General features: G+C 44.7%; 6 protein-coding genes across 14 annotated transcripts; 3 read left to right on the top strand and 3 right to left on the bottom strand.

The window, feature by feature from the left end:
• Positions 1-14,894: 14,894 nt before the first annotated feature.
• On the bottom strand, positions 14,895-21,484 carry snrpb (small nuclear ribonucleoprotein polypeptides B and B1). Its single transcript, XM_004558940.5, has 7 exons — positions 21,324-21,484; positions 17,704-17,855; positions 16,296-16,407; positions 16,059-16,211; positions 15,848-15,977; positions 15,116-15,247; positions 14,895-15,032 (listed from the first exon to the last, which is right to left on the bottom strand). The coding sequence occupies exons 1-7, from the start codon at positions 21,324-21,326 to the stop codon at positions 14,992-14,994; spliced, it is 723 nt and encodes a 240-aa protein (XP_004558997.1). The 5' UTR covers positions 21,327-21,484; the 3' UTR covers positions 14,895-14,991.
• Positions 21,485-24,371: 2,887 nt separating this feature from the next.
• LOC101484073 (E3 ubiquitin-protein ligase RNF182) lies at positions 24,372-28,171 on the top strand. 5 transcript variants are annotated; one of them, XM_076884401.1, is made up of 9 exons: positions 24,372-24,874; positions 24,972-25,171; positions 25,792-25,865; positions 25,967-26,086; positions 26,234-26,387; positions 26,496-26,563; positions 26,643-26,769; positions 27,093-27,331; positions 27,421-28,171. In XM_076884401.1, exons 3-9 carry the CDS (start codon positions 25,818-25,820, stop codon positions 27,601-27,603), a joined length of 939 nt encoding a protein of 312 aa, XP_076740516.1. In that variant the 5' UTR covers positions 24,372-24,874; positions 24,972-25,171; positions 25,792-25,817; the 3' UTR covers positions 27,604-28,171. The 5 variants fall into 5 exon arrangements, with proteins under 5 accessions (XP_076740516.1, XP_004559000.2, XP_004558999.2 ...); XM_004558943.2 differs by having other exon boundaries at positions 24,372-24,880; XM_004558942.2 differs by having other exon boundaries at positions 24,372-24,880; positions 24,969-25,171.
• Positions 28,172-28,225: 54 nt separating this feature from the next.
• zgc:109913 (regulator of G-protein signaling 9-binding protein) lies at positions 28,226-39,245 on the top strand. Of its 3 annotated transcripts, none has more exons than XM_076884403.1 (5): positions 28,226-28,433; positions 28,543-28,753; positions 28,912-29,061; positions 38,318-38,460; positions 38,950-39,245. In XM_076884403.1, the coding sequence occupies exons 2-5, from the start codon at positions 28,555-28,557 to the stop codon at positions 39,109-39,111; spliced, it is 654 nt and encodes a 217-aa protein (XP_076740518.1). In that variant the 5' UTR covers positions 28,226-28,433; positions 28,543-28,554; the 3' UTR covers positions 39,112-39,245. The 3 variants fall into 3 exon arrangements, with proteins under 3 accessions (XP_076740518.1, XP_004559002.2, XP_076740517.1); XM_004558945.2 differs by having other exon boundaries at positions 28,228-28,433; positions 28,858-29,061; XM_076884402.1 differs by having other exon boundaries at positions 28,293-28,446; positions 28,858-29,061.
• Positions 39,246-40,512: 1,267 nt separating this feature from the next.
• Positions 40,513-42,753, bottom strand: LOC101485197 (ubiquitin-conjugating enzyme E2C). 3 transcript variants are annotated; one of them, XM_004558949.4, is made up of 7 exons: positions 42,594-42,753; positions 42,133-42,257; positions 41,336-41,363; positions 41,142-41,228; positions 40,862-41,066; positions 40,729-40,788; positions 40,513-40,625 (listed from the first exon to the last, which is right to left on the bottom strand). In XM_004558949.4, exons 2-7 carry the CDS (start codon positions 42,237-42,239, stop codon positions 40,588-40,590), a joined length of 525 nt encoding a protein of 174 aa, XP_004559006.1. In that variant the 5' UTR covers positions 42,240-42,257; positions 42,594-42,753; the 3' UTR covers positions 40,513-40,587. The 3 variants fall into 3 exon arrangements, with proteins under 3 accessions (XP_004559006.1, XP_012776697.1, XP_012776696.1); XM_012921243.3 differs by having other exon boundaries at positions 42,133-42,260; positions 42,594-42,707; XM_012921242.3 differs by having other exon boundaries at positions 42,457-42,598.
• A 2,052-nt stretch (positions 42,754-44,805) lies between these two features.
• On the top strand, positions 44,806-46,645 carry polr2j (RNA polymerase II subunit J). Its single transcript, XM_004558950.5, has 3 exons — positions 44,806-45,046; positions 45,571-45,679; positions 46,461-46,645. Exons 1-3 carry the CDS (start codon positions 44,904-44,906, stop codon positions 46,560-46,562), a joined length of 354 nt encoding a protein of 117 aa, XP_004559007.3. The 5' UTR covers positions 44,806-44,903; the 3' UTR covers positions 46,563-46,645.
• Positions 46,646-59,262: 12,617 nt separating this feature from the next.
• Positions 59,263-65,767, bottom strand: LOC101486341 (deoxynucleotidyltransferase terminal-interacting protein 1). Its single transcript, XM_004558951.4, has 13 exons — positions 65,457-65,767; positions 64,963-65,033; positions 63,706-63,802; positions 63,522-63,620; positions 63,344-63,403; positions 63,220-63,276; positions 63,091-63,146; positions 62,969-63,011; positions 62,710-62,768; positions 62,514-62,574; positions 62,270-62,341; positions 61,644-61,699; positions 59,263-59,516 (listed from the first exon to the last, which is right to left on the bottom strand). Exons 1-13 carry the CDS (start codon positions 65,538-65,540, stop codon positions 59,408-59,410), a joined length of 924 nt encoding a protein of 307 aa, XP_004559008.1. The 5' UTR covers positions 65,541-65,767; the 3' UTR covers positions 59,263-59,407.
• Between the last annotated feature and the right edge of the window lie 3,425 nt (positions 65,768-69,192).

Genomic DNA, 69,192 nt, shown 5'->3' with positions numbered 1-69,192 from the left:
CAGGGCATCCAGGGCAGCATCAAAGGAGCTCCCGTGCACTAGAAGATCATCCAGGTAAACCAGACACCGTTGCCGTGGGACGCCAGCCAGCACACTGTCCATGAGCCTCTCGAAGGTCGCAGGAGCGTTGCAAAGGCCAAAACTCAGGACTTTGAACTGCCATAGTCCCCTGTTAGTGCAGAAGGCTGTCTTCGGTCTGGATTCCGGGGACAGTGGCACCTGCCAGTAGCCACTCCGCAGGTCCAGGGTGGAAAACCAGGAGGACCCGGCTACTAAGTCGAGGGACTCATCAATCCTGGGAAGGGGGTAAGAGTCTTTCTTCGTCACTTTGTTGAGTGGTCTGTAGTCCACACAGAAACGCATCCTAGGACTTTTTTTCTTAGGCACCATCACCACCGCGGAGGCCCACGGGCTATCAGATGGTTCTATGATGCCCGCCTTCATCATTTCACACAGCTCCCTGTCTGCAGCCTCCTGATGAGCCAGGGGCAGGCGGCGGGGGCGCACTTTAATAGGCTGGGCATCCCCAGTCTCAATGACGTGCTCTACCAAGTGTGTCAAGCCAACATCACTTTCTTTCAGGGCAAAAATGTCACTAAACTCTTTTAGTACCTGCCATAGACTCTCTTGCTGCTGTGGAGTCAGCCCCTCACAGTTCTTTGACCAGATACTCCTCACTGCTGAGAGCCTCTCCTCCTCCTCCTCCTCCGCTCGCTGTTCTGCTGGCGGGTCTGCAGGGGTCTCTGCGGTGGAGGTGGACGCCGCGGCAGATGCTGTGCAGACCGGGGGAGGAATAAGCGGCACCTTCTTCCCATCAGGGAGTACGAGGAGGCCTTTGCCTAAGTCCAGTACACCACCAATGGCTCGTAAAAAATCCAGCCCAAGGATGCAGGCGTCCTGCACGTCAGCCACCCAGGCAGCATAAGACACACCGAGGTCCCCCACCTTGAACTGGAACACTCCCTTCCCTCTCATTGGGGCCAGATCACCGGTCACAGTCTTAAGTTGCACGTTAGTCGGTTGTACAGCAGCTCCGGTTGGGACAATATCGGGTCGGACCAGCGTTGCATTGGATCCCGTGTCCAGCAGGGCCGTACAGGACACCCCCGCAATCGTCACTGGAACATGGCAAAAGCCGCCAACCTGGGTCCAGCCCACAGTGATGGCCGCACCGGGTGGAGGTGGCGGTGGTGTGGGGATGTCGTTCTCCCAGGCCCGTGTACTCCTGCCTACACGGGCCCGTGGGCGTTTCCCTGAACCGCTGCAAGCTTGGGGCACTGCCTGATGAGGTGTCCGACTTGTCCACATCCCCAGCAGCTCTGAGGTCGGCGGTGTGGGCCAGCCCGAGGGGAAGGCGACTGCAGCGAAGCTGTCTGCACCAAACTGCACAGGCCCGCTGGCGTCTCCATCTGTTCCACAGGTGCTGACACAGCCCTCACCACGTGTGCGTCGTCAGCGCCCCCAGAGGATCCTGCAAGCATCTCCCTCTCCAACGCTAGCTCCAGGGCTGCACTGAGTGTGGCCGGCCGAGCAAGCTGAGTTTGCATGCGGAGCTCTTTAGGGCTCAGGGCCTGCAGGAACTGGTCCCGAGCTAACTCCGCCTGCACTGATGGTGGCATGCTGTCATACGCCCTCCGGCAAAGGCACTCGACTTCATGGGCCAAAATGCGGAGGGGCTCACCTGGCAATCTGCGTCTGTTGTGGAACTCCGACCTCAGCAGCACTGGTTGGTTATACTGCCCGAAGCGCCTCTGAAGTGCTCCGACCAGAGCATTATAATCTCCCCTCTGCTCCTCGGTCAGCAGCAGCAGGCATGCAGCTGCATCCTCACACAGGCACAAAGCCAATTGGAGAGCTTTATGTTCCTCAGACCAGCCAGCTGCAACAGCTAACAGCTCGAACTGTGCGATAAACACTTCCCATGGCGTCTTGCCGCTGAACTTAGGCGTTTTTATATTTGCTGCAGCTTGCTGGGCACCGCCATGTTTGTTTACATCACGTGACGGCGCGCCAAGCGAGGTCGACTCCTTCCCGCCGGAATCGCGGCCGCTGTGCGAACAGTTCCCGAGCCTAGTCAAACCTGGAGAAAATCCAGCCTCGGCAGACAGCCGCAGCGCTGTTTCCCTCACTCCATGGGCGGGCGAGCGCGGACGAACCTCCCTCTCCTCCGTCTCCTTCTTAATCCTGCCCGGCAACATCCTCGTCTCGTAACGGCAAGCGTCGCCGGCAACAGGGTCTCAGGCGTTCTGGGGTTCTTTTTTCTTTCTTCACTTCTGACACCAATGTAACGTTCACAAGAACCAGACGGTTGGGGTCTCAGTTTGTCCGTTTATTCGGCACATAAGCCAGCGGGTTGTTAACTCAGGGGGAAGCACTCTCGAACTACACCTCTCTTCAGCCTGGCACACACACAGAACAACCAGGTCCCCCCACCCCTTCCTGTACACCACCCTCACTACTTCCTGCAGCCCAACCAAACATGAATCTTAAAGGAACAACAACAGTGTGCAGAGAAAACCAACATGTCACTGTCCAGTAACACTTAACCATCGTTACAATATTATGCTAACATAGCTGTGTCGCTAGCGGTCACGTAGCACATCATTATATACCAGCTAGCCCAACTTCAGTAACCCTACAAACGTCACTGCTGTTTAGTTTTCTGTCTTCATTTATGCTGGAAGTGATAGCAGAGCTGTACGTTTTAATTTGTTTCCAAAACCCCACAGTCAGGACATGCTATATTGTATTTAGATAGAAGCTAGCGAGCTAACTCCCTGCTAACTTCTAACTCCGTTAAATGTCATAAATTCCGTTTTCATGGATGCCTGGATGTTAAACTCAATTGTTACACCTGGTAGAGCAGAACGCTGATCATTTTATTAAAGATGAAAGACTTTAGACAGTTTTTCAACTCTCAGTAATCCCATAGTGATCGTTTGATATATGGACCTGCAGCGGAGTTTAGACCCAGACACGGCTAGTGACGTCAGACTGAACAACCGGATTAAGAACTCGACTGTACACCGTGTTCGTGTTTTCCTCCGAAAACAATAAGTTCCGTTGGAGCAGCCTTTCAACGTCTCTCTCTGTCTCTCGCCAGAAAAGTTGACCCACACAACAAAGTAAAGCTATTTTTCGGCTACGAGCCGACAGGGACCCCGCGGTATCAGTCAGAGGTCCCTTTACTACAGTTCGGAGTCGCGGACCTTCAGTAATAGTAATAAATCACACAGCAATAGTACATTCACGTTGTTGTAAAAAGCATGATAATATATTAAGTAATCCAAAGTATTCAGAATTACAGAATACATTTTGGGGCATGTATTGTCATGAATCGCCGTGCGGCAGGCAGGAGTAGGACCCAAAATGCAGGACTCACAGGCACGAGGGAATGAACTCAAAACTCAGCTTTATTCGCTGGCAGAACAAATATACAAACTAAACTAAACTGGGAAACCACAAACTAAGAACTCACAGAGAGACACAGGGAGATCCACACACGGCATGAGGGACGACGTCACACTGAACAGAGGGAGACGCAGACAGAAATACACAGAGGGTTAACGAGGGAAGTGGGAACACACGGGGAACACAGGTGACACTGATAATCATAACGAGACAGGGCGGGGTGAACTGAACACTGACGGGAGAGGTGAAACAGGAAGTACAGGAGGAGAGAGAGCACGAGTAGAACACCAACGTAACAGGCAGGGGAGACATGGAATAAACACGAAAGGGGACGAGGGCTCATAAATACATAGAGGGCACACAGGGGGAAGAGAGAGCACGGGGAGAACTTAGACATAATGGGCAGGGGAAGCATGGAATAAAATACAAACATACAAGGAAACTAAGAACACTGGGCCAACATGGCCCAGGACCATGACATGTATTCTGTATTCTGTAATGGAATACATTTTAAAAGTAACCTTTCCAACACTGCCGATCATCAATCGCTCGTAAGGGTGTCACCACAGGCGCTCACATTGCTCACGCGCAAACATGTAAACGTCGGTGAAAAAGATGGAGCAGCACGGCTGTGCAGCGTGTGATCTGGACACAAGCGATGGAGGCACAACTTGTAGAACTTTGGAAAGCTCATCCGAGCCTTTTCGATGTGGCATCACAAAATTATCACGACCACAACAACCGTGAAAATAGTTGGATTTACATGCTGCTCAATCACAGCTGCCTGATTAATGTTTTTCATTAGCAATTTAGCAAAGTTGATGGTGGTGTGTGTCTGTGTGAGTGAAAGACAGAGAGAGAAAGCGACAGATTTTCTGTTATAACCTTCATTTTATGGAGGCACAGTGTGCCGTCTGAGACTTGCACCGCAGTGTCAGCGTTTGTTCCCCTGTTGGCCATGCTTCTTGTTGTGGTCATCTGTTGTCTTCCGGTATTTTCTTCATAAGCGACCTTTCCTCGACCAATGAGATAAGCGGTAATCTGACTTGTCATACTCGAATTGTCATAAGTGTGCTGTCAGCTCATTGGTCACAAAGCAGGAGAGGGGCTGGGAATTATGTTTTCAAACAAAGCGTTAATTCCATTAAAAGTTATAGACTACTTTTGATTCTCACTGTATTACGGGACAAAGTGCGTCCCTTATTAGCTCAATACGGGACGTGAACTTTTGTTTCTAAATACGGGACGATTCCGTTTTTTAAGGGACGGTTGGCAACCCTATATGAGGCAGTCCTCCGGTCTCCCCGTTCCCTGTGCCATCCATAAATAAATGTGTGTGTGTGTGCCGAGAAAGAGAGCTCCCAACACTAGGTGGCGCTCTTCACTGTATTAACAAAGGCAGCATGGGTCCCCCGTTTCTCAAAAACAGGTCTCTGTAGTCTGAGTGTGTAATGTGTTCCATCAGATAGGCACCACACACTTTCTGGATCCAGATGTTACATGTGGGAGGTTCTGGTTTTAACCACCTGATAGTTCTGGTTTTTAGGGCTGCAGTGAGTACTTTATTTAGCTGCTGAGTTTTGGCTTTGCAGTCAGTAAGTTCTGGACTCCTTCCCAACACTAGGACGTCATGGAATATTTACTTTGAAAACTGCCTCCAGTTTAGGGCAGAGCCCAAATATATGGGTATGGTTGGCAGAGTGTGTCCCACAGTTGCTCCAGCATGAACATGTGTTGGGCCCATCTGAGCGGTTCTGCTGTTCTGTAGAATCTGGTGATAATTTTCCATCTAAACTCTCTCCAGCTGACCAAAAAACAGCTGATACAGGATCAGAAAAAGAGCACAGGTCCACCTCAAATGTAAACCTCCTCAGATACTGGGTATATATTATTAATTACCTTAAAATGGGTTTGTTTAACTTTTGGGGGAACAGGCCACTTAACAAATTCCGAAAACGCTTTTTCCATGAGTGACTGATGCCCGTGAAGGCCTGCAGACGTCTACCCAAGTCAAACTCATGGAAAGGAATTGATTTGAAGTTCACACTAATAAACTTATTGTTACATTTGCTATCATTTAAATTACAGTTTCCCATTTTTAAACTTGGCAGCGCTGGTTTGACGTCAGAATATAACAATGTGTTGCATATTAGCTGCTTCAGAGCTAATGGGATAGCGTGACAAGCCTTTCTGTAATGTTTTAGTGGGCAGTCTAAATTGTTTCTCTTCAGAAAAGATACAAAATCCAATAAAGCACCATTAGAGTCCAACAAGTCAGTTACAAACAAGATGCCGCTCAAACCAGTTTCTGATCAATAATAACTTTCTGTTAGTGGTTTAAGTCTATTGTTCCACATTCTCAACATGTGGGGAGAGAAGTTGTGCAAAAATCATTTTCCAGGCGTAAAGAATCTGTTTATGGAAACTAGGTAGTTTAACAGGAATTGTACTGATCTCAGTCACATCCTAATAAAAAATCAATCCCTCGTAATTCCTTGAATGAAGATCTGAGAATACGACACCACATGGAGTCAGCATGTGGGTGACAGATTAGTTGATGAGGTACATTGTAAATAAGCACTGTAGAGCAATGATCTAATGTGATCCCAGAAAAAGGAGTAAAATTCCACCATTAGCCCATCAGTTCCTGCTGATTTGGGTATTTGTTCAACTGCCTTGTCCAGCGCTTCTGTTGCAAGTTTACCCTTCATATGATCCTTCACACTTTCGTCCAATGTTCCAATAAAGCCTCTAAGACTCTCAGGAAACACAGTACCATTCGCCGCTGAATAGTTGGACTTATAAAGGTTGCTGCAGAATTGTAATGTTTCTTCATTTACTTTGTCTTGGTCCTCAGTCAAATCTCCTCAATATCCAGTGATTGACTCTTCTTTTCAGTGTTTCTCTAAATTAAAGACGTAGGAAAAGTTTTTCTCTCCCTCCTCCATCCATCCAGCTCTTGAACGAACATAGGCGCCGTTGGTTTTCTCTAACAACAGTTTGTCACATTGGGATTGAAAATTATTTAGTTGTAATTGTTCATCCAGTGATGAATCCTGTTTCCAGCACAGCTTGTTAATGCCCTCAATAATGGTTTGTTGCTCCTGTCTTTTCTGTTTATTGGCACATTTGCTCATTTGAACTGCCGTCTGTTTCACTTGGACTCTGAACCATTCCTATTTGCTCACTTGTGACAAATCCAGTTGGTCTATTTCCACCATTAGATTTTTCACTTCAATACAGAAGTTGTCATTATGCAGAAGGCTGTTATAAAATTTCCAAGTAAGAGATCGATGTCTCTCTTCAGTTAATGAGATGGACAAGGAAATCAAACAGTGGTCAGTAAGAGGCTGAAACTTCACACCTGGAGATGTCGTTCATCAAACTGTTAGATCTTATAAGATCTAACAGTAATCAGTCCTTGAACATTGACCATTGTTCAGTTGAACCAAGTATAATGAGATGCAGATTATTCAGCCTCCAACAGTCAGTCACACAGGCTGTGTCCCAATCCAGCGACCGCACGCTGTGGAGTACGCGCAGTTCGTGCACTACGTATGGCGCGTGCTAGGAAGTACGAGAAGTGCGGAAGTGAGAGGCTTGTGAAACAGGCCTTCGTCGCGCTGCTCAGGTTGACTAGCAACTATGATACTAACCGCGAGAAACGTTTCATACAGCTTTGTGTGACAGAAATGAAGGAGAAGTGGACTTCCGGTGGCTCGTAGCACCGCATGGCCGCATAGGGAGTGACCTCCGGCACCAACCGTGTGTTTCCCCGGACTCGAGAGCTGTATTAGGGCTACATTGCCATTTTTCGACTCAAGAATGAGTGGGGATAAATCTAAAAAGGGAGGATACGGGCTACGAAACATTCTTGACTGTGAAATGGAGAAGGACGCCGCGGCTAGTGAGGCAAGCCTCGCATCGGGACAAGATGGCGACCGAGGTGAAGGTCTGGGTTGGCTTCGGGATGCTGTGAGTAGCGTACTGGTGGCCGAAATGGCTACATTGCGAACCGAATTGAAGAGTGACTTCAAAGCATTCGGTACGGAATTTCGGGAGGATGTAAAGAAGCAAATGGCTGAACTCTCTAAGGAATTGAATCAAAGATTACACGAGATGGCGGATCAGGTGGAGGAGATGACTGGTCGGCTAAAGCACGTCGAGGACAACATGGCTGACTCGGAACGCTGGGACATTGGTGTTAGGGATACACTTGTGCAGCTGTTGGAAAATCAACGGGCGCTTCAGGAAAAGGTGTCCGATATGGAGGGCCGCGCTAGACGCAAGAACATCCGGATCTACGGCGTACCGGAAAACTCGGAGGGCTCGTCGGTGACTACCTTTGTTGAAAATCTGATCAAAGAACACCTAGGCGAAGATTTCGGCCCGGACCGTGCTCTCGGCATTGAGCGCGCACACCGCGCGTTGGGACCGAAACCACCCCCGAACGCCCCACCACGCTCAATAATAGTGCGCTTCCTCCGGTTCTCTGTTAAAGAAGAGATTCTCCGCACGGCGTGGAACAAAGGGGTACATATCCAAAACAAACGGGTGTATTTCGATCATGACTACTCCCTGGAAGTGCAGAAAAGGAGACGGGAATATATTCCAGTTAAGAAGGCTTTGAAGGACAGGGGGATCCGCTTCCAGACACTACTAAGTAAGATGCGAGTGTTTTATGCGTCAGGCAATGTCCTATATAATACCGCGACCCAAGCTGCCGAGGATTTAAGAAAGCGGGGAATAGCCGTGGGTAAGATCACCTTGGGGAACCAAACCAACAGGATGACAGAGGACACTTCCTACTTCCTTGGGAAACGCAGACAGCACACTGCGGGGGCGGCTTCCAGCAGCACGTGTGGGAAAAACTCCAAGCATTCCGGAGGGAGCAAGAAAAAGTGCCAGCAGACGAGTGAACAGCTGATGGCGGGACAACGGTGAGATAGCTGGCGGTAGAGTTTTGATAATCTAACTGCAGGAACACTGACTTTCGTATCCTTCAGAATTCATATTTCTTTAGGTTGGTGCCTACGGACATGGTTAGAGAACCACCACGTTATGTCTAGTAGCAATAAGAGACTGTTTCGTTTATTTTTTGCCCTTTTTTGGCTTTTTTGTCGGTCACTCCCCTCTTGTCGGATGAGGGGCCCCACCCTGTGGCCAGTCCCCTCAATGTCAAAGGATACTGTTATATCCTTTGTATTGGAAGCTCTTGTTAATGTTTGGTGTGTTTGCTGTTCAGTGAGTTCTGGTTGTGATGTTCTGAGGTCTGGGTTGATTATGTTGTATTCCACATCTCCACTTGATGGCTTATAATTTCTATAAAATGCTGTCACTAAATGTAAATGGCCTGAATAGCCCTATTAAATGAAGCAAATTAATTGCCAAATTGAAAAAGGAGACAGTAGACTTGGCATATTGGCAAGAAACTCATCTAGATAATGCAGAACATGAGAAATTAAAAAAGATGGGTTTCAGACATACATTTTATTCATCGTATAGGGCCGGGAAAAAACGAGGAGTAGCTATCCTTATCTCAAATAAAATAAAATTTGAACATATATCTACTATAAGTGATAAGGAAGGTCGGTTTGTTTTAGTAAAAGGTAGAATAGAGAATAAGACGGTCACACTATTAAATGTCTATGCAACCCCCGGGAAGCAACGCAAGCTTCTTTAAGAAGATATTTGATTTGATCTCTAAGGAAACGGTGGGAACTCTTATTTGTGCAGGAGATTTTAATTTACTGTTAAATCCCAGATTAGACTCAAATAATAGGGACAGGAAAAGCACGTCTGGAGGGAAACGGGTTAAAGGAATGTTAATGGAATTAGGACTTATTGACGTGTGGCGATCTATCCATGGGTCAGCGTCAGGATTCACTTTTTACTCTGCTCGACACTCAGTGTATTCGAGGATAGATTACTGTTTTATGTTTAATAGGGATTTACACAGGATAAAAGATTGCAGAATAGGTCCAAGAGATGTCTCTGACCACAGTGGACTTTATATAACGTTACATTTGGACGGGACACGGAAGACAACTTTGTGGAGACTAAATACCGGTATGTTAAATGACCCCGCTTTTGTGAAACAAATGACAGCCGATCTTAACTTGTACCTGCAGGACAATAATGGAGAGACAAATCACAGTATTGTATGGGATGCAGCCAAAGCTGTCCTCAGAGGTAAAATAATTGCGTGGTCGACCATGATTAAAAAGAAAAAGTCACAAGAATTGTTACAACTGCAGAATAGATTAATGGCCTTGGAACAGTCAGGTCTAAAGGATAAAAATACTACAGTAACCCACCAGATCAGACCGATTAAGCAGGAGATAGATAAGATATTGAGCGAAGAAGTAGAGAAAAACATAAGATTTATGAAACAGAGGTATTATGAGGCGGGGCCTAAGGCGGCGAAGCAGTTGGCGTGGCGGATTGGAAAACAGCAAGCTGAAAATAATATTTATAAGATTAGAGACCCGGTTGGTAACAATGTTGTAACTGACCTGGATAAAATTCAAAAAGCGTTTGAAATGTATTACAAATCCTTATATAGTCAATCTACTCAGGGTGATGTAAATAAGATGACTGACTTTTTGAATTCCTTAGACCTGCCTACGATTGGTCGAGAGGCAAATAATAAGTTAACGTCCTTAATATCTCGGGAAGAAATAATTAAAGCTATCTCCAGCCTTAAATCCAATAAATCACCAGGTACCGACGGGCTCCCTGCCGAATGGTACAAAACCATGAGGGAAAGCCTTCTTCCCCTGTTGGAAACTAGTTTTAACTACATTTTGAAAGGAGGTCTGGTACCTCCCTCTTGGAAGGAGGCCTTCATATCTGTTTTGCCAAAGGGGGGACAGGATAGACTAAACTGCAAATCTTATAGGCCGATAAGTGTCCTGAACTCAGACTATAAACTATACACAACTATTTTGGTGCGAAGAATGGATGCTGTAATGCCTTCTTTGATTGATGAAGACCAAACGGGTTTCTTGAAAAATAGACAAACCCACGATAATATTAGCCGAGCTTTACACATCATCGAACACATTAATAATAAGAAAAAAAGCTCAGTTATTCTTAGTTTAGATGCTGAAAAAGCATATGATTCAGTGAATTGGGACTTCCTCTTCCTAGTGATGAAAAGATTTGGTTTCTGTAGCGAGTTTATAAGATGTTTCCAAGCTCTTTATTCTCTCCCTACTGCCAGAATAAAAATTAACGGTAGCCTCTCCGATACTATTTTTTTAGAACGAGGATGTAGACAGGGGTGTCCAGCAAGCCCCTACCTCTTCAACTTGTTTATCGAACCTCTAGCCCAGGCTATACGTCAGGAAACATCGTTGAAAGGGATTGTAATAGGAGGGGACGAGTACAAGGTGTGTTTATACGCAGACGATGTCTTGGTGACAATCACGGATCCCAGCTCAGGTATACCAGTGTTAATGGGGATGTTGGAAACATATGGCCTGTATTCAGGGTATGTCCTTAATGTCAAAAAAACTCAAGTTCTGTCATTTAATTTTTCTCCGGACCAGACACTACTGGCAAAATTCAAGTTTAATTGGGAGGCAACTGCTATCAAATATTTGGGAGTGTTTCTGCCTAGAGATCTGACACAACTGTACGATATTAATTACAGTCGTATTAATAGAGAAATATATAGCGATCTCAACATTTGGGCCTTGCTCCCTCTCGACCTTGGCAACAGGATACAGATAATTAAAATGAATATTCTCCCCAAACTACTCTATCTTTTTCTTGCTTTACCTATTCAAATTCCAGAGAAGCAATTCAGAGAATGGAATAAACAGATTTCGAGATTCATTTGGCTTAACAAAAGACCACGGGTGAAGTTCTCTACTTTGCAGTTGCCGAAAGACAAAGGGGGCTTGGCTCTACCTTCATTAAGGAATTACTACTTATCTGCTCAGCTGAGGTCCTTGGTGTGTTGGTGTAATCCATCTTTTTGTGCGAGGTGGAAGACGATTGAGATGTCTCTCTCAGACACGCCAATCCAGTCTAGACTTGGTCATGCGGCTTCTGATTTGGACGATACCTTGACGCCCAGCCACTGGGTCACTTTTACATTAAAAATATGGAGGGGAGTGGTCAAGCAGGCGCAACTCCAGGAAGAGATAAAACTTCTGAGGTGGCCAGCGTATGACCCTGATTTTTTTACCTGCTTCCCACGATAGTAGATTTAAACAATGGGTGTGGCATGGAATCACTGCTGGGTGTTTGGTTATTGTAAAATCTAAAATTATGGCTTTTGATACCCTATGCAAGACTTACGATCTTGGGAAACAAGACTTTTTTCGATACTTGCAACTCCGTGACTATATTGGCAAAAGACTGAAGAGCTGTGTCCGTGGAGACTTCTCGATTGTTGATATTTTCATTGATGCTTATGACTCTGGGAGTAACAGAGCCTTGATAAGTAAACCGTATAAATGTCTGACTAAGCTCAAAGGGCACTCAACGATTTACATAAAGCAGAAATGGGAAAAAGAAATGGACATTGTGATTACAGAAGATGGGTGGGCACGGATCTGGGAGACACAGTTTACCACGACTAACTCCAACATGTGGCGGGACTTCTGCTGGAAGAACATTATACGCTATTTCATAACGCCTAAACAGAAGTCTAAATTCAGTGCTACACCTGCGTTTTGCTGGAGGAATTGTGGGGAAGTCGTGGCTGATTACGGTCATGTATTCTGGTCCTGCCCACTCATACGACCCTTCTGGATGGAAGTTATAAAGATAATTACAGAGGTGTTGGGATTCCACGTGTCTTGTACATTTACCTCATTGTATCTGGGATGTTTTACAGACGATTTAGTTGCAGATGATGTTTACCTTCTGAAAGTTCTCTTGGCTTCTGCGAAGAAGGCCATAACAAAACGCTGGCTCTGTAGAGACCCTCCCACTGTAACACTTTTTACCTCTATAGTGGAAGACGTCAAATTGATGGAATATATGACTTTCACTCTGCGACTGCAGGGAGATTTGGGAAGGAGACGATGGAGAAAATGGCTGGACTTTACAGCTTGTGGCAGCACCCTTTGATGCATAGAATTAGCAATGCAGACTTGTTGACGTATGTATGTGTGGATGTGCAGATGTATGTACAGGTGTATGTTATCTTCCCATGACCTCATACTGTTTCTGTTTTTTCTTTTTTCTTTTATCTTGTTGCATAAAAATGTTCCTAAACAAATAAAAAGTGTCAAAAAAAGAAATGAAGGAGAAAAGTGTTTTGTTGTTCATTCATTTTTATGACATCACTTTGATTAGTTGAGGCTGAGGCCACAGTAAAAACATGGTTGTTGGGCTTCATTCCTGTGCTGAACAGTCGTTTAAGATTAGCTAGTAAATAACAATTAGCTGATGTTGTTCATGAGACTAAAGTCATCTCACTGTGGTAATGTAAATATAATATGGCCAATATTATAGTATTGTCAGATTATTATGATTTATTACAGCAGAGCTTGAACTCTGGGTCAAAGATTCAAGTTGCAGTTATTTATATTTTCTATCACCTTAAATCTTCACTCAAAGACGAGTATCTGTGACAGTGTATATATAGATGTGTTATATATGAGTCAAATATTGTTCGTTTAATATGTTGGCATCACTAAATTTGTCTCAATGCTTACATACATGTGTAAAAAGCAAATGTAGGAGCTGTGATAACTGTGTCTGATAGAATGAAGAGTAGACTGATATATGAAATATTCCTTTATTGGGTGAGAAAATCAGACCATGTCATAACTGCTGTAAGTCACACAGAATAGATATCAGAGCCTTAAACAGGCTGACGTCTGCTAAATGGGTCAAACTGGGCAGAAAGTCTACAAACACATAACATCCTTATAGAATATGATGTAACACTATAGATCAACTTAGCTCAGAATATATAAAGCATATAAACAATTACAGCAATATGATGCAACAAACACAGCAGCTACTGATCCAAAATACTCAAAGCTTCATAGAACTGAAACCAACATTTATTTTAGCTCCATTCTGCTGCGGATACAGACTTTAGGTTTCTGAACATTAAACTTGTTGCTGCCTTTCATAGTGTGTAACTTGAAGGCCCTGAGTACTCTGAGTACTTTCTCCCACACTGGAAACACTGGGATGATCACATTATTTGAACATTGCCTAATAAGACTGATTCAGCACAGACAGTTAAACTTTCCTAGCAGTCCTTCACAAACAGGGAACAGTCTGTCTATTCTCTCCATCTGTCAGCTGCTGCTGGCTCTTCCTCCTCCTCTTCCTCACACACTGCTGAGTTTGTCCTGGTGGATCATCAGGGGTGCAAAGCCTCAGAGATGATGTGCAGCAGTGGGTCCCTCAGTCTGTCCTCACTCTGGACACTTGCAGTCGTCACACATGGAAATCAAATGTGTGATAAGCTGCAGGATTCAGACACAAGTGTAACTTATAAACACATGTTCATACTTTTATTCCACAATCAGAGAGAAAGAAACAGAGAGAGAGTGCAGGACAGACAGACAGGTGACAGTCTCAGGTGTACACACTGCTACACAACAGCACCAGAGAAGCAGGATTTAGTGTTTGTGTTATTACGAGTGTAAACAAGAAGAGTTCCAGATGGTGCAGTGGACACATGTGTGACTGCTGTGATTAAAGCATCTTTCTTTCAGCTTAACGAGTGAACCGTCAGCTCGTTCAAACACACGTTAAAGTCCGTTTGGTACTTACTTTTGAAAGTTCACTCTTCGGCCGCTCCGCTTCTGCCGTATTTTTCGGCTAAATTATCCACACCCAGCTATGAATCGTGGGATATATGGGACCAGGAAGTATACACTGGACCACACTTCAAATTTGGGGAAATGGACGGCGCATTTGGAGTACAAATAGTCGTCGTCGTCGCTGTGACGTAATAGGTCTCAAAATGCGTACTCGAAGTGTGCGGTCGCTGGATTGGGACACAGCCATGGACTGACTTTGGAGACCGAATTAATACTTTCATCTAAAGCAGGGGTGGGCAATTCCAGGCCCCGAGGGCCGGTGTCCTGCAGGTTTTAGATCTCACCCTGGGTCAACACACCTGAATCTCATGATTAGTTCATTACCAGGCCTCTGGAGAACTTCAGGACATGTTGAGGAGCTAATTTAGCCATTTAAATCAGCTGTGTTGGTTCAAGGACACATCTAAAACCTGCAGGGACACCGGCCCTCGGGGCCTGGAGTTGCCCACCGCTGATCTAAAGGAAGCACTGAAGCTCCTTTCCTTAGTGTTTGGAACAGCTGATTATCGCTGCCATGCAGATACTTTGGAGCACGTCTCTCAGTGAGAACCCTTCCTGAGCAAAAGGGATGATTGCAATGCACTCAGACGCCACAGGCTCCGCCTTCTGCTGACACCCCCTAGGCTCTGATTGGCTTCTTGAAGTGATAACCATACAAACTACACAAACTAAGTGGAATCACACTGAAAAACTTTATTTAAAAAAAAAACACAAACCAGAAGTTGAAAAAAAAAAAAATCTATACAACAGGTGTGTGTGAAGGGGTGGAGCCTCTTCAGGGCCGTGGGGGAGGTCTCATCCCAGGAGGAGGTGGTCCTGAAAGAGCAGAGCACAAGTCACATTGGTCTGATAAATACCACGATGTGATCCGATTGGGTGTTTCCAGAGTGAAATCTTACCTCTCATGCCCGGCGGAGGAGGCCTCATGCCTGGGGGGGGCATACCCATTGGAGCGCCGCGACCCGGACCAGGTGGCATGCCCATTGGAGGACCCATCGGTGGTCGCATGCCAGGGGGCGGTCCCATCATACCTGCAGAGAGGGGGGAGAGATTAAAATGGACCAATCATCAGGGAACAGCTGACCCTGTAAGAGAGTAAACTGATTCTTGATAATGAAGAGGATGATCACATGATCACATGATCACTGAGCAGCGCTTTGTTTAAGAGGCTCCTCCCCTTGTGCTCACAGAGGGCCACAGAGCAGAAGCCTCACACCTGGGCAGGTGATCACTCAGTCTCCAGGTGAAGAAAAGGAGAGGAGCAACGACCGCACCAACAGACTCCTCAGCTTGACGCTGCATGCCCGCCATGTTTAAACTACGAAACCTAGAGTACGGACTAACGAACCCACATCTGACTCCTCCCACTGATTTCTCCTTCTGCTGTGATTTTGTTTATGCAGGTCATATTCTGATGGTCAGCGCTACAAACTACAGGTCCAGGGTCTCCTTCTCTACAGGTGACAAAGGAACCACTGCAGCACCATGAGGAGAATGCAGGTCACATGACTGAGGAATCTGAACGCACCTGGTGCCTCACCTGTAGCTTCTTGGGATTTTATTTGTTTTTAAAGAAACATCACATCAAACTTGGTCTTGTTGCCAAGTTGTCTTACAGTGACATCACTGACCTGGAGGTGGGGCTCCTCTGCCCATGGGGGGCGGGGCTCCTCGCCCAGGTGGGTACTGGGTCGGCGCCCCAGCGATGCTGGCGCCTGCTGCGGCGGCGGCAACCGTCCCTCGACCCTGCGGCGTCATCACCTGCCCAAACACAGGAAACTGTCATCACTGAGCGTGCTCAGACACACACACACTGAGACCAGCTGGCATCACCATATTTACCTGCTGCGATGGTCCGCCCACACCTCTGACCGGCCCCGCAAGGCCAGCTGGTGCCTGAGGCATCGGAGCACCAGCGGGAACGCCGCGACCTGCTGCCCGCCCCACGCCTGGCCCTCCTGCCACGCCTGCCAATGGGACACGAGCGATCCCCGTCTGTAGGAGAGGGGTCAGAGGTCAGAATTAATTCAACACAAACAAACACAGTTTCACGAAGCTCCTCCCGCAGGGGCCACTCACGTCCTTAGGGGGCGGGCCCTCCACTGTCATGGAGACCAGGTTCTCCCCCCTCAGCAGCACCAGACCCAGAACACGTTTCTCCTCACGCTCCGGCTGCTTCGAGTTCTTTGGCCTGAAAAACACCCAGAAATTAGTCACGGTGTGGTTACAAATTCATGGGCTGCATCCTCCTGAGGACCCGGCCTTCGCGGTCTACGTGGGCCGGGTCCTCAGAAGGTCGGGTACGCCGGAAGTGCGAGGCTGTGAAATGGAGCGGTCTAGCCTTCACATTAGCGTCACTGCTGACTCACAGGAGTTTAATAACCTCGCCGTCTGCTCCTTGCTTTCTGAAATATAACAGGACACTGGAGTAAACTCTCAACCGTCTCACACATCTGTTTAATCAGTTTTCTGTTTGATGTTTATTCAGCTGTGTGAAAACCCCGGAGGAACCCACCGGGGGGATTATTAAAGTTTTATTTAAAATCTAATAACTTTGATCTCAGCCAAACTGAGTTACTCAGGAACAAATAAAACAAGTTATCCAAGTGACTTATATATCATGTTTGACCTGAGTAGCGAAAGACGGCTGTGATCTGAAAACCATGTGCCGGGAGTTTGCCTGGCACATCGAGCTGGTGGGTAGCAGACGTCTCCGAAAACGTTGGAGCAGTTTTGCAAATATGTGATGTCTTGATAAACCGAGCAGATATTTGATTTTACACAGCTACTTTCTCGCCTGAAAATATCTTCAAAGTTTATTTTGTGACCCAGAAAGAGTAATAAGAGTAAAATTAAAACTTAGTAGCGGTCGCCATTGTTGGAAACTGCAATTGGCTGGGCCACGCTATGAATTCTGGGATATGGTGGGCCACAAAGGACACACCCGACCCATCCTTCAAAAAACGTCGCGTCGCTGTGACGTCCTCAGGAGGATGCAGCCCATGAATTTGGACACCCCTTGTGTCGTTCAGTTGCAAAGATGAAATCAGATCAGGGTGAATGAATGTGATTGGTTGAAAAGGTGTTCAGGTGTGTGCACTCTGTCTCTATCAAGATGTGGACAGGAAGCTTTAATGTTTCCATGGATACAGTTTAAAGCTACCCCGGTCTGATGTGCAACCATCACCTTAGAAACAAAGAACAGCACTGAGCACGCTCAGACAAATCATTCTCTGTAATTGAAATGTTTATTTTCCCGCTCTGTGCCAAAAATCACCAGTTTCTGCTGCTTCAGCTCAGACACTTATGTGACTGTATCAGATTACACTCACAGGGATCGCTGTCTGTGGAAGACACCTTATAAAACCCAGAGTTAACCCTGGCTAGTGACATGCAGCCTCTGGTTCGATTGGTTTTCTCTGTGTGACTTTTAACACCTGTAGCTCCACCCCTTAATCCAGTGTATAGGTGGAGCCAGATCACTTACTTGATCTTCCTGAACTCGTCGCAGTCACACAGGATGAGGTTCATGTGTTTGTCAAAGGCCTTGAAGGTGCCGATGAAGATCCGCCCATCCTGCAGGATGCACCTCATCCTGAAGTCGATGTGCTGCAGCATCTTTGAGCTCTTCCCCACCGTCTGACCAATCAGAAAGAGGGGCTGTGTTACATCATCATCATGACTCACCATTGGAGCCACCACATTACATTATCAATACCCTCATCAAAAACATCAATATTATCAGCATCTGACCAATCAAAGAGACACGCCAGTTCCATCATCAACATCTTCTTTTAGACTCCTCAGGAAAGTCTCCAGTTCTCAGAGCTAAGACAGGTAAGGGGTCAGAAACCAGGGGCTCCCCATCAGCATATCAGAGGTTACGTGTCTTCACCTCAAGGGCAACGTGCTTCAGTGATGAGACGCCCAATGGCATTCAGCCAGAAACAAAAACAAAGTGGGCGGTCCCAAGTTGAACTTCACAGCTTTGAGGTGAGCAACCAAACCAGCCAATGAGAGCAAGGCACAAGGCATTACAAGGCAACTGCAGCTGAGGGGACCTCCACAAGACAGACCTAACAGAACAACTTCCTTTGATGACAGAAATATGTCTGTGAAGGTTCTCAGCCATTCAGGTCATCGTAGTCTAAGGAGCTTGGAAAGAAAAGCGAAAGAGGCAGTGTATCAGAGAAACTCAGGAGTTTTCTCCAAGCACGACATCCCGGTGTATTTCAGACCCAGCAACACACTCAGACACAAAGTGGTTCGTCCCAAAGACAAAACTCCAAAACACAAACTTAACAATGTGGTGTATGCTGTACAGTGCAGCGAGGAATGCCCAGACCTCTACATTGGAGAGACCAAACAGTAGGGCTGCACGATTAATCGTTAGAAAATTGCAATCTCGATTCATACTTATGTGCGATCTCATTTCCAAATGACAACCATTTAAAAAAAAAAAGAAAAAAAGAAAAAAGAAAAAAGACGACGACTGTACCGCATTTTGATCCGGGACGTACTCTGCATGAAAACAAGCGCTCACTCTTCCTGCTCAACAAATGACAAGGGCGGAGCCTTATACCACGTGATACAGAAGCTGTGCCGTGTGATGCTAAAATTAGCAGGGAAAAAACAACGGAGCAGTGTTGCCAACTTAGCGACTTTGTCGCTATATTTAGAGAGTTTTCAGACCCTTTAGCGAGTTTTTTTTTTTTTTTTTAGAAAAAAAGTTGCTAAAAAAGACGTGAAAACGCTTATCGCTTTTACTTTCAACAAGCAGCGGGTGCTGTAACGCAGTCAGTTCTTCTTTTACTCTTATGCTGTTTTGTGGATCACAAGGTTTAAAACTACTCATAAACACACACACACAAAGTAATTCCACCAGAGTGCCTATTTCGGGTCACTTTTGCCGGTCCAAGCCCGGGCAAAGGAGCAGGGTTGGAATTGTGACATTAAAAAAACCAATAATTGCTAAAAGAAATTTAATTTGTAGTTCTAAATAAACTAAATGCATTTAGGACGTTTTTTACTCACTTTATGTCTCTTCCACGATGTTATTTCTCTCTCCAACAACATAGGTTACAATTAGATTAGCATGACCAATTATGCAAATTAGGCGATGACGTCATTTAGCGACTTCTAGGACAACCAATAGCGATTTTCCTTACTGAGGAGTTGGCAACACTGCAACGGAGAGCACGTCAGGGATGACGAGAAAGTGACAGGAGAAAATCCGTTCCGGTCAACCACCCAAACATCAATAACGGGAACCTTATACAGCGCTTCCCTATAAGCGGTTGCCCCATGATCGGAAGGTCAGGGGTTCGAATCCCCTGAACGGCTACCCTGAGGTACCCTTGAGCAAGGTACCATCCCCACACGCTGCTCCCCGGGCGCTGCACTGGTGGCTGCCCACTGCTTCACTGAGTGAATGGGTTAAATGCAGAGAAGAATTTCCCCACGGGGATCAATAAAAAGTGTACATTATTTTTATTATTAGTCCCTCTTTGGGGGGGAAACTCCCACGGGGTTTAAATCTGGGACTCTCCACCATTTGACTCTAGAACTGAAGAAGCTTCTCGGATGAGAGGTGAAACGTCTTCAAGCAACTTAAAGAAGTCCAGGCGCTTTTCTTTCTAAGCTTCTTAGACAATGACAGAAACAAAGCTCAAACTGTGACCGGGACAGGAAGGAAAGTGGTCACTGTCCCACCGGTTCAGAATAAAACCCTGCTGAACTAACAGAGACTACAGTAAACTGAAGCTCAACTTCTGTGGGAATGCTACGTTCTAACTGATGTTACTGTACACTCCTTTTATTCCTACACCGCAACCTTCCACGCCAAGTTTATGCCAACCCAATGTGTAGTTACATTTCTCAGGAGGTGCACATCAGGTTATGGCTTAAGTTACAATGCATAACTGAAGAATAATTCACCTGTAACGATAAGGTGTTAGAGCATACAGGTGCTTTCATAATAAAGGGTCAGCACATATCAATAAAACAGTAGAACTCTAGATAGTGTCTTCCATCTAACCTGCAGGCTGATTGATAATACTTTATTCATGGAGTCTCCAAAAGTTGATTCTGTTCATCTGGACGTAGCGTTTTGTGGGAGAAACATTTCATCACTCATCCAAGTGACTTCTTCAGTCTCAGCTGACTGCAGGTTTCAATCTTATAAACAGTACGTTTGCATGACTGAAACCAGCCCACTGAGAGAACAATGGGCTGAGTGCTCAGTTCCTTAATCATAATTATGCAAATTCTCATAACCATTGATCAACAACCACTAACCAAAACCCACTGATCAATGGCCATGAGTACCATTTACAGAGAGTTGGGGAATGGCTGCAATCACAGCATTGTAAGATGGCGAAAGATGTAACCTTAGGCCTCCTCCTCGATTCAGAGATGGTCTTTATTCATGGAGCTGGACTGGAGCAGCAGGGATCGAACCAGCAACCTTCCCATGCCCTGCTTTGTTCCTGTCAGTGCGCCCCAGGGTGGCTGTGCCTACAATGTAGCTTGCCATCACCAGTGTGTGAATGTGTGTGTGAATGTGTGGATGACTGGATATGTAAAGCGCTTTGGGGTCCTTAGGGACTAGTAAAGCGCTATATAAATACAGGCCATTTACCATTTTATTTAAGCTACAGCCACCCAATGCTGCAAGCCCCTTTCCCAATAAAAGTGCACCACTCTGACCTATGACCTGTCTGTAGCACAAGTTAAATATAGTTATTTCAATAAAGTTAGCTCGACCCTGTTAGCCGTTAGCCTCTCTGTTTGCCACCGAGTTCGCTCATCGTGTGCGCCACTCCAGCAGCTCGGGAAGATGAGGCCTACCGGCACGGAGACCAGAAGAGTGTCCCGGTAAAATCCGGACTCTGCCCCCGGAACCCCAGGTCTCGGTTACGCCCCGAGGTGGACTCGAACTCGGCATTGATGATAGAGCCGGGTCTGATCAATAACACCCCCCGCCTCCCTGACGTCTGTGCGACGTTCCCTCTCCCCGATGTAAACCGTTAAATGAGCGGTAACTGAAACGATACCGCGCTGTCCGCAGCGACAGGGACCCGAACCATCGCCGGAAACGGTACTCACCATGTTTGCGATTCCGATGGCTCTGATTCACACCGGATTAAAAAATTCTGACCCGCGGAGATCCCGCCAGGCCGCCTTTAACAGGAACTACAGGAAATGACGCACAGCCGACCGGAAACTGTGGCAACGCCGAAAAGATTCCCCCTGTGCGAGGAACAAAATGTTCCTGCGCGAAGACTGAAATTGTTAATCACGTTAATTAACGTTAACAAGTTCAAATAAAGTTTCACGTTCACCGCTCACGGATCGTTTGCATGTACATGCTTTCTGACGTCATTAAAATAAAGAAATCTTCTGCAGTCAGCGAAGCAGCTTCACTTTGATACTGAATCACCAAACAGCTGGCTGCTGGTCTGAGATCAGCTAAATGATTTTACTGCTGCAAATTTTGGTACCCGTCTGATACCAGGTGAACCCAGGGCCAGCACTGATGTAAGGAGAGCAGTGCGTCCTGATTTATGAGATCTAAGGCACTCAGCTCGGCTGCTGTAGTTTTAAATAAGATAAGATAAGATAAGATAAGATAAGATAAGATAACCTTTATTAGTCCCACACGTGGGAAATTTGTTTTGTCACAGCAGGAAGTGGACAGTGCAAAAGTTATGAGGCAAAAATTAGAATACAATAAGAATAAATACAGTACACAACTGTACAGAATAGAATAAAATAAAATACTATATACAGTAGAATAAAATAAAATAAATATACAATAAGATAAAAATAGAATACAAATACAAATACTATATACAACTGAGTAAAAATACAAATGTGCTAAATGATGTAAATAAATCAGTGCCCATAGACATGTTTTATGTTCTTTTTTTCCATTCAAACCTTTATTTAAACCTTTTTTATTTTTATTTTATTGCTATATCTGGTTTTATTACTATGTGCGTATTAGTATTGTACAGCACTTTGGTCTACCAGGTGTGTTTTTAAAGTGCTATATAAATAAATAAATAAATAACTGATGATTTAAACCTCAGTGCAATACAAAATAGAATTAAACAGTACCATATTAATGGTGTTGTACTTACAAAAAAATTGCATACCATAGACAAACAAATAAAAGAACAATTTCAGAACCTACAATATAAATATGTTAGGGGGAAAGTAACTGATCAAGCCAAAGAATAAAGTGATTGAAAGATCTTGATTTTTTCACAAACACCAATAGTTTTTATAGCTTTTGGGTTAGTGGAGTTCTTAATTGAATTAAGATACTGTTCAAGTTCAAAGGAGATACATAAAAAGAGGGATGTCTTCCTAAACACGTGGACTTGTGAATATGAAATTTAGCCATTAAAATTAACAAGTTAATCATATATCTGTTATCAAAGTTGAATTGTCTTTGGTTTTTGTGTAGACCAAATAAAACATATTTCCAAAACAGTACAAATCCTTTAAATATATTTTCTGATATAAAAACACAAATTCTGCCAAAAATCTTGCACACGGTTACAAAACCAAAAAAGATGTATCGTATATTCCTTGGAAGTTTTACAAAAGCTACAGCTTGTATCAATGTCTAATTTGAATTTGCTTTGAAGACAATCTTTAGAAGGATAAATTCTGTGTATTAATTTATAAGAAATATCTTTAATTTTGTTGGTAATTAAAAACTGATTAGGGAGTCTCCAAACTTTGTTCCACATAATACCATCTGACAGCCAGTTCCAGAAAAAAATGACATATGGTAGCGTGGTTATGCTACTCTGAAATAAAGATCTGATAGATTTATTGTTGTCTTTAGTTTGCTTAGAAAAGCAAATCTTGCCAACAAAAGTTTGTATGGGAGATCTCAACGGCCTGTGGAATGAAGTGATATTAGGTTGATTCTTAAACAGCATACAAACCCCTGATGGTATTAAGCCAAATACTTTTGTATAATCATGACGATTTATAGCTAAACTAAACAAAATTCTTCATAGGAGAAAAGCGTACCATTTGAATCAAATAATTGGTTGACTAAAATAATGTTATTCCTAAACCAACTAAGTTTTTAGAGTGTTGAGAGATTAATCTGTAATCCTCTGTTATAAATGGTAAATGGCCTGTATTTATATAGCGCTTTTCTAGTCCCTAAGGACCCCAAAGCGCTTTACATATCCAGTCATCCTCACATTCACACACTGGTGATGGTAAGCTACAGCCACAGCCGCCCTGGGGCGCACTGACAGAGGCGAGGCTGCCGGACACTGGCGCCACCAGGCCCTCTGACCACCACCAGTAGGTAACAGGCGAAGTGTCTTGCCCAAGGACACAACGACCGAGACTGTCCAAGCTGGGGCTCGAACCGGCAACCTTCCGATTACAAGGCGAACTCCCAACTCTTGAGTCACGATCGCCCCTTAACCCCATTTATCATTATTTTGCTAATATTGTTTATGCTTGAGTGTTTCTTTTCTAAACTGAAGAAATAATGGGAATTACGCTCACCTTCTTCAAGCCATTTAGAGCTTGATCTGATAAAGGCTCCTTTTGCTTTGTCTGAGTATAAACGATCTAATTTATCTTGTAATTTAGCAAGGTTCAATTTATCCTCTTCAGTTAAAGTGTCAGTTTGTTTATTAGATATGTTTTATGTTCAGTGCATACATGAACTTACAGGACAGAAACACAGTATGAGTCCTGTCCGGATAGCATGGATCTCATGCCTCACTGCTCTCCACCACATCAGCTGCCTTAAACATACTGGCCTGGTACTTACTGTAGCGGCTCTTATACTGCCTTTACAGATTAGACAGGCTTCTTCTCTCTGTCTTTAAGTCACTTCTGAAAACCCATCTCGTCACCCTGGCCTTTGACACCTTGTGAAATGTTTTGTTTTGTTTATTTATATTAGTTTTTATTAATTTTAATTTTATGTATTATGTGTGTTTTTTTCTGTTTTGTTTAATTCTATTGTTCTTAACTAATTTACTGTTCAGCATTTTGGTCCTGTGCTGGGTGCTTTATAAAGTTGTATTGGATTGGTCTGTATTTACTTTTGATTGGGCAATCCTGAAGTTTCTGCTCTCTGATTGGTTTATTTTGGTGTTTAATATTTAAAATCACCGGGGTGTCATCCGTCCAATCCACGCTGAGCCTGTGAAGGCTGAAATGTGTGACAGGTAAATGAACCTGCGATCAGATTATCGATCAGTAGATCGATCCTGTTCGTCTCGTCCAGTTTCCCGTCATTCCGCTGCTGAACGGTTTCCATGGTAACCGTGACCGCGCCGCCGGACGCGCGCCGCCGCGATACGGAGGCGAGACGGTGAGTCACCGACAGAAAACAGCTCCGGTAACCGACGAAGCGACAACAGCAACCGACACACCGGGACGGGTTAGCACGTTAGCATGTTAGCATCCCGCTGCCGCGTGAGCCGGAGGCGCGAAACGGCTACGGACTGTCAATGAGGCTGATGACGGCAACTACCGCAGTGACATCACAGCAACAGACAGCAGCAACAGCATCGCCTACTGCAGGGCAGCGGCAACATCGCCCTACAGTCTGACTGCAGAGCAACTACACGAGAGCAACCGGAGACAGCAGCAACAAACTGACGGCAACTGTGCAGAATTAAACACGTCCTGATTTGTTTCTGCAGCAAACAGCAACTGATCCTACGCCAACATGTTGCTTAAACCTTCTGTCTTCAGCAGGGACTGCAGCAACTAAAACCTACAACATCTGCAGCAGCAGCAACTCCGGCAACCTGGAGTTTATCCAGTTGACATGTGAGCATCAACACGTTGCTTCAGCTTGGGAGACAGACAGCAACTTCATGAAGAGCAACCAGTGACAGAGCTACGATTTCACTCACAGCAACGCAGCCTACCACTACAGCAACTGCCAACAGCAGGTGAGCAACATGCGAGTGGGGGGGCGTCTGATAATCAATAATCTGATCAGAAATCAGTGAGCACAGTTGTTCGGGCAGATGTTTGAAAACTATTACAGATCCTGATGACTGATTTTTAAAGCTGCAGCTGGTGCCTACCTGTAGTCATGGTAACAGGTAGCATGTACCTGTAGTAAGTGTGTTTGCAGAGCTCATCCTTAAACATCGATCCATCAGAAGATCAAAGAGAATCAATAAACCTCAGCTTAAACTATAGGTGAGTCACATGGTTAATCTCAGTCAGGCAGGACAGGAATCATCAGGTGGTGACATCATCTGGCCATCCAGGTGAGGGAAGGATAAAAAAAATAAATAAATAAAAAAAACTTACCTGTCTGTGAGGAGGCGGAGCTTGAGCAGAACACTTCACCTGCTGTGAATACTGCTTTGTTATTGGTACAAACAAACACACCTGAGCAGCGTTCAGCACAGATAGAAACAACAGAAGCTCCGGTCCAGCTTTTATTCTGTTCATACTTTATTTTTTCACTTTGATCGGTAAATAACTAATCAATAACTGATCAATGAGAGTGACAGTCCTCGTGCTCTTATTTTAAAAGTAAACGGTTGTTTCTCTCCAGGAGGACGTCTGCTTCTGACTGGACGGATGGACGTCCTTTCAGACTGTCTCGCTGATCAGATGACCTGGACTCAGGTGTGTTTCTACCTGCAGATGAGGAACGCAGAACTGTAGCTCGGTCATAGTTACAGTACTCGACTTGTTTAGTAATCTCTTTCATTGTTTGTCTCAGTCAGGTAACAGCCTCAGTTAAGCCCCACCCAGCACCCACCTCCCCCTCACGTCAGGTGAAGACAACACTCAGCGAGATGAGCCTGTTGAAGGAGGTGGAGCCAGGACAGGAAATGGAGGGAAAGGTGAGTCTACCCATCATGCATCCCTGCGGTGTCGCAGAGAGAGAGAAAAGATTTATTTAGTGAAGACATTTCGAATAAAGTTTGGAGAGATCGAACAGAGACCGCGATGTGTTCGGGGAGACTTACCTGTTGCTGTGCTGCATTCAGGTGCAGACCTGGGCTCAGTCTCTGGTGTACACGCTGGAGGAACTCGAGTGTAAAATCTGCTATAATCGCTACGACACGCGCAGCCGGAAGCCCAAACTGCTGGGCTGTCTGCACCGAGTCTGCGCCAAGTGTCTGAAGAAGATGGTCGACATGGGTGAGTTCACCTGGCAGGTAGACACACAGCACAGTCAGCTGCTGGATCACGCAGATGCCAGCATGACCGTTACCTGGTCACATCACCTGTTGTATCATGTGATTCCAGGAGAGTCTTCGCCGTCCATAATCAGCTGCCCATTCTGCCGCCACGAGACGTATGTCCCCGACGAAGAGGTGTGGCCTCATTTCCTCCTCTTCGACGGTCAGAGTCTGACAACCTGAACTCACACTGTCTCCTCCCCCTCTTCCTCAGGTGTGGCTGATGGAGGACGACCGGCACATCCTGGCGGTCCTGTCGTGTCAGGATCGTGCTCGGCGAGGAGGTGGAGCAGGAAGTGGCAGCGGTGGGGAGGTAGTGCTAAGTCCCAGCAGTCTGACAGGTAAAAACCTGAGAGTTAGAATGAGATAGTCAGCCAATCACAGCCAGCCGGTAGATTTATCCAATCAGGAATCTCCGCGATAAAGTGACCTGTTTGAGGTGATTGAGCGGTATTCTTCGCCGTCATTGGTCAGCGGTATCCTTTATTGGACACCTTAGATATTGATTACTGGTTGGTGTATCCATAGTTTTCACATGATGTCAGCGCTCGGGAGACACGCCCACCTGGAGGGTAAAAACAGTACTTTGCTCTCCAGCCTTCCTTAAAAAGGAAAATAACAGTGTCTGGAATTTCTCTTGGTAAAGCTCTGCGTCTGTTCCCAGGGGGCGGAGCTGCAGGCAGCGGCGAGGAAGCATCCCACCGCTCCTCGGACTGTCTCGTCATCACCATCATGGAGCTCCCAGAGGAGTCGCCATCCTCAGATTCACTGAGCATGCTCAATGTAGTGGGTCTGTACCATGCTCCCAGTCTGGACTCGCTGCCCTGCAACCTCCCAGGTCAGAAATGCCGTGCCTGGACATCCCGCAGCTTCCCACGCTGCCTGCTGGGGGCACTCTGCCTGGTAAGTACCAGTTTAACCAGTTTGAACATAACTATCTAAATCAGAACCAGTGTAACTGGTGTGTGCGGCTACTCCCCCTGTGTGTGCAGGTGTACTTTAGCTCGCTGCCATTGGGGATCTACCTGCTGATGATTGGTCAGCTATGGCTGGGCGTGGTCCTCGTCAGTCTCGTCCCGTCCACGCTGCTGCTGCTCGTCCTTTACGGCTTCTGTCAGTGTCTCTGCCACGAGCTAATGGAGGCGCTTGCTGCCCGCACGCACTCGCTACCGTGACAACAAAATGTAGCCATAGAAAAGCCTGTAGACTGAGCCATCACACTCTGACATCACTCTGACCCTGCCCTTTGTGAATACCAGCAAGTCCCCCTCACACATCCCCTTGGTGGAAATACGGCCAATCAGTGTTGAACTACGTGATGACATCATCACATATAGGAAGTGGAGACAGTCCTCTCCAGTCAGAAGACATCTGCTGACTAATCAGAGACATGTTACTGTCCTGGGCATGATCATAAAACTGTTTTACCTGCTGATTACAGAACACACCTGTACCTGTATCACCTGTTTATCCCACAGTCACATGACCTGACAGGCTGTTAGCCTAGCTTAACACTTACACTAATCACAGAGGGAAAGTGCTAGCCTAGCTTAGCATGTGTATTTAGCTTTGAAGCTGTGCTTATTCTAAGCTATGCTAACAGTCCCGATGTCCTGTCTGTAAAATGATTCATGAACCCTGTGATGATGATGAGTGTCACTTCCTGTCCGTGTAGTGGGCGGAGCCTTTGGAGAATCAACTGTTTAGTTTTGTGATGAAATAAATAAACATAAGTGACATGAAGTGTTTGAATCATTTCCTGCTGTGAGTTCCTCTCAGGTGAAAGGTTGTCACATGAGTGACACCTTTGGGACCTGTGGGTGGAGTCCCAGGAGCATTTGGGCATCAGCTTGTCGCTGCGTGTTAATTAAAAACACGCTATCCTCAGAGAGAAGAGCAAGAGTGTTTATAGAAACCTGGCAAGAGCTGCTCTCCACCACAGAGGAAGAAGCTGCAGCAGGTACAACTTCTTTCATACAGGTGTTCTATAAAGGCACATCCACAGGTGGGTCATACAGGTGATTTTACATTTACTTGTCTAAGCATCACCCAGATTTAGATATTAAGTTTTAGATGTTTGAACAGCACCTGTCCTACCTCTCTCCTCCCTCCAGGCGGTCGACATAATGAGTCGTTGGCGTCGTTCAGTGGACGAGCTGGCAGCACGGCGGCGACAGCATGAATGTGAGCGCGCTCAGGATGCACTCAGTCGGGTCACTTCATGTTTCCAGCAGCTGGTTGCGTTGGTCGGTAGCTCAGCCGACGGCAGCTTCCTGCGAGATGAGTTGGATGAGACGAGAGCTGTGGCTCACCGGATCTGCAGTGGTAACACCTGTCTGTGGTTCACCTGTCCTTCTCACCTGTGTGTTTCTCGCTGTCTCACGTGTTCACCTGATTCTCATTGCTCCATCTCCCTTATGTGTCTTCAGGGCTGTCCTGCCGGCTGCTGCGCTCGCTTTCAAACTCTGACTTTGCCCCCTCAGGTGTGCAGGACAGGCAGGTTTTGGAGCGTCTGTGGGTTCTCTTCCTGTCAGCATTGGAGCACTTCCTGTATGACCTGCGTAAGGCCTGTGACCTAATTGGGCAGTTCCCCCTGACTGAGCACAGCAACAGGCGCTCGCTGGTCAACACAGGTCAGCTGATTTTAGTTCTGATGTGAGATTGGCTAACTTTGTGTAAAAGATGTCTGTTGTGGCCGAGTCGTGAACCGGTAAATCACCTGCAAGTGTTTTTGCTTGAATGTCTAAATCGAGGAGTACTCGAGTAGGTTTAAGAACAAGTTTTTATTGCAATTCAAGTTGTTCAGTCCAATGAATAGCTTGAAAAGGTACAAAGGTAAGCGGTGAACTGCCAGAGGTTAAAGGTAAGGTTAGCTAAAACTGAAAAAATAATGCACATTTCAGAATTATACATAAAGGCCTTTTTCAAGGAAACACACAACGTGTTAAAATTTTAAAGCTGTTCTGCAGCAATGGAGGCTGGTCAAGCCTTGAAAGCTGGTGCTACTAATTCCTACAGGTGTTCCCACTTTCCTGGATTACTTCCCCCTCTGCATAAAAGCAGTGTTGGAACACACTGATGTACCCTCGTGACCATCAGCTGAACAGTAGTGTGTTGGTACAAAAACGGGGAGAAAAAGGTGATTAACAATGGAAGAGAGACGGAGCATCATAACACTTATAAATGTTTGTCTTTCCAAACTGTGACAGGAAGAGGTCTGCAGACCCAAAAACACAACTGAACCAGAAGTTTCTGAGAGTTAACAGCTTGATAGGCGGCTCACAGGACAACAGCTTCAAGCACAGAGTAATAGTGGTCGTAGTGAGCAAGTCTCAGTTTTCCCTCACCTCAGTCTCAAACTGTATATTTATTTCTTACTCTTCCTATATTTATTGTTTTTCTTTTGCACTGAATGGAACTGGAGCCTCGTTGTCTCGTCTCTCTATGTACTGTATATCGCAGAGATGACAATGAAGAGAAGACTTCGAGCTGCAGGTTTGACAGGACATCACTAAGATGTCAGAACAAGACAGAGGTTTGGCTGTGCCATGAAACACCGCCATTGTAATACTGCAGACTGGAAGAAGGTTTTATGGACTGATGAGTCATCACGCAGGATCTTTGTACGCTGCCGAGTAGGTAAAGGATGGGTCCACAGTGTGTGGCATCAACTGTCACACATGGAGGAGGACGTGTGATGGTCTGGGGCTGTTTGCTGATCCAGAGTCGGTGACTCGTACAGAGTGAGAGGCTCCCTGAACCAGAACAGCTGCCACAGCATTGTGCAGCACCATGCAGGACCCTCTGGCATGCACCTAGTTGGTCAGGGGTTCATCCTACAGCAAGATAATGACCCATAGCAAAAGTGCCAGAACTACCTCAGGAACAAAGAACAAGATGGTGAGCTTGGAAACATGGAGTGTGCAGCACAGTCTGCAGACTTAAACCCCATCGAGCTGGTTTGAACTGGACAGAAGAGCATTATACATGCTTCCCTTAGGCAGTATCATTAGAAGACATAGCATACATTTTCACTGCTATGCAGATGACACCCAGCTCTATCTGTCCATGAAGCCAGATAACACACACCAATGAGTTAAACTGCAGGAATGTCTTAAAGACATAAAGACCTGGATGGCCGCTAACTTTCTGCTTCTTAATTCAGATCAAACTGAGGTTATTGTACTCGGCCCTGAAAATCTTAGAAATATGGTATCTAATCAGATTCTTACTCTGGATGGCATTACCTTGGCCTCCAGTAACGCGGTGAGGAACCTTGGAGTCATTTTTGACCAGGACATGTCCTTCAACGCACATATTAAACAAATATGTAAGACTGCTTTCTTCCATTTGCGCAACATCTCTAAAATTAGAAATATCCTGTCTCAGAGTGACGCTGAAAAACTAGTTCATGCATTTATTACTTCCAGGCTGGACTACTGTAATTCATTATTATCAGGATGTCCAAAAAACTCACTGAAAAGCCTTCAGCTAATCCAAAATGCTGCAGCAAGAGTGCTGACAGGGACTAGAAAGAGAGAGCAGATTTCTCCTGTTTTGGCTTCCCTTCATTGGCTTCCTGTTAAATCCAGAATTGAATTCAAAATCCTGCTCCTCACATACAAGGTCTTAAATAATCAGGCCCCATCTTATCTTAATGACCTTGTAGTACCATATCACCCTATTAGAGCGCTCCGCTCTCGCTCTGCAGGCCTACTTGTTGTTCCTAGAGTATTTAAAAGTAGAATGGGAGGGAGAGCCTTCAGTTTTCAGGCCCCTCTTCTGTGGAACCAGCTTCCAGTTTGGATTCGGGAGACAGACACTATCTCTACTTTTAAGATTAGGCTTAAAACTTTCCTTTTTGCTAAAGCATATAGTTAGGGCTGGACCAGGTGACCCTGAATCCTCCCTTTGTTATGCTGCAATAGATGTAGGCTGCCGGGGGATTCCCATGATGCATTGAGTTTTTCCTTTCCAGTCACCTTTCTCACTCACTATGTATTAATAGACCTCTCTGCATTGAATCATATCTGTTATTAACCTCTGTCTCTCTTCCACAGCATGTCTTTATCCTGTCTTCCTTCTCTCACCCCAACCGGTCGCAGCAGATGGCCGCCCCTCCCTGAGCCTGGTTCTGCCGGAGGTTTCTTCCTGTTAAAAGGGAGTTTTTCCTTCCCACTGTCGCCAAAGTGCTTGCTCATAGGGGGTCATATGATTGTTGGGTTTTTCTCTGTATCTATGAAGCGCCTTGAGGCGACTTTTGTTGTGATTTGGCGCTATATAAATAAAATTGAATTGAATTGAATTGAAGAGCGAAAGCAAAGCAGCCTACACAGTCCACATTTATGGGAACTTCTGCTACAGATATGGGAGAATATTTGATTTCTATTGTATTCCATTGCCAAAGGAGGCTACTGACGAGTCAAAGTTTACAATACACTTTGGTCTATAAACTGATTCCATTATTTATTCATTTACTTTTTACTCCAATTGCTTATTTGTGCTGCGCTTTCACTTCAGAGTGCAATGAGACATCAAACATTTTTAATGAAAAACTGGAGAAACTTTTAGCTTGTAGTAGAGCTGGGCGATAGAACGATAACGATATGTATCGCGATATAACTTTTTCTCGATAGAAAAATTAAACTATCGCGATAGACCTCGCCGCTCTTGTCCTCTTAAAAAAAAAAAAAAGAACAGCCAATCCAAATTACGTAGCGCAGAGCTGAACCAATCACAGCCGCAGCGTCACGTCGCGTGACTTGTTACGTACAGCACAAGTGCCAAGCCGCACATGTGTATTTGTTTGGGAAGCAGCCAGCCACCGTACCGCCCGGGTAATGGAGGAAATGAGTGTGCCGACTAGAAAAATCAACCGAGCGTGACCGAAGGTTACCGAAGAGAAAACAGATGATGGTTCCAACGCCGGAGAGATTGTCGAACGGAAGAGCCACAGAAGTTCCGTAGTGTGAAGGTATTTCGGCTATTTCAAGTCTGACAAAAAACAGAGTAGCGTGCACTGTAAATTGTGCCGAAAGCAAGTCTGGAAATACAATAAACTGGTGCATGCGCTACGTCCACACGTACCCGGGTATTTTTGAAAACACAGATTTTTCTATGTGTTTGCACCTTTCGTCCAAACGTAAACGGCGTTTTTGGTCACTGAAAGCGAAGATTTTTAAAAACTCAGTTTTTGCATTTACGTGTGGACTAGAAAAACGGAGAAAACGCAGCGTCAAAGGTGTGCGCATTTTTTGACGTCACACTGTGCGCCACGTTATTGTTTCGGTGAAATGAATTTCTACAATACTGTTACTGTTAATTCTACTCTCTGCAGTGTTTAAATGCTTACATATACACACAGTTACTGTCCCTCCACACATACGACTCGGGTCTGCTTCTATGCCCCAGCTTTGTTTACTTTTTCCCACCGAGGCTTCTAGACTTCTGATTGGCCAACATTTCTGCACGGTTAGGAATCTAGCGCCACCTGCTGCTTTGGCATGTTCATAGCAGCGTTTTCTTTCATTTCTGCCTTTATGTGTGGACGGGATTATTTTTTAAAACGAAAACGGAAAATCTCCGTTTTCAAAAATACCCGTGTACGTGTGGACGTAGCCTCAGTCTCTGACTGGAAGCGCTAATTCATCATTCGGCTTTTGTCAGACTAAAGTAACTGTTAAAACTGTTTGAAAAGCTCAGCTATACAACAAGGAGAGATTGAGAATTTCCTTTTAGTTCTCAGTTTATTTGATATTGACAAAAGTTAGTCAATTTTGTCTGTTCTTCTGTAAAACAAACTAAGATTTATTTTTAGAATTAATATTTTGTTTCTAAGTGGAATTGACAATTTAGTCTGTTTTGTTTGTTCTGTTTTGAAACTTAAACGCTTTAGCGGCTGCCTTTTGTGTAGTTTGCAATATTTGCCTTTATTTACCTGAAAAAGTCTCATGTTCCTTAAGTACATCTACCCTGTTGAACTTATTATGGGAAATAAATATTTAAATCAAAACAAGCTGCTGATTATTTCACATTTTACTTGTGAGCAACGGCACATTTAAATCTTACAAATATAGTTATTTGGCTGATATCGTGATAGATATCGTTATCGCCTGAAATGAAAAAAACATATCGTGATATGAAAAAATCTTATATCGCCCAGCTCTAGCTTGTAGTGTATGTGTAACCTGCGCTTTCTTGTCCAATGTAGGAACGTTACCATGGAGACCTCAGGGTTTTTTTATAGGCTAACGCGTGTCACAGAGGTTATTTTTCTGCTATAACCGAAAGCTTACCTAATGCTGGGCATACACTGCGATTTTTGTCCCATTTTGGCCAGAGTGTCGCCTTAATCGTGTGTCGTGCGTCGTGTAGTATACATAAGGTAACGAGAAGCGATTAACACACAATCATCAATCATATGGTTGCAAGAAAATCAAACCTGTTTGAAATCCTGTCGCCCCTCGTGAGGGCGTCACTGCAGCCTCTGCGCACGCGCGGAGCAACAGTGCAGCGTGTGATCTGGACACAAGCGATGGAGGCACAACTTGTAGAACTTTGGCTCATCTGAGCCTTTTCGATCTATCGCGACCACACCAACCATGAAAAGAGTTGGATGGAGATCGCTGCTCAATCACAGCTGCCTGATCAATGTTTTTCATTAGCAATTTAGCAAAGTTGATGGTGGTGTGTGAGTGAAAGACAGAGAGGGAGATTTTGTGTTATAAGCCGACGCACAGTGACTGGCAGTGTTGAACCATGACAAGCATTAGTTTTGATTGTCCAGGAACAACACGAGCACGGGGACATCAGATTGTGCTCTTATCGATCCGTTACTGACCCGTTATCGACCTCTTACTGATCTACTTTATGTTGCTCCTCCCCTTTTGTGAGTGTGGACGCTTCATCTCTTTGCTCTTAAATGCTTTGCTTCTTTTATTGATTTTTATGCTGATTTTTTTCCCTTTTTTCCGTATGAGCTTACCTGCGATAGCTTCTGGACACTTATAGATCATTAGGACTAAAGTGTTCTTAACAGAAACAGCAACATTTTTATAGTGACCTTATCCTCAGCGCTCCGTGTGTCTGTGGCCTAGACACAGCTGAAGCCTGATTACAGCGTCTGGGCACCGAACAGCCTCAATAGCCTGGAAAGGTGCTAACCGCTAGGCTAACTAGCAACAAGATGCCTTCCCTCTCCACAGATGACTACCACAGCCTCCTGCAGAAGATTGCAGTACTGGAGACAAAAATTCATCGCTTAGAAGTAAACGTGGAGGTAAATGGACTGTGTGGAAATGAAACAACCTTGCCTTTGATTCAAAACAATGGCGATGAGCAAGCTAGCACATAGCTAAGGAGCACAGATAACATGACCAAGAAAGTAGACTCTGTGCATTATTATAAATCCTCAAGTGATAATCCCCCCTTGGACTGTCTTGGTGCAAAACCAAGACATAAATCATGTCTCCTGGAAGGGGGAGGACGTATCACGGGCAGGGCACAGCGAGCTGAAATCTCTGAAACCGACTGGCCTTCACTTCCTACGAGACAGAAAAGCTCTTCTACCCCTGTATACGGGAGGAAACAGGACTGGACAACCGTGAATAGGAAGGTTAACAACAAACCTCCAAAACAACTGAATGTGAAACTGCAGAACAGATTTGCTCCACTATCAAAGGAACCTGGATCTATATCGGACAACCATCCATCTAAAAGCAGCGAAATAAGGTCTGAAAATCTGTTGAAAAGTGAAAGGCCACAGGGAAAGCTAAAGGCTAGGCCTGAAACTCTGATTGTGGGTGACTCTGCCGTAAAGGATGTACAAAGGATGTGTGGTAAGAACACTAAAGTCCTCTGCTTTCCTAACAATATGGTCAACAACCTGAAGGAGAGAATTCTTCAAATTGCAGATGAATATCCAACTGTGACAAACATTGTTCTGCATACAGGGTCAAACGATGTGTCCAAACAACAGTCGGAGGTTCTGAAACGGGACTTTACTGGATTATTAAACACTGTAAACTCTCTGAATGCAGCTGTATTCATCAGTGGGCCTGTACCGCCGGTCAGAGGAGGAGACGAGAGATTCAGCAGGTTGTTTACACTGAATAAATGGCTTATATCAGCATGTGCTGACCACTCAGTGCATTTTATCAACAACTTTAATATTTTTTGGGAACGCAGGCATCTGTTTAAAGCAAATGGATTTAATTTTAACAAGTCAGGGGTGAAACTGTTCACCTCCAACTTGTTTTATTCCATACGTCATCCATCTGTGCTTGGTGCCAAGGCTGAGATAAACGAGGAGTTATCTCATAAAGAGGAACAAACAGTACTCCAAGAACAGACAAAGCCCAGCAGAAACCTTGAGGAGGAGCTCCATTTGCCCCCACCCGGGAAGAGCCTCAGAAAGGAGAGACATCCATGGCATCTGAGGAAGAGCCTCAGAAAGGAGAGACATCTAAGGCAAGAAGAGGGGTCCCTATTTGCCTCCAACTCTCTCAACAACACCAACGACCAGGACCAGGGACCACGACCTTCCCCAGTCCCCCAAACCCCTGACAGGCCATCACCCTCCTCCCCCTCCCTTTCTCCCTCCTCCCCACACCTGAAATTCACTGAGGAGATGATGGAGCGGGTCAATGCTGGGCTCAGATCTACCCCCCGGCCCAATCCCTTTTTGTCCCCCATAAACCCCCCACCAGAGCTGCCAAAGGTTCGCCATCGAGCCCCACCCTCAACAGAGCGATCGAAGTCACATTGCTCAGCCTCACCCCCCTTAGTTCCTCCTTACCACCTTCATGCCCTGTCTCCGCAGTCTGATGTGTGATGTGTGGAGGGTCTGGGCTGCGAGGATTATGGCAGTGGTGACTTTTCCCAGGAGAAGCTGGGACCCTGTTTACTAGAAGGTTTTAAAATCTCTGTACTTTTAGGTGACAGGAGACATGTGGCCTGGTCAAAACACAGAGAAATGCACTCTAAAAGATCTTTGAACATAGTAAACATACCTTGTGTGCCACAGACTGCTCCCAAACACGAGGGGACAAGTAATACCTCTAAAACACTTAAGCTGGCTTTATTAAACGTTAGATCTTTAGCTGGGAAAACATTTTTAATTAATATCAGGCGTGTTTCCAGAACCACTAAAAACTGCTGTAATAAAACCTATACTGAAAAAGGACAATCTTGACAAGACACAAATGAAAAACTACAGGCCGATCTCAAATCTCCCATTTTTAAGTAAGATCATTGAAAAAGCAGTTTCTCAACAGCTCAATTACTTCTTAAAACAGAATAATTGCTACGATGCCTTCCAGTCAGGTTTTAGACAGAACCACAGCACTGAAACCGCTCTGACCAAAGTGTTCAATGACATATGTCTGAATACAGACAGTGGAAAAATGTCAGTCTTAGTTTTACTGGATCTCAGTGCAGCATTTGATACAGTTGACCACAACATATTACTCAAACGACTGGAGAACTGGGCAGGTCTTTCAGGAACTGTACTAAACTGGTTCAAAACATACTTAGAAAACAGGAAATACTTTGTATCAATAGGTAACTTCACATCTGAGCAGACAAGTATCACATGTGGAGTTCCCCAAGGTTCCATCTTGGGACCCTTTCTGTTTAACATCTACATGCTCCCACTGGCACAGATTATAAACAACAACAAAATAAACTACCACAGCTATGCAGATGACACACAAATATATATCATAATGTCACCAGGAGACCGAGGCCCTGTACAGGCTCTTGGTAAATGCATTGAGGAAATCAATGACTGGTTGTGCCACAATTTTCTCCAGCTAAACAAAAACAAAACTGAAGTAATAGTCTTTGGCGCCAAAGAAAAACGATTACAGGCCACCAGAGAACTTCAATCTATACATCTAAAAACCACAAACCAGGCGAGAAACGTGGGTGTAGTGATGGATGCAGACCTAAACTTAGAAAAACACATTAAGACAATAACAAAGTCAGCTTACTATCACCTCAAGAATATATCAAGGATAAAAGATCTGATGTCTCAACAGGACCTGGAAAAACTAGTCCATGCATTCATCTTTAGTAGGCTTGATTACTGTAACAGCATCTTTACAGGTCTACCTAAAAAATCAGTCAGACAACTACAGCTCATTCAGAACTCTGCTGCTCGAGTCCTCACTAAGACCAAAAAAGTGGACCACATCAGTCCAGCTCTGAGGTCTTTACACTGGCTGCCTGTCCGTCAGAGGATAGACTTTAAAGTTCTGATGCTGGTCTATAAAGCTCTGAATGGTTTAGGACCAAAATACATCAATGACCTCCTGACCCAGTATGAACCTTCCAGATCCCTCAGGTCATCTGGATCCGGTCTTTTATCAGTTCCCAGAGTCAGAACCAGACACGGAGAAGCTGCATTCAGCTTTTATGCTCCTTATATCTGGAACAAACTCCCAGAAAGCCTCAGATCAGCTGAAACACTCGGTTTATTTAAATCCAGGTTGAAGACTCACCTGTTCTCAGCTGCATTTGAATAAAGCACCAAAATCCACACTTTTAAGCTTAAATTTCAAAACTTACATTTAACTACTGATTTTATCTGATTTTATCTGTTTTGATTTTATATAGTTTTGTTTGTTTGTTTGTTTGTTTGTTATTTAGTTAGTTTGTTAGTTTGCTTGTTTTAATCAATTTTAAATCATGCTTTTTATTTGTTTTTGTTTCTAATGTCTCTGTAAAGCACTTTGAATCACCTTGTTGTTGAATTGTGCTATACAAATAAACTTGCCTTGCCTTCATAAATTCCAGGACCTCAGTCACCAAGAAGCTGAACTTACCTGAGGAAGTGTTTTTCTCATCCACCTGACCATCTGTTTCTCACCTGTCCTTCTGAATTTATAGGATGTGTTGATGGCGTGGTGGGCGTGGCAGTTCGGGTGGCCTCAGTCCAGTTGCCATGGCTCACCTCAGAGGTGGAACCAAGCCCAGATCTGACCAATCACATCACAGGACTGGAAACTATGATGAGCGAGATGCAACAGAGGGTGAGGGGAAGCATATGGGCGATCGTGGCTCAAGAGTTGGGAGTTCGCCTTGTAATCGGAAGGTTGCCGGTTCGAGCCCCAGCTTGGACAGTCTCGGTCGTTGTGTCCTTGGGCAAGACACTTCACCCGTTGCCTACTGGTGGTGGTCAGAGGGCCTGGTGGCGCCAGTGTCCGGCAGCCTCGCCTCTGTCAGTGCACCCCAGGGTGGCTGTGCCTACAATGTAGCTTACCATCACCAGTGTGTGAATGTGTGCGTGAATGGGTGGATGACTGGATATGTAAAGCGCTTTGGGGTCCTTAGGGACTAGAAAAGCGCTATATAAATACAGGCCATTTACCATTTTTACCATTTATGGAACACTTCCTGTTGGACTGTGAGGTTTAACTGTTGCAGAGTCACCTGTCTGCTCTTTAGGTTGCTTTATAAACGGCTGAATTCTGTGCCGCTGCTTTGTTTTTTGTTCTGAGTGTCTCACCGTTGCTCTGCAGGTTCCCGTGGCGTTCTGGTCGGTGGAGGCGACCCAGCCGGCGTGGGCTGAAGCCCGCGGTGAGCCAGATGACCTGGTGGAGAGCCTGGAGGACCTGATGGAGGTTGAGGTCATTGCCGGTTCCAAGAAGACGGCATGCTGTGGGCTGGGCTGCGTCGGGTAGATGTAGATTTAAGTGTTTCCATTAAGATGGGAGAATCGTGTTTTAGAGGAAACAGAAGAAAACCTGGGTTCATTTGTCATTGTGATGTTTAAACAATCAATATTAAATAAGTCTAAATAAAGCTGGCAGATCAATATCTGCAGTGATTAATTATTAACATGTCACAGAAGAAAAATGCCACTGGATGGTTTAACTATCCTTTAGGAGGTGATAGACAGGTACATACTGAGATAAAATACACAATGCATGGATTCACCTGCAGCATAACTACAGGAGGATTCAGGGTCACCTGGTCCAGCCCTAACTATATGCTTTAGCAAAAAGGAAAGTTTGAAGCCTAATCTTGAAAGTAGAGATAGTGTCTGTCTCCTGAATCCAAACTGGAAGCTGGTTCCACAGAAGAGGGGCCTGAAAACTGAAGGCTCTGCCTCCCATTCTACTTTTAAATACTCTAGGAACAACAAGTAGGCCTGCAGAGCGAGAGCGAAGTGCTCTAATAGGCTGATATGGTACTACAAGGTCATTAAGATAAGATGGGGCCTGATTATTTAAGACCTTGTATGTGAGGAGCAGGATTTTGAATTCTGGATTTAACAGGAAGCCAAAACAGGAGAAATCTGCTCTCTCTTTCTAGTCCCTGTCAGGACTCTTGCTGCAGCATTTTGGATTAGCTGAAGGCTTTTCAGGGAGTTTTTAGGACTTCCTGATAATAATGAATCACAGTCGTCCAGCCTGGAAGTAATAAATGCATGAACTAGTTTTTCAGCGTCACTCTGAGACAGGATATTTCTAACTTTAGAGATGTTGCACAAATGGAAGAAAGCAGTCTTACATATTTGTTTAATATGTGCGTTGAAGGACATGTCCTGGTCAAACATGACTCCAAGGTTCCTCACAGTGTTACTGGAGGCCACGGTAATGCCATCCAGAGTAAGAATCTGCTTAGATACCATATTTCTAAGCTTTTCAGGGCCGAGTACAATAATCTCAGTTTGATCTGAATTAAGCAGAAAATGAGCGGCCGTCCAGGTCTTTGTCTTTAAGACATTCCCGCAGTTTAATTTCCATTGTCAATATTATTCAATGAAATTAAGGGCAGTGTCAAAAACACACTGAGACTGAGCTGTGATGTCATCAAGTACTGCCTTTCCAATCAAAGGATGAATTCACTTGCACTCAGGTGAACTATAAAGTGTACTTGAGTATTGATGTCATGATGCAGCAGCAAAGAAGAAAAAAAGAAAAAAAAAAAAAAGAAAAGACTCCACCCAAGGCTCCTCCTTTTCCTCCTAGTCTTTCAAAGTAAAACCAGCTTAATTTTGAAAAGAGAAGCCCAGCCTGCATGCGGTGTGTCAGGGGAGGACAGCATATTTCAGCTGCTCAGATCAATAACACACTGTGTTGAATTAAGAACTTTATTGACAAACATAAAAATATGATACAAACACGGAAGACAGACGAACATGAGGCGGAGCTTCAATTTTGGAAGGTCGAGCGTAGATGAGTTCTGAAAGCTGAAAGAAAAAACAAAAAAAAAAAAAAAACCAACAACCATCAGTCCTGCTTCACGCAGCTGTTAACGTGTTTGCGCACAGCGGGGTGTTTACGTGGTCTCACCTTCCTGGTTGTCCCACAGTTCGGCCGCCACACCATTAAGAGGACTGTCGTTGTTCGGCTCTGAGGAGGAAGCAGAGTGACAGTGAGGTCAGAGGGCAGAGCTTGGACAGTGCTGGGGTGATGACGCATTTACCTCCCAGCAGGCTCTGGATGGACAGCAGGATGGAGCGAACGTCATAGAGCGCTGACCATTTGTCCTTCAGGATGTCGAGGCAGATGAAGCCGTGCTCGTCTACGTTGGGGTGGAAACATGGTGTGACAAACTTTACGCGTGGGGCCTGGTACGGGTAACCGGCAGGAAACTCCAGAGAGAGGCGGTACCTGAGGCCCTCGTACACCTGAACAGGTAAGACAGAGCAGAATTTAACTTTCTGCTGAGAGCAGAGTAACCCAAATGATCCGTGTGTACATACCGTCCCCTGAGCGCCATCGATGGTTCCAACCCACTTAAACAGATTATCTGACTCTGGGAACGCAGAGATCCCCTTATCACCTGACATCTGCACCAGAGAGAGAGACTGTCACATGACTTCAGGACACATGGAGGGTGTCACATGACCTCAGGTGTTACAGGTTAGAACAGAACACTGATGAAGACTGGACTCACCATGAGCGTCATCAGCTCCTGCTGCAGCCTGCAGACACAAACAGGAAGCTCAGAATCTGCTGCACATGCTCAGTTCAGTGTTTCACTTTTGGCTCAGATTAAGGAGGAGCCTGCCTCCTTTGTTGTTCTGGTGTTTCCTCCTGAACTCAACTCAGCCCTTCATGAAACTGCAGCTCAGACAGGTGCTGTGCAGAGAGGATCAGGTAAACTTGCCCATCTGTATGACTCAGACTGAGGCAACTGTGATACTAAGTTTGCCTGTCACTCCACACCTGTAGGAGCTGCCCCCACCCATCACCTGCTGAACAGCGTCACTTTTAGCCCTTTCACACAAGTACCTACTCAGCACGACTCTAGTAGTTTTCCGTTTCTGGGGTTGTTGGTTTCCCCAGTTGCCGGGTTTTAAATATGGCGGCTTTGATTTTCGTGAAGGACACGCCTTCAGGCCCCATCGATCGACGCTACTGACTAGCCAATGGGTGGCACCCAGTCAGTTGATGTCACATTTTAGGATAGCACGTACTATTAAAAAACAAACAAACAAAACCCCTAAAAACCGAGCCGGTACTAGTGGGACAGGGCCACTGGTGTAATCGAATGGCGGCACAGCACACGGAAACCAAGCGCATCATTGTTTACCAACAGCTGTACTAATAAAGTTTAATCAACCGTGAACAGGAAGTGTACCTGCTAACACCTGTCCGACAGGTAGAGTCAGAAATTGGCACTGAGAGCTGACACAAACACCCAATATGAAAACACAATAGGAAAAGTCTCTCTCTCACACAAACACACACCGTTTGGACACAGAGCCTCTGGCCGCGCTGCCGCCGCTGTCGCTGCCTTTCAGAGCGGCGGTGCTGGAAGCTGCAGCCGCTGCGGGGTCCATGTTCTGGGAGGCCATGAGCGTTACCGTCCTGTTCTGCTGAATCAGACAAAGTGAGGTTAGAAGGCCCGGGTTCCTCTGCGGCTCACCTCCCGTGTTTCTCCCTCTAAGCTAACAGCAGCTAAACGCTGGCACCGGATCCAGCTCCGAGGACTCGTCTCCAGCTGTATCCGCCTCTCAGGCCACCGTTCGGGTGTTTTACTCAGACCTTACCCCGTTAACAGACGAGGCTCACCTTCACTGTGACGACGTCGTGCTAAAGGTGCTAGCTGTTAGCTCCACCGGTCGGCTAAGCGTTGGCTCTGCGGCTAGCCTGTTTATTACCCAGAGGAGACTATAAACAAACAAAAACTCTTCCCGGTACGGACTCACCGGTTGTCGGTCGGGGTTTGTCGGCCAGAGTACAGCTACTGTCTGTTGGATTCAAACGGAACACGCTCCCGCCCCCGATTTAAACCGACTGTTTCTTACACAGTCGGCCAATCAGCGCCCGACCTTTAAAAACAAGCCAGCTTTGGCTGGCCAATGGCAGGCCTGCCAAGTAAAGGGAGGTGCGTTGTGATTAGGCAGCGTGAACGACGAAATGATCCAAACGTCTTTTAATGCTGACGTCATAACAGAGCCCAACAAGTCAGAAATCGGTTTTAGTAAACAAACAAAATTACATAAATATACATTTGTGTATTCACTTACCTGTCATAATAAATATGCCTGTAAATAAATGTTTTACCTTCTGTTTATGATTACAGCTCTGTTTCAGGATAACTTAAATTAAATATCAGACTGCTGTCTCTTCAAGCCTAGCTTAGTGAAAGGTGACCACCAGATGATGTCACGCGGAGGCTCTGACAGCACAGATCCACAGTGAGAATGATGTAATAGCTCAGTTAAACTTTGGTGGGAACCACTCGGAGAGTTTCCATCAGAAAATGAAATGCTGTTAGCTCGCAGGTGATACAGCTGTCTTCATTAAAGATGAGTTCAAAACAAAGATGATAAACTGCATTAATGCTTTCTCTGGAGTATCAGGTCTGACTTTAAACATGAAAATGTGTCCTGTTCCTGTCGGAGAGGCTTGTGTCCTTACAGAAGGTTTTCCTGTCAAAGAACAGATGACTTATTTGGGAACTAACATCTGTCGAGATCAGTCTGAGAGGGTCATTTCTAATTTCCAGCATTTAAATCCAAAAATGAAAAACAGATTTGATCTGTGGCTCATGAGCGATCGATCACTGATCCTTTTATCTTAAACAGGGATATTCACACTCAGTGTATCCTGCAAAAGTAAAAATGTTCCTAAATCATTCGTAGAACAGTTGATGCTGCACTTTATTACTTTGTGTGGGAAAACAGAAATAAATCAATATTATATAAGGATCCAAAATAATATTAATGATGTGTCCCAGCTAGTGAAGGTAAAAAGGTCATTTTCTTCCATATCCTGTGTTTGTGAGGACCTGTGATGTTCCCGTATCTGTAAGAGAACACAGTACAGTGTTTCATGATGACACAAATGGACCAAATATACAGACAGCACTGAATAAAGATGTTCTCAGAGATGCCATTAATATACTGGATAAAACATATATGATTCATTGTCCTGTAACCCCTCACTGTCAGTTTTACTGGAACAGTAACTTTATGAATATTAATGAGCCATTGATATGGACTTACAATAAGAAGTATTTAATCACCAACAAGGTCGAATAACAAACCAATTTATTAAAACTATAGAAATGATCTGGATGAATCTTGTACTGTAAAACTGTCAAACAGTCAGTGAAACAATTCCACATCTTTTTGAATGATGTATTTCATTTTTTAACACATACACTACATTTAATGTTTTCTTTTTATTTTCATTGTCTGTGGAGGTTCTCAGTCATCCAGGTCATTGTAGTCTAAGGAGCTTGGAAAGAAAAGCGTCTGGACTTCTTTATGTTGCTTGAAGGCTCATCCGAGAAGCTTCTTTAGATCTTGGGTCAAATGGTGGAGAGTCCCAGATCTCAGGCTCGTCATTGATCAGTTTACAGAGTAGCCGCTCAGAAAGCAGAGCAGATGTCCTAGCAGAGGTTCAGCAACACTTCACAGAATACACATGACGGGACTTACAGGCGTGTTTTTATGGATTCCAGCTCACTGTGGAGTCAGAGCAAATGAAATGGTAGATAGAGCTGCAAAGGAAGCCACAAAACACGGGATAGTCGACCTGGGTATTAGCTAGACAGAGATAAAGAGTATGGTAAGGCAAGAAATGAAGAAAAGATGGCAAAACAGTGGGAGGAGGAAAAGAGGGGACGTGATTGGATGAAATCCAAAGGAGGGAAGGAGAAATGAGGAGCTCAGAAAGGAGTAGGAGAGAGGAGGTGGCCATATCGAGAATAAGATTAGAACATACTGGTTTGAACACTACACTATTCATGATAGGGAAACATAATACAGGGAAATGTGACGACAGTGGAGAAGAGGAAACGATAGAACATGTTATATTCGGGTGTCAGAAATATCAGGTGGAGAGAAGACAACTGACCCAAAACGTCAGCGAATAGGGGTTTGGGTTTTTTTGAGCGACGCTCCAGTCCCCACTCCACACCAGTTGGAGGCGGTAATGCACCATTCAGTTGTTTGCCAACCGACAATAAAATTTAGAGGAAGCAGCAGCAGCAGCAGCGAACAGGTAAGATGAACGCGCCTCCCGCTTTCGAGTCGTTCCTGCTGTTCGAAGGGGAGAAAAAGATCAGCATCAGCAAGGACACCAAAGTCCCGAACGCCTGCCTGTTCACCCTGAACAAGGAGGACCACACGCTGGGCAACATCATCCGAGCGTAAGGCCCTGAGACACGGCCGCAAAGGCATCACACCGCTACATCCAGGCTAACAACAGGCTAACTAACAACAGCCCGCTAAAGTCATCCGAGCGTAAGGGTCCCAGACCCGGCTTCACAGCTGGCTAAGTTGAGGCTAACAGCCAGACAAACGCTAAGCAGCGGCTCAGAGACAGATGCTAGCACGCAGCCTGCAGGTGGTTCCGTCTTACAGGTAGCTAGGAGGTTTTTTCAGAAAACCAGAACATAGTCTTGTAATATTTGATCTCTGCTTGCTTTTTGTTTTTTAATAAACCATGACATGCTGCTGATGGGAAACAGGTCTTAGTGTAAGCCACCATAGGCGGCTGTCCCAGTGCCTGATCATAAAGTCAGCAAAGTTAATGAACTGATCCTCAAATATTCTTCCTGTGAGCTGCACACACATCATTCACACTAATCTGCTCATCCTTACAGTCTGTCCACCAATCAAATGACTGTGTGTGTGTGTGTGTGTGTGTGTGTGTGTGTGTGTGTGTGGTCAGTCAGCTGCTGAAGGACCCTCAGGTTCTGTTTGCTGGTTATAAAGTTCCTCATCCTCTGGAGCACAAGATCGTCATCAGAGTGCAGACCACACCTGACTACAGCCCACAGGTAACACGCACACACCTGTGGGATATTCCAGGAAGTATGTTCATCAGACTCTGAGTTTCCTGTTCCAGAAGGGTGATTGGTTAGTTCATTCAGCTCTGAGCGTGTTCCCACTGGGTTATGTGCATACTATTACAGACGTCTCAGCTTCTACAGGATCAGGATGTATCAGGATAGTTTTGAAAGAATGACACATTTTAAATCAGGAATGCAGATCAGAGCAGAGCTGTGAGCGGATCCAGATGGGATCAGCTGGGACATGACCAAGCAGACCTGGATCTGGGATTTATCCGATCTGAATCCCTGATCAAAAATCTGTTTGGATCCGTCCTGCTGTGCAAATGGACTTGGTTTGCTGATCCGTCACGGAGCCCATGTTCTGGCTGATCTGGTTCTGGGTCGACCTGCCGAGGCTGACTCAGGTGATTTTCAGTGGAAAATCTGCCGAGGCTCATTTTGACTTTAAATGACCGAACCTCAATCTGATTACATTTCAATGTGAAATGTAATCAGATTACAATCAGACTGTCTGCAGTGACTTTAAACACATTTAGTTCAGCTTTAGTTTTAAAGCCATCTCAGCCTGAACTTCACTCGAATAAGATCCATTTATCCATCAGAGTGATTGATTATAATAAGTGTTACCATGGTAACTGCCTTTCTGGAACAGCAAACCCGAGTTTCCCTCATAAACTAAACTTGCTTCTTGGAACACACTTCTGATTACAGCTCTTAGTTACAGGAAGTGAAATTAAATGACAGGAAATGATGTCGTTCCTGACAGGAAGCGTTCACGAACGCTATCACTGACCTGATCAGCGAGCTGTCACTGCTGGAGGAACGCTTCAGAGTCGCCATCAAAGACAAACAGGAAGGCATAGAGTGACCCCGCCCCATCAAGATGTCACTTCCAGTTACCTGTCCTCTGTTTGTCTTCTGTTTCTTTTAAATAAAGCCTGTGATGCCATATCCTGATGAGTGTGTGTGACATACCTGTAGCTCAGGCGGTGGCTGCTTGCAGCTGATTGAAGTTTAAAGTGCTGGTCAACATTTTCGTGTGTTTGCTTTAACAGATCATTAGACAGAACTGTTTGCAAACAATAACAGAAAGAAGAAATACTCTGATCATTGTCACCCTTCCAAAAACAGCTTTTCCTTCATCTACAGCACAAACCTGCTGTGCAGTGACCTGATTAGCTCAAAGCTCCAGTTCAGTTTTTCTCATATATAAGTATATTTACTTAGGAAAATGAAGACAGGTTAATTGTATTTCGGTAAGTGCAAGTACTGTGTTGTTTTCTTCAATGAAAATATTTGCAAAAAAAAAGCTCCGGTTCATACTGAGTTTACCAGTTTATAATTTATATTTGCGTTCGAGTTATGAAAATGATTAATTAAATATGTTTTCATAGAAGAAGTCCAACTCTTCCCACTCGGGTTTTATTTATTTACTTTTTAGGTCAATTGTGTTTATACTTTATGTCAAAATGAAAAAAATAACTATAAAGTGAAACATGAGGTTGTGCTGAAAAGAATGATAGCAAGGCAAGGAAAAACAGTCAAGGTGAAATCAAAGCAGTCAAAGACGGGCAGTTATTCATGCGACGCAGAGGGTGAAGAATATAATCCACCCACTGTTATCATCTTCAATGCCCTGTACCAACACAGAGCAGCTACCTGAACGCTGCTCCAACAAAGGTCGATCATCTTGTTAATAACTTTACCTCCTCACTACGTACGACTCTGGATACTGTCGCTCCTGTGAAAACTAAGGTCTCTAATCAGAAGTACCTGACTCCGTGGTTTCATTCTCAAACACGTAGCCTAAAGCAGATGACTCGTAAGCTGGAGAGGAAATGGCGTGTCACAAATTTAGAAGATTCAGTTTTGTTTATGTAGCACCAAATCACAACAGTCGCCTCAAGGCGATATTGTAGAGACCCTGCAGAGAAAAACCCTACAATCATATGACCCCCTACGAGCAGCAGTTTGGCGACAGTGGGAAGGAAAAACTCCCTTTTAACAGGAAGAAACCTCCAGCAGAACCAGGCTCAGGGAGGGGCGGGGCCATCTGCTGCGAGAGAAGGAAGACAGGATAGAGACATGCTGTGGAAGAGAGACAGAGATTAATAATTACTATTTAATGCAAAGTGTCTGTTAGCATTTTAGCTCCTGAAATGTTCTCAGGTGTTCTCAGGTTAGTTCGAGGAGGGTTTTTGGCTCACTGGTGCAGTTATTGTGCAGTCGTTGTGTGGAAACTTTCAGACCTGAATGAGAGTCCGGATTTGTTCTTGAGGTTCCTTAGTAAGTCCAACTGATTGAGAGGAGGGATCAACCTGCAGACACAAATTTCACGAATAACAAGTGTGATTCAGCAGAGTGTGATTCAGGTCTATTAACACATAGTGAGTGAAGAAGAAACACCCAGTGCACCATGGGAATCCCCCAGCAGTCTACACCTATTGCAGCATAATTAAGGGAGGATTCAGGGTCACCTGATCCAGACATAACTACTTTAGCAAAAAATAAACCGTTTCTCTGCGGATGATCAGTTTTCCACTTCCTGTTCCTTCTGGTCAGTTCAGATCTGCTACAGTACACTCGTATGTCTGTGTGACTAAACCGAGTCTTTACAGAACAGTGTGTCTGGGTCACTTCTTTCTCCAGTCTCTATATATTTTTTGTGTTTTTAATTGTTGCTAGCATTTTTCCCAGTTGTGCATCCCAGAGTTCTAGTTTAGTGTTAGTTTTTCCATTTTAAGATGTTCTTGATGATCTCAAAGTATTGATCATTTGTTTGTGGCTCCACCTTTTCCAAGAGATTTTTAAAAAAGTATGGCATAATTTCTAGTGAAATTATTCTAAATCTTCTTTACAAACCCACACAGGACGCACATTATTGCCTGATGAAAAAAATCATAGGGACAACATTTTACTCCAAAATCCAAAACAGGAACAATTTCAACAAAGTCTGGCTGTAATAAAACTGACCCTGTTGCTCCACAATTTGACAAAAGTTCTGTTTTTAAGCCGCATTGAAAATGTCATAGAGCCCATCACATTTCATTCACTATATTTTTCCACTGTGATATTGTGGGAGGCCCAGGAGGGAGCCAGCCTTTTTGGCTGCTTCTCTCAGAAATGTAAAAAGATATTTATTTGCTAGGCCCTGCAAATTATCAGAAGTTCATAATAATATGGTGGAAAATTGGAAAGATATGTTATTTACTTAAAATATAGTGATTAAAGATTTGTGGAACTCAAGCCAAAAGGGTTTAATCTTCAGGCAGTCCCCAAATCTTTGCCAATGCTCCACATAACCTCTGACAGCTGAGCGTACCTGTGTCCAGGTGGACCATTTGCTGTGGTGTTATGAAAAACTGCATCAGACATTTCCAGCTAAAGTCCTCCCATATATTGGAATTTGTACATTTCCACGAGGGCTTACATCCAACCAGTCTTCATATTGGAATGTTTCCCTCATTTCTTTAACATAGCGCGTAGAGTGAGGCTTCCTGGTCAACAACTCTTTGTGAAATGTACCCATAACTAAGTTGTCCCCATTAGCCTTCAGATAACGATCAGTATTCGATCATCTAGATCAGTTTTGGTGACAATGTTCTGCTGCAAGTAGTTCCTTAATTGCAGCTATCTAAACTAGTCTGAAGTTTTAAGCTGATAATGATGATAAAGTCCCCTTAAAGGATCAGTCTTGACAAGATGACAACGTCTTTTACTCTTTTGTTTTGTGTGAGTGAAGAAAAGGTCTTCACACTGTGTTTAAATGTGCCATCTAGGAGGTCAGGCCTAAACCCAGGGTCAAATGTGCACCATTGAAGTATCTGAATTTTACCATCTAACTTTCCTCTTTTGCTTTGTCGCATATTTTCAACTGAGTTTTGACCCGGGGGTTTTGGATCATGTTTACATGCATAGCCAAATATGTACGAGCCAGAACTGCTTGGGTTGGTGGGTCTTTCAGTGTTGAGTGTCGTTCCATCTGGCAGGACAACACGTATAAACAAGAGGCTTGATTTGAGCCGCATAAAAATACGCTTTAAGGTTTGGTAAGTCAGGGAGCGCACCAATCACAGCGACAGCTTATGCAAAGTTCACTCCCACCGCAATGATGGCTGGAAGTGGGGTCGAAGGTCACCTTGGTTACGCTTACCTCTCTTTTCTTTATAAAGTTGTAATGGTTTATATCTATGAAGCGCCTTGAGGCGACTTTTGTTGTGATTTGGCGCTATATAAATAAAACTGAATTGAATTGAATTGAGCCCCAGGTCTTCTACTTTGCCAAATAAATCTGGAAATGATTTTATCAATTGCTGAAAATCCTTCTGGGTGGTTTCCACTGGGAGCGCCTGGAACAAATAGAGATACCACAGAAGCAAGTTCATGTTCACACAATGTGGCTCAAACTGAGGAAGGAAACTGAACTCCACCTTCTTTTATCTTCTTTAATCTTATTGAGTAAGGGAGCACATTTAGCTTCTGCCAATCGAGAGATGTCTTTTGGCAAATAAATACCCAAACATTTCACTGAATGCTGATCCATTAAGTTGTTTCAGAGGTTTGTAGTTCAATGTTAAGTTGTATCTTATGCACTTTGTAACCAGAGGAAAATGTTTTATTAGGCTCACATGTATATTTTTATGTACTAAGACATCATCCGCACTCAAAGCCACTTTGTGTTCTTCTCCATTTATATGAATACCTTTAATACTTTCTCTGTATATAGAGAAGCAGAGCAGCGATGGGGGGCAGCCTTGCTTCGAACCGCGCTGCAGTGTGATGGATAGACAGATGTCCAGTCATTTTAATCCTGGAAGATGGATATTATAGAGTACGAATCAGCTGAATACAATTATGAGGTGTCCCAATTTGTTCCAGAACTTTCTATAAGAAAGCCCAGCTGACTGTATCCACACTCACCAGTAAAGCCTCTAGTTTGGTTTGTTGAATATAATGTAAGATATGTGACGAGCATTTAATGTTGTCATGAGCTTGTCTCTGCAAAACAAAGTGTATATTGTGTATAAGATGTGGGAGCATTTGTTTCGCTTGGGAAGAAACAATTTGTGATCAACGTTCGACACAGAAATCGGCCCATATGATCCACAATAGCTCGCCTTTTCTGTCTTTAGCGATGATTGAAAGGACCATTTCATTCCACGAAGGTGGCATTTTTGATTTGCACTACAGGCCTTTAGTGGGCATGGTAATAATTCATTCCAGAATACTCTGCACCGTTCTGAAGGAAAGCCTCCAGGTGTCTTTCTAGCTTTCAGCCTGGAGATGGCGCCATTTAGTTCTCTCTCTGTGATCTCAGCTATCAAAATGTTATGTTGTTCAGCTGGAGCAGGGAAGTCAGGCGCTGCAGGGGGGCGCACCTGAGCGGCATCGACAATCCTGGCTCGCCGGCTGAACTGGGTCCTGTAGTGTTGTTAGTGTGTGTGGCTGCGAGCTGCAAAGCTGCAGCCGTTTGTGCGTAGATGCTGAAAAGCGTGGAAACGTGGTCGGGTCTGTCGTGCATCTATTACAAATGCCTTTTGTGATTCCTCTTCTTTATGCAGTATCTGGGTCCTTAATGTTGTATCTTGTATTATCCAGAGACAATAGTCAATGCTTCATACGTCTACTTAGGTAATACTTAGGTCCCTTCACCTCCGGTGTCCACTGTCTGGTTCGGGAGTCACCACCACAACAGGTACCAAGTACCTCGCAGCTCCTTGCAGCAGCTTCAGCAGGTTCATTAGGACTCAATGTCCTCAGTGTCCCTCAGAATGCTGTCAAAGGTCTGATGGAGGTGTGAGCTGAAGATCTCGCAGACCGAGGCCTCTGCCAGGTGTTCCCAGCACACCCTCACCATACGTTTAGCTGCGTCTATCCAGTTTCCTCCCCCACCACCTGCACTCGAAAAACTAAAACTGACATTTACTTAAAATTTTTGAGGCAACACTTTTACACTTAAAAATATTGAGTAGATTGGAAACCAGTCAAATCTGGTCAATATACTTGATCAATTGAATAGCTAAAGCTTAAACATATTAAGTTGAAATGAATAATTGTAGTTTTACACAAACATGAAAAAATTTAGTAAATAACACTGACATGCTTGGTCAGTGTAAATGAAATATAGACGGTCAGTTAATCCAAAATTTTGTTCCATTTACTTCATATTGTAAACTGAACGTAATCAAAATTGTATTTAATATTAAATATGGTAAATGGCCTATATTTGTATAGTGCTTTACTCGTCCCTAAGGACCCCAAAGCGCTTTACACACCCAGTCATTCACACACTGCTGGCAGCTACATTGTAGCCACAGCCACCCTGGGGCGCACTGACAGAGGCGAGGCTGCCGGACACTCAATTCAATTCAATTTTATTTATATAGCGCCAAATCACAACAAAAGTCACCTCAAGGTGCTTCATAGGTACAGAGAAAAACCCAACAATCATATGACCCCCTATGAGCAGCACTTTGGCAACAGTGGGAAGGAAAAACTCCCTTTTAACACGAAGAAACCTCCAGCAGAACCAGGCTCAGGGAGGGGCGGGGCCATCTGCTGTGATTGGTTGGGGTGAGAGAAGGAAGACAGGATGAAGACATGCTGTGGAAGAGAGACAGAGATTAATAACAGATATGATTCAGTGCAGAGAGGTCTGTTAATACATAGTGAGTGAGAAAGGTGACTGGAAAGGAAAAACTCAATGCATCATGGGAATCCCCGGCAGCCTACGTCTATTGCAGCATAACTAAGGGAGGATTCAGCGTCACCTGGTCCAGCCCTAACTATATGCTTTAGCAAAAAGGAAAGTTTGAAGCCTAATCTTGAAAGTAGAGATAGTGTCTGTCTCCTGAATCCAAACTGGAAGCTGGTTCCACAGAAGAGGGGCCTGAAAACTGAAGGCTCTGCCTCCCATTCTACTTTTAAATACTCTAGGAACAACAAGTAGGCCTGCAGAGCGAGAGCGAAGTGCTCTAATAGGGTGATATGGTACTACAAGGTCATTAAGATAAGATGGGGCCTGATTATTTAAGACCTTGTATGTGAGGAGCAGGATTTTGAATTCTGGATTTAACAGGAAGCCAAAACAGGAGAAATCTGCTCTCTCTTTCTAGTCCCTGTCAGGACTCTTGCTGCAGCATTTTGGATCAGCTGAAGACTTTTCAGGGAGTTTTTAGGACTTCCTGATAATAATGAATTACAGTCGTCCAGCCTGGAAGGAATAAATGCATGAACTAGTTTTTCAGCGTCACTCTGAGACAGGATATTTCTAACTTTAGAGATGTTGCACAAATGGAAGAAAGCAGTCTTACATATTTGTTTAATATGTGCGTTGAAGGACATGTCCTGCTCAAAAATGACTCCAAGGTTCCTCACAGTGTTACTGGAGGCCAAGGTAATGCCATCCAGAGTAAGAGTCTGCTTAGATACCATATTTCTAAGCTTTTCAGGGCCGAGTACAATAACCTCAGTTTGATCTGAATTAAGAAGCAGAAAGTTAGCGGCCATCCAGGTCTTTATGTCTTTAAGACATTCCTGCAGTTTAACTCATTGGTGTGTGTTATCTGGCTTCATGGACAGATAGAGCTGGGTGTCATCTGCATAGCAGTGTAAATGTATGCTATGTCTTCTAATGATACTGCCTAAGGGAAGCATGTATAATGTAAACAGAATTGGTCCTAGCACTGAACCCTGTGGAACTCCATAATTAACCTCAGTGTGTGAAGAGGACTCTCCATTTACATGCACAAACTGGAGTCTATTAGATAGATATGATACAAACCACTGCAGCGCAGTACCTGTAATACCTACAGCATGTTCTAATCGCTCTAATAGGATATTATGGTCGACAGTATCGAACGCTGCACTGAGGTCTAGCAGGACAAGCACAGAGATGAGTCCACTGTCAGAGGCCATAAGAAGATCATTTGTAACCTTCACTAAAGCTGTTTCTGTGCTGTGCTGAGCTCTGAAACCTGACTGAAACTCTTCAAATAAACCTCTGCAGATGATCTGTTAGCTCTTTGACAACTACTCTTTCAAGGATGTTTGATATGAAGGAAGGTTGGAGATTGGCCTATAATTAGCTAAGACTGCTGGGTCTAGAGATGCTTTTTGAGTAAAGGTTTAACTACAGTCAGCTTGAAGGCCTGTGGTACATAGCCGATCATTAGAGATAGGTTGATCATATTTAAGATTGAAGCATTAATTAATGGCAGGACTTCTTTGAGCAGTTTTGTAGGAATGGGGTCTAAAAGACACGTTGATGGTTTGGAGGAAGTAATTATTGAAGTTAACTCAGAAAGATCAATTGGAGAAAAAGAGTCTAATTTAACATCAATGGTACTAAGAGTAGCTGTAGATAATATTACATCTGTGGGATGATTACTGGTAATTTTTTCTCTAATGCTAAAATTATTAACAAGATAATCGACCTCTGTTGGAGCAGTGTTCAGATAGCTGCTCTGCTCTGTGTTGGTACAGGGCATTGAAGATGATAACAGTGGGTGGATTATATTCTTAAACTCAGTTACAGCGCATTCAGAAAGACATCTACTGTGATAAAGTCTACTCGCCACCGGGCCCTTTGACCACCACCAGTAGGCAATCAGTAGACGACCGAGACTGTTGAAGCCGGGGCTCGAACCAGCAACCTTCCGATTGCAAAACGAACTGCCAACTCTTGAGCCACGATCGCCCCCTGACATTCAAATATGAATGTTATTGTATTTCACTGGTAGTCTAAGTCTAAAAAACCAAACAAACTAATATGTAATTGTGTGTTTCATAATACATGTATGAAAAATGTTAACATTTTTCCAAATGAAAATTTAAGTTTTATAAACATGGCAATAAAGAAGCACTAAAAAGACAAGAGCCTCTCCCCTTTTAGCTCAAAGCCTCACATACTTGAAGGATGAATGTCAAACCAGGAGAGCAAACACAAACGCTCAGAGTATTTAAAAACCAAATGAACAAAACAATGAAAAAGGCTCATGGTACTCAATTACTCTACGTTATCGTGTTTTACTTACACTTTTCAGTTGTAGTTGCTGACAATACATAATATTGATTTTAATAATTAATGATTTTAGTACAAGATGCTGATGAGTATAGATGCCTGTTTCTCAAATGTTTTGATTCAATTTTAAACAAAAATATTAAGCACATGCAAAGAAGGTATTCTGTGAACCACATACTGAATTTATTGTCTGAGATAAATGTAAATAAATACCTTAATTCAACACAAACACATACGTTAACATTTTTAGACATTATTTCAACTTATCAAACTCAAATAATTACTAAAAGGATATTCATAGATTGTACCAGGCTCATCTAACTTATATTTATAGTGATATTTACTAAGCCTCTGAATTAGTTTTTAGAGTTTGATCAAGTTCACCACCGGGTGGAGATCAGTTAACAGCTCAGCCCTTTCTTTACCTGAGTATCAGGAGCATATGGCCATAGAGCTGATATGATTGCAAAGTCGATTATTGATCATCATCATCCTCCTGTCTTGCATTCTTTAAATCTTTGCCTCTGTCCAGTGTTCAGAAAAAAATAGTCCGCTCTTGGGTGTATTTTATGTGTTATCAAGTAAACCAGCTCTATAGCTGCTTGGTGAGGTGTTGTTGCTCTCCCAGGAGTATATATGTATTTACCAGGGTCCCTTTAACCAGTACATAGCTTCCTGCCTTGTCTTTAATTTGTTTTTCTAAAGCAGATTTTTATTGACTTTGAAAATAATTTTGAGACTTCTCTTTTCCATTCTCGTTTAGAAGAACTTCTGTTTATGGTCAGACAGCCAAAGCTCTTTGTTGATCTTTAGCAGGCTGGTGTGTTTTTCTCAGCTATACTTCAAAGCTCACTGCCTCGTTGCCTGGACCCCTCGTAAGTTAGCTGTTTTACAACCAACTCTGTCAATGGAAAATTGTACTTAGTAGTCAGTAATCTTTCAGTGATATAAGTTTGCATTTGGTAGAATACTGCATGTAATCACTTGTGTGTAGAAGTATATAGTTGGTGGCATATTGAAAGAATGTCTCATCCTAGGAGGCCTGTGACATTCTAGGGTGTTCACCCCCACGTCCTGGGAGCATGAGAGAGGTCGTACTTTGTTTTATTGTTTTAACGTAGCTATGTCTGTTTTAGTTTAAGTGCCTTCTTTACATATAGATGAACTGCTGGACTTCCTCACCATGTTATCTAGGGTGAGGGGGAGACTACCCTCTTCCTGACCAAGGATGTTTCCTTTTGTGCTTTTATGTTATATGACCCTTTGATCAGCAGAACACACACATACACCCACTGAAGTATAAATAAAGACCGGGGCAGTCCTCAGTGCGAGTCTCAGTCTGGAGGCCGCCCTTGCTAGCAAGAAGTTCTGTGTGTTTCTCTTCTCTGAGTCTTTACTGAAGAAGTGTTTTAGAATATATTCCTTAACAAACTCTGTCAAGAGTTTTGAGTTCAAAAGAAGGTTGGAGACGGGCCTATCATTGGCTAAGACCGCTGGGTCAAGTGACAGTGTTTTAAGTACTTTTGGATGTACCAAATGTGTAAACATCAGTCAGAGCAGGAAGTCCAAACAGGACTCGACTGCAGCTCTCACACTTTCATTTTCACTTCTCGAAAATGACGTTGAATTTCTGGTCTTTCAGGTGTTGCTCCTGCTTTACCTGCAGCTGTTTGTCTGGTTTTGTTGGCTCTCCATTTACAGGAATCAGACGGTTTACACTCAGTGACTTTGTGCAGCAGGTGGGAGGAGTGACTAACAACGTGTGGGTAAAAAAACCAAAAACACCAGGTAATGATGGCCTCAGGTGATCAGTAGAAACTCAGCTGGGTTTCCTGGGAGCTTCCTGAGACCACTGGAGGAGGTCGTAGATGTTTCCTCTGGTTTAAACTGAAGATATTAGAAATGAATTCTTTAAACCTCTGAGTTTTTTGTCCTTCCAGCCTGTTTCATCTTTAGTTTGATAATGCACAGACTTCTCTATGTTTGTGGGAAACCATCAGAGTACTGATGGGGTACACAACTACACCCTCTCCAACACCACAGTCGTCTGGGAGGGGCCCTTTATACTTTCAGCTTCATGTGATGAAGGTTTCCTTCATTCCACCAAAACATTTCTAGGACCACGATCCTGTTCCAGGAAGCAGCTGAGGTCAGGGAAAGTTAACAGGTCTCTTTTAAATCAGACAATGACTCTCAATGGGGCTGCATGTATAAATAAAGGTTAAAAACAAAAACAAACCCCACTCTGAGGGGGTACCATAAATCAGACAGCTCATTCTTATGTATTCTCTTCCTACCGACTTTTCTTCTTCCAGAGGATACCTCCATCTGCTTCCTGCTCTCGCTCCACATCAGAGTATCGTCTGCAAACTTCCTTCTGCTCCTCACTGATCATCACAGCTGGCAAAACTACACACACTCTGTACTACAGTAGAAATGCAGATACTACTGTGAAAAACACCCCAGTAAAAGTTAAAGTACCAGCTCTAAAATGTGCTCAAAGTAAGAAAGTGAAATTAGCTCGTTTCTATTTCTGTGCACAGCTGAGTCTGTGTATCAGTAGATGGAATACAAATGTTAGTCTCTTTTTTAAGTTGTAATTATACTAAGCTTGAATCAGAAGGAAAATAAAAACGTCTCTATTTCCTGTTGCCTCCATTGTAGAGCGTGACTTTGCCTCTAAACAGAACAGTGTGCAGTCACATCACCATCAGCTGCAATGTCTCAGTGTGGGGAACGACTCACAGTCATGTCTACTGTGCAGGCTGTCATCAGCTGACCTGCTGCTCTCTGTGGATGTGCACACCTGGATTCATCCAGATGTTTCCTGAGCCGTCCTGGCTGAGTCCATCCTCCACACTGACAGCACGCTGTTTATGCTGTCTTTACTATAAAGTTGGTATGAAGGTGAAATTCAGTGAATGAGTCTCTGCTACACTAACTGTGAGCATGAACCCACAGCCGCTGTGCAGCAGTCACACACTGTTCTTTAAACCCATCACAGGGCAGCAAACCCACCCGTTCATCCTGCACAGCTGATGACAGGGCGCTCTCTGCACCGGGGCTGTGATCGACCGTGGCTGCTGGGTCCTCTCAGCCTGGCTGGGGGGCTCCTTGGCCTCCCTCCTGCTGTGTGCCCAGCCTGGAGGCTGCGGTCTGTGACCGGCTCCCGGTGCAGACGGCTCCCTGTTATAGTGTTTCCTCACTTGGCTCATGCGAACCCAGCCCAATTTTTACTCTTTAAGTGTGCGCGTGTGTGTGTGTGGGGGGGGGGGGATATGTGTGTATTCACATCATTTATGTTAATGAGAGTGCGGGGAGTGAGTTGGAGGGTGGGGTGGGCTGCTTTTAACTATGTAAAGCACTTTGTGCTACATTTCTTGTATGAAAAGTGCTTTATAAATAAAGATTGATTGATTGATTAACCTGCAGCCTTCAGATAACACAGTGAGTCTGCCTCAGTGTGTTTAGCAGCAGCTTTATGAACAAACATCATGTGTCACGTACAGATTTAGAAACATGAGGACTTCCATGTGAGCTTTAAATGAGCATCCTACTTTTAAATCTAAGCTCTCTTCTTCCTCTCCTGTCCTTCTTTCTTATCTTCCTCCATGTCTGAGTGAACGTAGCTCTTTGTCTTTTCTCTGCAGTAACAAAGTATTTGTACTTTGTGCATGTTGCAGTTCTGGACGTACTGGAGCCTCTCCAGGGCTTCGGTGTAAATCCCAAACAGGACTCACTGCAGTAATCCAGGTGGCGGGAACAGTAACAAAGTATTTGTACTTAGTTACTTCTCACCTCTCCTAAACATCACCTCTCTCACTTTACCTGCCCCTGACCTCTGCCACAAGTTTCTGGACTTGTTCCTAGAAAAAAAACATCACCCCCACCCTCACAAATCTCCGTTGGGTCCTGGTTAAGTCACGCCTCCCTTCTTTCAGTGCCCCGCCCTCAGGACCTGTCTCAGATGTTGCGGCCTCAGCCAGGTGTGCGTTCTGTCCCTCACACCAGCCGCTACACCTCTGAGGACAGAACCCCACCCTCTGGAAGTCTCTCCCATACGAGCATCACACCGCCCATCACTGGAGTCCTTCAAAACTACCTCTTCAACCTGCACCTTTTTCCTGTTGTTGTTCTTTCTGACTCTATAAAGCGTCCTGGGGTAAGTTATTATTACTAAGTAAGTTATTATTACTATTATATTATTATTAATATATGGAAAGCAACTCTTTCCATATCTTCATACCATTTGATCTTAACCAGTGAAACTGCCAAATATTTAACTGTTATTCTACGTGATGAAGAAAAGCTGCTGTGACAGAGAAACATCTGTCAGCACGACTCTTTAAACTGCAAGGAGCTCGTTGACTGTCCAGCTTTTTTTTCTTGACTGAACCTGTGAAATTCCTGTTGTAGAAGGTGAAAATGTTTCTGTGTGTCGTGTGAATGCCGTACAGCATGAGGCCACACAGGCTGAGCTCAGACCTGATGAACTTCCTGTTACTTGAAACTGTTTTTAAACCGCTTAAACAGACGGATCACCTCAAAGACTCACAAACATTTTTTAATTTTTAAAAACAGTACAAATAAAAACAACTGGTCACATGATCGCCGTCCTGCACTCTGATACGGCCATCTCTTATTTAATCTGTGGTTACTACAGATGTACGGGGGTGCCAGGGGCATGAGGGTCAGGGGTCAGCATCTCTCTGAGCTTCCATGGCTCTCTGCATCTTCTCCACCATCCACTGAGGAACCGAGAACGGCTTCAGCTCGTCCATCCTGACGTCCGGACAGTCCCTGAATGCACCACGCAGACACACGCAGACACACACACACACAGGTCAGATTTGTTACTGAATGATCGTGTCTGTTTGAAATCAGCGTGGCGCCTCTGATCAATATGTATCAGCTGATATCAGTCAGAGTGGTGTGAGTGCCAAATAACAACAACAGTCGCCATTAAGCTGTTTTATATCATAAGGTAGACCCTACAATAACACAGAGATAGCCCCAATAATCAGTTGACCCCCCAATGAGCGAGTGTTTTGGTGACAGAGGGAAGGAAAAACTCCCTTTTAACAGGAAGAAACCTCTGGCAGAACCAGGCTAAGGGAGGGGCGGGGCCATCTGCTGTGATTGGTTGGGGTGAGAGAAGGAAGACAGGATAAAGACACGCTGTGGCAGTAGGGCGGGGCCATATCATACTGTTCACAGTATGATGTTAGGCAACAATAAGAAAATGAAACATGGCGATAGAATATGGGTAAAACGCGCATGCGCAGTGCCTTTGTTTTCATACGCACATGGTGGAAAAATCATGGCGGCGACGGAGAATAAGAAGGGCGAAAGTGGATCGTTGAATGAAACGATGAACCTGAACTGGTTTGTAAAAACGCTGCAGCTTCACTGGTGTGGAACTGGTTTAGCTTTCAACTCTCAGATACACAACAAAGCACTATTTTTGGTAGAGCATGCTAGCGGGCCGTCGTTATTACCGTGTTGTTTGGAAAATACGGCGCACTTAAAATCAATCCTTTGATTTTCTGAAAGTCGACAGAGCCCCTTATAATCCCGTGTGCCTTATGTATGAACTCTGGTTGTGTTTACTGACCTCGAGACGATTTTATGTGCACGGCGCTCGAAAATCTGTCAGATGTTTCAGTACGACTTTGCTGAGCTACGAAGTCGCACCGCTTGATGGATTGTCGGAGTGTTACGGCTATCGTAGGCGGGGCCTCGCGGAGTGATACGTGCTGTGCTTCAGCATAATGTTACCGTACTGTGTGTGTATAACCTCTTTTAAAGTGTTGTGGATGTTATACATGGTTATGCTGAGGATGTGCGATGGGCGATCGTGGCTCAAGAGTTGGGAGTTCGCCTTGTAATCGGAAGGTTGCCGGTTCGAGCCCCGGCTCTGACAGTCTGACACTTCACCCGTTGCCTACTGGTGGTGGTCAGAGGGCCCGGTGGCGCCAGTGTCCGGCAGCCTCGCCTCTGTCAGTGCGCCCCAGGGCGGCTGTGGCTACAATGTAGCTGCCATCATGAATGGGTGGATGACTGGATGTGTAAAGCGCTATATAAATACAGGCCATTTACCATTTACAGGCCATGTGTCGGCCAGTTTCCACTGAAATGCCTTTTGGTTAAACTGTCAGCGAGGAATTTGCATTTGCACTGTTAAATGTTTATATAACTTTAATGCAGATAAAAAACAGCTGGTTGTTGAAGTGGAAATACATTGATGTTGTTTTGCACTAATAAAGTTGAGGAGTTGTAAAGTATTTTGTCTCGTGTCAGTTATATCGTTATCGCAAATTTTCAAACGTATATCGTGATAAATATTTTTGGCCATATCGCCCTGCTCTATGTGGAAGATTAATAACAAGTATGATTCAGTGCAGAGAGGTCTGTTAACACATAGTGAGTGAAGAAGAAACACTATCGCAGCATAACTAAGGGAGGATTCAGGGTCACCTGATCCAGCCCTAACTGAACTTTCAAGTGAGCAACTAAAGCATCTACCAATTAAAGACTTACCAAGGCAACCAGACCCTGACACACCTGTCCCTGACCTGCAGAAATCAGGAGTCTCGTGTTGGTTTGTGCAACGTTTCCCTCGTTGCCGGGTTTTAAATACGGTGTTTTTGATTTGTGTGAAGGACATGCCCCCCTGACTCTTCAAGTGATGGCACCAACTAGCCAATCAGTGACATGCAGTCTGTTGATGTCACATTTTCTCATCGCACGTACTTAAAATAAGAAAAAAAAAGCCCCTGGTACCAACTACTACCACCTAATAGAAAACCCCAAAACGGGGCCGTGACAGAACAAGCCGGAAAGGGCTGAAAGTCGTCATCAGGTCTCCTTCACATCTTTACTTCACCATTGAGCAAAGTTCTTGAGAGCAGGAGGCGACGCACTTACCGGTACTCATCGCTGCGGGACAGATCCTGGATGTCCTCCTCTATCAGCAGGTAGGCCTGAGCAAGACACAGGAAGTGGGTTAGCATATAACCCTAACTATATGCTTTAGCAAAAAGGAAAGTTTGAAGCCTAATCTTAAAAGTAGAGATAGTGTCTGTCTCCTGAATCCAAACTGGAAGCTGGTTCCACAGAAGAGGTGCCTGAAAACTGAAGGCTCTGCCTCCCATTCTACTTTTAAATACTCTAGGAACAACAAGTAGGCCTGCAGAGCGAGAGCGAAGTGCTCTAATAGGGTGATATGGTACTACAAGGTCATTAAGATAAGATGGGGCCTGATTATTTAAGACCTTGTATGTGAGGAGCAGGATTTTGAATTCTGGATTTAACAGGAAGCCAAAACAGGAGAAATCTGCTCTCTCTTTCTAGTCCCTGTCAGGACTCTTGCTGCAGCATTTTGGATCAGCTGAAGGCTTTTCAGGGAGTTTTTAGGACTTCCTGATAATAATGAGTCGTCCAGCCTGGAAGTAATAAATGCATGAACTAGTTTTTCAGCGTCACTCTGAGACAGGATATTTCTAACTTTAGAGATTTGCGAGCCACAGTCGACGCGTTTCATAGTTTCTCACCATCTTTCCTCCTGTCGCCCTCATGTGGTGTCTCTCTGCCAGCCACTGTTTATCCTTGGCATCAGCTGCGTACTGACACACACACACACACACACACACACACACACACACACACACACACACACACACACACACACACACACACACACAGGTGAGGCAGACTCAGCATGGCCTTCAGACCACAGACTGTATACCAAAGATGGATGCAGATGTCAGATTCCTGTTACGTCATGCAGCATTTTACCTTGAACAGGTCGGCGTGTTTGATGTAGATTCGTCCTCTGGTCCCACCCATTCCGAGCGCCCTGCAGTGACATCACAACATAAGATGTTTGTTATTTTAACGTCGTATCGCTGTTATGTGGAGGTTTACGTGTGATTTAAACGTTTAAGTGTTGTGTGAACGCCGTTTCCTGTTGGCGTTGCTGCTGCGGACTCACTTGTTGGCTCTTGACCCGAGCACGAACGTGCTGCTGTCGCTGAGTCTGGACGGATCCCACTGAAACACAGACAGCGTCACTGTGACATCATCACAGCGGCGACTTTACACCCCCAACATGAAGGCAACGCTGTAGAGCACAGCGCCCCCATCGGGTCACACTGGGTCACTGCCACCGTGTTATTGGGTCTGATGATGATGATGATGATGAAGACATTTATTTCAGTTGAGTTCACCTGTCAGTTCAAGTAACCACTCACCTTGGGCCCCTCCTTCTTGATGGGCTCAGACTTGGGCTTCACCCTGAGGACACAGATGGACATCGGTCAGGTGTGTTCATCTACCTGTGCACTGACGATGATGTCACCTATTAGATACTCACACAGAGAAGGTCAGAGGTCGATCAGATGAGGCCACGGGACCTGGACGCATCTTTCTCTAAGGACAGGAAGTGATCAGAGTCAGTGATCGCACTCGTGTGTGAGTGTGTGTGTGTTGGGGGGGTGGTTACCTTCTTGTGCAGCGGGCTTCCTCTCTGGCTGCAGTCGTCATCAGCAACTCGTTGCCTCTGCGGGAAACAAACAGGTGAGGCACGGGACTACCTTCCCAGGTAAGCTGCCTGCTCCTACACCTACCTTCATCATTGCCTCTGGTACCGCCCTCTTCACCTCAGCCTCCGGAAACAGCTGCTTGGCCTGGAGATGAAATCATAGGGAAACAGATCAGGCTTTACACTCAACACAGCTAATCCGGCTTCACAGGTACACCTGTCAGGTGAGTTCAGGTGGTCTCATGAGCATCAGAATGCCTCACGTGTTCGAGGACGTTCCTGCACGCCTCCTTGATCAGGTGATCGGTCTGAATGTCGTCTCCAACGTTCTCCTTCACATTCTCTGCTGCCTTCTCGAAGAACTGCAACACAAACACACTTGCTCGAACCCCTGCACAGGTCAAACCAAATAACTCCACCCCCTCCCCTTTTAGTGCGACTGCTAACCTTCTGATATTTACTGAACACGGCCATGATGTCTTGGTTGAAGCTGGGCTGGAGCACGGCACGCAGCAGGTCCATGGACACCTGAGGGTCCGTGTAGCTGCACAGACAGGTGAGGACAGATGAGCAGGTCTGTCTCTACGTCCTGCTCAAGGTGAAACCCTGACACACCTGGACTCCTGTCGTCTGAGTGTTGTTGATAAAGTTTTTTAAAAACAAACTGAATGGCCGCGTTTACGTTTCCCGTCCTGTGAGCTCAGAGGTCTGCGCTACGAAGCCTGGCTTATCCAGGTGGTTACCCCTGGTTTTCATCACCATGGTAACTAACACTGTGAACCTCACCTGCTCCAGAGCAGGTTAAGATCCGGATCAGAGATCAACAAGTACGACATCACTTCCTACTGATCAACGAGCGCTCCAGAAAATAGTGTCAGCATCCTTTGGAAGATGCCTCGGACGGCTGCGGTGACAGTGGGAGGGGTCTAAGGATTTTAACAACAATGTCTTTGTGTTTCCCTGACGACCATCAGTAACCAATGATAAATCACCTCAGCTTCAGTTCTTGATTGTTTTCTGTTGGCAGTTAACAGTTTTGGTCTTCGAGCATTAATATGTGATCCTGAAACAGCACACCTGTACTGCACCAGCTGACCCCAGGTCAGATTTGTATTACGCCATACACAGCAGCAAAAACTACCGCTGTCAGGAGCGCGGGACGTTTCCACTCGTTCTGTTATTCACGAGAGGCCGTACTTTAATAAACCAACCGAATGAAGCACAAACCCTGCGTTGCATTGTTTCCTCCATCGGGCTGTGGGACAGGAAGCTTTAATGTGCAGCCGCCACCTTACAAACAGACAGCAGTGTGAGCGCGCTCAGTGACAAAACTATTAACTAGAAGCAAGATTTTTACTGTGTGCGACAAAAGACTGAACAACTGTCTCATTTGCATTTTACTGATATGGCGCTCATGGGGATCGTTTTCTGTGGAGGAACAGTGATGTGAGACATGAAATGCCAGTTTGCGATTGGTCACAATCACAAAAAACCCGCCTCTTTCATGTGAACGTGCAGGAGAAACCCTCTGTGAACTTAGGGCGGTGATAACCAGCTTCGTGTGACCTCCAATCCTGATCGCCAAACTCAGGGTACGTGGATCCAGCCAACAGAAACATATCCTGGATGCTGCACTCTCGTCATAGTACAGAGCCACAACCATCACAGAAAGTACGAGCCAATCAGATCCAACGGTCCACTTACCTGACCATCATGTGAGAGCGCCGTCCTCGTCTTTGGATCTGTCTGTGTTTGATCATCAAGTTCCACGGCTTCTACACACACACACACAGATGAGTGTAACTGTATGACGTGTGAACAGGTAAGAGCACACCAGGACATTTTCAACCCAAAGTTATTTAGAAAACAGAGTGTACAGGTGTTCAGGTGAAGCGCACCTGTGTTTCCCGACAAACATTAACACATAGTAAAAGATTTCTGCCTATAGAGTAATGGATTACTTTCAACTGAGCAGGTGTTTGGCTTATCCTGACAACAGACACGTGACTCAAACCACCTGAGAGCCAACTCTGACAAAAACACACCAAAAAGCGGGGGCCGGGGCTCCGTCTATTTCCTGGAGTTACCCGGACCACCGTGTTTAGGTTTATTCCGTGACTGTGACGTCACCAGCTGTCATGAAAAAAATATTCACGGTGTCGTGTAACAGATGTTTGTGCGGTGGCTCGCGGCCTCACCGGGCTCTGCTCCGGGTGGTCCGGCTGCTCCGGCCCGTCCTGCTGCAGCCAGTCCCGGCCTCCGTCACTGCGGTGCGCCCCCATCTGTTCCGATCCGGGTCCAACCGGGCCAAAGACCGCGCTAACGGCAATCAGCGGCCGTAAAGGTGTTTACGGTTACTGCCCCGAGCTGACCGACGATCAACTGATACTCAGCAAACAATAATCGATACGTGGCTACCACTTTGCCTGTTTATTGTCTGTTTCGCGGAAACTTCGCTGCTGCTTCTTCCACTTCCGGCAAAACCGAATACAACCGCACTTCCTGTCACCGCTTCACAATAAAAGCACTGACTTCCGGAGGATTTGTGATCGTAAGGAGGTCACCTGTGCAGACAGGTGTAGAGGTGGGTTTAAAAAATCGATTTCCCCATTCAAATCGATTTGAGTTTGACTAATGTCATATCGGATAAACATCGTCACACGTTTTCTCTGACTTTCCTCCAAGACAAAATCAAACTTCCTGCACAGCTCTGTCTCTCAGTGTGCTCTGCTTCCCTTCAGCAGCATCAGGTAATGTTCACATGTTGATTCATGGTTTTCTTCAGTTTTTGATCTATGGCAGAATATTTTTAAGGTTATTTGTATTTGGGAGTCACGTGGGACCGCCGAAGAAGATGGCCGCACACTAGAGGCGCTCCTAAAGCCTGTTGATTAATGTTCTGAATCTGGAAACATACACTCCAGCTGTAGTCGTAAATTGGACGCCCTTTGTGGACTTTGAAGCTTTTCAAGGATTACCGTCTTTGGAAAATGGCAGGTAACAACAAAGCAAACTTTTTTAAGGGAGCTACCACGAGGAAGAAGCAAGCTAGCATTAGCCTCGCTCCGGAACCACCCGAAAGTGCATCTGCATCTGAGGCCGCCTGTCCAGTAGTTGAGGACGGTATAGGGAGCGAGAGCAAAAAAGACATTTTTGAAGAAATTAAGAAGATGAACGCTACTCTTCAGGTCGTAGCAAAAGATGTCACCACTATTAAAGAGGCCACTAAAGAATTGAAAGATTCGGTGGAAGATATAAAAGTGAGGTTAGGGGAGGCGGAACAACGTATATCAGACATGGAAGATGCCAGCGTGCTTACCGAGGCAAAAGTGGACAAATTCCAGAAGAGGATGGACGCGTTGTGGTCGCGAGTGGAGGACCTTGAAAACCGTAGCAGGAGGAATAATGTACGGATCATTGGACTCAAACAAGGTGTGGAGACACCCGGGAACGTGGACAAATATGTGATGGAAATACTGGCCAAAGCATTTGAGCTTTCTGGAAGTGAATTTGAAATTGAACGTGCCCACCGTTCCCCGGTACCAATGCCGGAACCTAACGAGCCTCCCAGGGTGATACATGTCCGCTTTCTACGTTCATCTGCTAGGGAGAAAGTGCTTCGGGTGGCCAGAGAGAGGCGTGGAGTCGATTGGCAAGGCTCCAAGCTTTCCTTTTTTGAAGATGTTACAAAGGAGCTGGCGGAGAAGAGGAAGGCATTCAATCCGGTGAAGAGGCGTCTTCGGGAGCTACAAGTGAAGCATAGGCTGATGTATCCTGCAACGCTCGTTTTCACGTGGAACGGACAAAAGAAAGCATTCAAAGACGGAAAAGAGGCTGAGAAATTTCTGCAGGAGTCGACTTAGAGGAATGCGGGACATGATGTAACAGATCGGAGTAGTGTATGTGGATTTTAAAATAAAGTAACAAACAAACAATGGGCACAATGGGGCTGCGGCGGTGGTGCTGCTGTCGGATGATTAGCGTGTCTCACGGACCACGAGCAGTTTGGGGTCTCAAGCTAAAGTTAGTTAGGCTTGGGTAGGAGGGGAGGGAGGGGGCGCTTAGCAACGTTGTTCAGAGTTGCTATGCAAAGAAGGGTGTTGGTTTTGTTCAGGTTTGTTTGTTTTTTTGTTGTTTTTTAATGACGGCTAGTTTGATAAGACCAGATGGGTTTTGTAATATTGAGTGCCTATGCATAGGTGTGCCTTACCCCATTTCTGTTAGAAAGCGATGAACAGGTATACTAAAATAATATCGTGGAACATAAACGGATGTGGGGACCCAATCAAGAGGAGGAAGGTTCTAACATACTTAAAATCTAAAAATGCAGATATAGTGTTTATTCAGGAATCCCACATTGCGGGGGAAGAAGAGGCGAAAAAATTTAAACGAGACTGGGTGGGCTCCGTTTTTCATAGTTCATATTCGAGTAAACGAAATGGTGTATTGATCCTTGTTAATAAGAAATTAAGCTTCGTGTTGCTGAAGAAGTATAATGATGACGAAGGACGCATTATATGCTTGGAGGCCTTAATTAATGGGGTTCGAACAGTTTTGTGCAATTTTTATGCACCTAATAAGGAAGAGCCAGTTTTTTTTCACAAAATGAATAAGATAATAGGGGATCATGTGGGGCAGGTGATATTGGCTGGGGATTTCAACCAGGTGATGGATGGGATAATTGATAAGAGTAATCCCAGGGGTACGTCTACACCCAGGGACAGAGAGGCTGTTCATTTACTGACAGAGGATCTTTGCTTAACGGACATTTGGAGGTTAGTTAATCCCAGTTCAAGGGAATACACGTTTTACTCCAACTGTCATAAAACATATTCGAGGATAGATTTCGCCTTAATATCAAAGTCTCTGGTCGAGTCAGTCGTAGACTGTGAGATTGGTGCCATTGCTATTAGTGATCATGCCACAGTAGAGTTGCAAATTGACTTGAACACGGATAGAACGAAGAGGGGCCGCTGGAGGCTTAACACGATGTTGTTGCAGAACAAGAGTTTTAGTGAGGAGTTAACAAAGGATCTCAAAAAATTTTTCGAAATCAATATGGGTTCCACAGACAAAGTAGCCACAGTTTGGGAAGCATCTAAAGCATATATAAGAGGAAAGATGATTACATACGCATCAAAAGTTAAGAAAAGTGATCTAGAACGGGTAGAAACCTTGGATAAAGAAATACGGGAGTTGGAGAAGGACTTAGCGAGTCAATATTCAAATTATAAATATCAGACTATATGTAAATTAAAATGCCAGTTGAATGACATTTATAACAAAAAGGCGGAATATGCCTTATTTAGGCTCAAAACAAAATTTTATGAAGGTGGCGAAAAGAGTGGAAGACTATTGGCAAGACAACTGAAGCAGCAAGATAATTTGAATAATATATCTATGATTAAGAAGGACGGCCAAGTGATAACCTCATCGAAGGAAATAAACTCAGTTTTCCAATTATTTTATCAGGATTTGTATACGTCTGCTGGTGCGCTTGATGAAGAGGAGGTGGAGACATTTTTTTCAGGTCTACAATTACCTACTCTCTCTGGGGAACAGAAAACGAGACTGGATGAGCCTATAACGGAAGAAGAGGTCAGGGCTGCGATCTTATTAATGAAGAATGGGAAATCGCCAGGCTTGGATGGCTTCCCGATTGAGTATTATAAGAAATATATCGATATTTTAGCCCCAGTCCTGCATAAAGTTTACCTTGAGGCATTGGAGATAGGTTCCTTGCCGAGTACGTTTAATGAAGCACTGATCTCCCTTATTCCTAAAAAGGATAGGGATCTGTCGGACCCAGCAAATTACCGGCCTGTAAGCCTTTTGGGCATTAATTGCAAAATTTTGACAAAGGTTTTGGCCTCCCGCCTGGATCAAATATTACCAGATATCATTAATGGTGACCAGGTTGGCTTTATTAAAAAT

The sequence above is a fragment of the Maylandia zebra genome, linkage group LG5, assembly GCF_041146795.1.
Source record: "Maylandia zebra isolate NMK-2024a linkage group LG5, Mzebra_GT3a, whole genome shotgun sequence".
NCBI lineage: Eukaryota > Metazoa > Chordata > Actinopteri > Cichliformes > Cichlidae > Maylandia > Maylandia zebra.
Note: the sequence above shows the minus strand (reverse complement) of the source record. Positions and strands in the feature narration are given on the sequence as shown.

Excerpts from the sequence above, each read along its gene's own strand:
- snrpb (XM_004558940.5), bottom strand. Across the intron at positions 15,978-16,058 it reads TGGGCGGACCATCGCAGCAG|GTGATGACGCCGCAGGGTCG; the intron begins GTAAATATGGTG and ends GTGTTTGGGCAG. Across the intron at positions 15,033-15,115 it reads TCCTCCGCCGGGCATGAGAG|GACCACCTCCTCCTGGGATG; the intron begins GTAAGATTTCAC and ends CTGCTCTTTCAG.
- LOC101484073 (XM_076884401.1), top strand. The coding sequence starts at position 25,818 with ATGGACGTCCTTTCAGACTGTCTCGCTGATCAGATGACCTGGACTCAG. Across the intron at positions 25,866-25,966 it reads ATCAGATGACCTGGACTCAG|GTAACAGCCTCAGTTAAGCC; the intron begins GTGTGTTTCTAC and ends TGTCTCAGTCAG. Across the intron at positions 26,564-26,642 it reads CGTATGTCCCCGACGAAGAG|GTGTGGCTGATGGAGGACGA; the intron begins GTGTGGCCTCAT and ends CCTCTTCCTCAG.
- zgc:109913 (XM_004558945.2), top strand. The coding sequence starts at position 28,555 with ATGAGTCGTTGGCGTCGTTCAGTGGACGAGCTGGCAGCACGGCGGCGA. Across the intron at positions 29,062-38,317 it reads GCGCTCGCTGGTCAACACAG|GATGTGTTGATGGCGTGGTG; the intron begins GTCAGCTGATTT and ends CTGAATTTATAG. Across the intron at positions 38,461-38,949 it reads TGAGCGAGATGCAACAGAGG|GTTCCCGTGGCGTTCTGGTC; the intron begins GTGAGGGGAAGC and ends GTTGCTCTGCAG.
- LOC101485197 (XM_004558949.4), bottom strand. The coding sequence starts at position 42,239 with ATGGCCTCCCAGAACATGGACCCCGCAGCGGCTGCAGCTTCCAGCACC. Across the intron at positions 41,229-41,335 it reads AGGAGCTGATGACGCTCATG|ATGTCAGGTGATAAGGGGAT; the intron begins GTGAGTCCAGTC and ends TCTCTGGTGCAG. Across the intron at positions 41,067-41,141 it reads TCGATGGCGCTCAGGGGACG|GTGTACGAGGGCCTCAGGTA; the intron begins GTATGTACACAC and ends TTACCTGTTCAG.
- polr2j (XM_004558950.5), top strand. The coding sequence starts at position 44,904 with ATGAACGCGCCTCCCGCTTTCGAGTCGTTCCTGCTGTTCGAAGGGGAG. Across the intron at positions 45,047-45,570 it reads CTGGGCAACATCATCCGAGC|TCAGCTGCTGAAGGACCCTC; the intron begins GTAAGGCCCTGA and ends GTGTGTGGTCAG. Across the intron at positions 45,680-46,460 it reads CACCTGACTACAGCCCACAG|GAAGCGTTCACGAACGCTAT; the intron begins GTAACACGCACA and ends CGTTCCTGACAG.
- LOC101486341 (XM_004558951.4), bottom strand. The coding sequence starts at position 65,540 with ATGGGGGCGCACCGCAGTGACGGAGGCCGGGACTGGCTGCAGCAGGAC. Across the intron at positions 63,277-63,343 it reads TACCAGAGGCAATGATGAAG|AGGCAACGAGTTGCTGATGA; the intron begins GTAGGTGTAGGA and ends TGTTTCCCGCAG. Across the intron at positions 61,700-62,269 it reads GGGCGACAGGAGGAAAGATG|GCCTACCTGCTGATAGAGGA; the intron begins GTGAGAAACTAT and ends TGTCTTGCTCAG.